At 43.7% G+C, this 72,089-nt stretch overlaps 1 protein-coding gene and 1 long non-coding RNA gene across 3 annotated transcripts; one reads left to right on the plus strand and one right to left on the minus strand.

Annotated features, from left to right (window-relative positions):
* Window positions 1-25,641: 25,641 nt before the first annotated feature.
* On the minus strand, window positions 25,642-34,047 carry LOC147117065 (uncharacterized). Of its 2 annotated transcripts, none has more exons than XR_015078275.1 (3): window positions 33,798-34,047; window positions 32,571-32,651; window positions 25,642-27,800 (listed from the first exon to the last, which is right to left on the minus strand). It is a non-coding gene; the product is annotated as an uncharacterized LOC147117065 (long non-coding RNA). The 2 variants fall into 2 exon arrangements; XR_015078274.1 differs by lacking the exon at window positions 33,798-34,047 and adding an exon at window positions 33,620-33,742.
* A 2,340-nt stretch (window positions 34,048-36,387) lies between these two features.
* bambia (BMP and activin membrane-bound inhibitor (Xenopus laevis) homolog a) lies at window positions 36,388-44,108 on the plus strand. The gene is made up of 3 exons (XM_085987679.1): window positions 36,388-36,815; window positions 42,443-42,727; window positions 43,282-44,108. The coding sequence occupies exons 1-3, from the start codon at window positions 36,740-36,742 to the stop codon at window positions 43,701-43,703; spliced, it is 783 nt and encodes a 260-aa protein (XP_085843805.1). The 5' UTR covers window positions 36,388-36,739; the 3' UTR covers window positions 43,704-44,108.
* The last annotated feature ends 27,981 nt before the right edge of the window (window positions 44,109-72,089 follow it).

A 72,089-nucleotide genomic window follows, 5' to 3' on the forward strand; every position in this document is an offset into this window, starting at 1 on the left:
TAATCCGAAGATGGGCGTTCCGGTGATGACTGCGCAACGACTACAAAGATGGTCACTTTTTCTAGGGGCACACCACTATGAGATTGAATATAAGGGCACGAAACAGCATGGAAATGCTGATGGGCTATCACGCCTGCCACTGCCTACTGCGGAGGAAGCACCTGCAGTGGATCCTGTCGAAATATTCCATTCGACTATAGTTGAATACCTACCGGTAACTAACGCTTGTATCGAAAAGGAAACCCGAAATGACCCGACACTGTCTCGGGTATATAATTTGACGGTGAAGGGATGGCCAGCACATGGCGACTCACTGTTGCCAGCATTCTCGACAAGGAGAGAACAGCTGTCAGTGTGCCGAGGGACCTTGATGTGTGGATCCCGAGTGGTAATTCCACCCAAGTTAAGGGATAGTGTGCTCAATGAGCTTCATGAGGGTCATCTGGGAGGGGTAAAAATGAAAAGCCTAGCCAGGGCTTATGTGTGGTGGCCAGGAATCGATAAACAAATCGAGGACCTGACCAAGAGCTGCTCAGGATGCCAGAAAGTCCAAAATGCCCCACCACAGGCCCCTCTGTACCCATGGGAGTGGCCCTCATCTCCGTGGCAACGGGTGCATATTGATTTTGCTGGTCCATTCATGGACTCAATGTTTTGAATAGCCGTGGATGCGCACTCGAAATGGCCTGAGGTCATCAAAATGTCCTCCACCACCATGGAGAAAACTATTGCAGTCCCACGGACCATTTTTGCCAGGAATGGTTTGCCAGAACAGATTTGCTCCGACAACGGACCACAGTTTGTGTCCGAAGAGTTCCGGAGGTTCTTGAAAAAGAATGGGGTAAGGCATTACACATCCGCCCCGTATCATCCAGCCACAAATGGATTGGCTGAGAGGTTCGTACAAACCTTTCAGAAGGCAATAAAGGCTATGTACAATGACAACATTCCGCTGCAGCACAAGGTGGACAATTTCCTGTTCGCCTACCGGAATGCGACACATGCAGTCACCAACCAGGCCCCAGCCATGATGTTCTTTAACCGAAGGTTAAGATCTCACCTGGATTTGCTCAGACCAAACGTACGAAGAGATGTTGAGAGTAAGCAATTCCAGCACATCCATGAGAAGCCAACAAGGAGCTTCAATGTAGGGCAACCAGTCTTGGCCCGCGACTACCGAACAGAAAAATGGCAGCCAGGAACGATATGCACACGGCAGGGCCCACTAATGTACACAGTGGACGTTGGGGAGAGCATCGTGAGACGCCATGCTGACCAGATCCTAGAGTTACAGGAACAAGTCAACCCCATGCCTCGCCCATACGTACCTGGTGATGAACCCGACGTACAGGTAGCATCTACCCCAGAAGCAGTAGCATCGGAAGCTGATGAACCAACCGACAACAGGGGGCCAGAATCGCCTCTGAGCCAAGAGCAAGACACTCGGGAAAAGCGCTATCCAGAAAGGATCAGGAAGCCTCCCTGAAGACTGAATTTATAAATAGACTATTTTCAGCTAATGTTGCATGTTAAAAGTGTTAATTGTAATTAGTTTGATATTTAATTGTTAAATGAGTGTTATGGTACTGTTAATCTAAAAGGGGAGGAATTGTAATGTATGTACCTTTAAGGGGGGAACTACTTTCTACAGCTCATGTATACTGTAGTACCGGCAGTGACCACACCTGTATATAACGCTGAGTAGTAATCTGTTGTTTCAGTTGCAGTCTGAGCCACGTTGAGTAAACATCGTTTGTACCATTCTCCGCAGTCTTGTGTCTGATTATATACGGACGTGACAGAGCAGAGGCCAGTAAATAAAGAGCGCGGTCGGAGAGGGGCCTGAACTCACTGTGAGAGGAGAGAGAGAAGTAAAAAGTAATCGAAGTGTGACGCCACCAGAAAGCAGGTAAGTGATTGGTTGGTGAGTATTTCTCTCTTTCTCGCTTTGTTCCTAACTTAACTTTTGTGGTTTATACTTTCTGAGGTGTCTGTGGTGTGGCGGGGACTGCTGGTAAACAAGGGCCCTTCAGTATATCATTTAATTGTAGTGTAATTGGTGGGATTGATTTGAATTAATTTAATTTGAATTAATTAAAGGGTAAGTCATGGCAGGAGAGCTCAGCCCCATGGCATGCTCCTCCTGCGCTATGTGGGAAATCAGGGACACTTCCTGTGTCCCTGATGACCATGTGTGTGGAAAGTGTATCCAGCTGCAGCTACTGACAGACCGCATTGCGGCACTGGAGCTGTGAGTGGATACATACTGGAGCATTTGCGATGCTGAGGACGTCGTGGATAACACGTTTAGGGAGTTGGTCACACCGCAGGTAAAGGGTGCACAGGCAGGAAGAGAATGGGTGACCACCAGGCAGAGTAGTAGGCGCAGGCAGGTAGTGCAGGGGTCCCCTGTGGCCATCCCCCTCTCAAACAGATATACCGCTTTGGATATTGGTGAGGGAGATGGCTTATCAGGAAAAGGCAGCAGCAGCCAACTTCCTGGCACCATGGGTGGTTCTGCTGCACAGGACGGGAGGAAAAAGAGTGGGAGAGCTATAGTAATAGGGGATTCTATTGTAAGGGGAATAGATAGGCATTTCTGCGGCTGCAAACGTGACTCCAGGATGGTATGTTGTCTTCCTTGTGCAAGGGACAATGATGTCTCAGAACGGCTGCAGAACATTTTGGAAGGGGAGGGGGAACAGCCAGTTGTCGTGGTGCATATAGGTGCCAACGATATAGGTAAAAAATGGGATGAGGTCCTAAAAGCTGAATATAGGGAGTTAGGAGGTAAATTTAAAAATAGGACCTCAAAGGTAGTAATCTCAGGATTGCTACCAGTGCCACGTGCTAGTCAGAGTAGAAATAGAAGGATATTTCAGATGAATGCATGGCTAGAGGAATGGTGCAAGGGGGGGATTCAAATTCCTGGGACATTGGAACCGGTTCTGGGGGAGGTGGGACTAGTACAAACCGGACGGTTTGCACCTGGGCAGGACCGGGACCGATGTCCTAGGAGGAGTGTTTGTTAGTGCTCTGGGGGAGGGTTTAAACTAAAATGGCAGGGGGTTGGGAACCTGAGCAGGGAGAAAGAGGAAAGGGAAACAAGGATAGAAGCAAAAGACAGGAAGGAGAAAAACAAAGGTGGCAGTTAGAGAAATCAAGGGTTTAAATCAAATATGGCCACAGTAAATAATAATTCTAAAAGGTGTAAGAGTGTTAAAAAAAACAAGCCTGAAGACCTTGTGTCTTAATGCGAGGAGCATTCATAATAAGGTGGATGAATTAGCTGCGCAAATAGAGGTAAACGGATATGATATGATTGGGATTACGGAAACATGGCTCCAGGGTGACCAAGGCTGGGAACTCAACATCCAGGGGTATTCAATATTCAGGAAAGATAGGCAAAAAGGAAAAGGAGGTGGGGTAGCATTGCTGGTTAAAGAGGGGATTAACACAATTGAAAGGAAGGATATTAGCTCTGATGATGTGGAATCTGTATGGGTAGAACTGAGAAAAACCAAGGGGCAGAAAACATTAGTGGGAGTGGTGTGCAGACCTCCAAACAGTAATGCAGAGGTTGGCGATGGCATTAAACGGGAAATTAGAGACGCGTGCAATAAGGGCACAGCAGTTATCATGAGTGACTTTAATCTACATATAGATTGGGCTAACCAAATTAGTAACAATACTGTGGAGGAGGAATTCCTGGAGTGTATACGGGATGGTTTCCTGGACCAATATGTCGAGGAACCAACTAGAGATCAGGCCATCTTAGACTGGGTATTATGTAATGAGAAAGGATTAATTAGCAATCTTGTTGAGCGATGTCCCTTGGGTCAGAGCGATGATGTGATCGAATTCTTCATTAAGATGGAGAGTGAAGTAGTTGATTCAGAGATTATGGTCCTGAATTTAAATAAAGGAAACTACGATGGTATGAGGCGCGAGTTGGGTAGGATTGATTGGGGAATGTTACTCAAAGAGTTGACGGTGGATAGGCAATGGCAAACATTCAAAGATTGCATGGATGAACTACAGAATTTGTTCATCCCTGTTTGGCATAAAAATAAAACAAAAAAGGTGACTCAACCATGGCTAACAAGGGAAATTAGGGATAGCATAAGATCCAAGGAGAGGACATATAAATTGGCCAGAAAAAGCAGTAAACCTAAGGATTGGGAGCAGTTTAGGTTTCAGCAAAGGAGAACAAAGGGATTAATTAAGAAGGGGAAAATCAAGTATGAGAGTAAGCTTGCAGGGAACATAAAAACTGACTGTAAAAGCTTTTATAGATATGTGAAGAGAAAAAGATTAGTGAAGTTAAGCGTAGGTCCCTTGCGGTCAGAATCAGGGGAATTTATAATGGGGAACAAAGAAATGGCAGAGCAATTAAATACATACTTTGGTTCTGTCTTCACAAAGGAGGACACAAATAACCTCCCAGAGATGTCGGGGAACATAGGATCTAATGAGAGGGAGGAACTGAAAGAAATCAGTATTTGTAGGGAAATGGTGTTAAGGAAATTGACGGGATTGAAGGCCGATAAATCCCCAGGGCCTGATAATCTACATCCTAGGATACTTAAGGAAGTGACCCTAGAAATAGTAGATGCATTGCTGGTCATCTTCCAAAATTCGATAGACTCTGGAACAGTTCCCATGGATTGGAGGGTAGCTAATGTTACCCTACTATTCAAAAAAGGTGGTAGAGAGAAAGCCTGACATCGGTGGTGGGGAAAATGCTCGAGTCCACTATAAAAGATGTTATAGCAGAGCACTTGGAAAACAGTGACAGGATCGGACAAAGTCAACATGGATTTACAAAAGGTAAATCGTGCTTGACTAATCTACTGGAATTTTTTGAGGATGTAACTGGTAGAATAGATAAGGGAGAACCAGTGGATGTGGTGTATTTGGACTTTCAGAAGGCTTTCGATAAGGTCCCGCATAAGAGATTAGCGTGTAAAGTTAAGGCACATGGGATTGGGGGCAAGGTACTGACTTGGATAGAGAACTGGTTGGCAGACAGGAAGCAAAGAGTTGGAATAAACGGCTCTTTTTCTGAGTGGCAGGCAGTGACTACTGGGGTACCGCAGGGATCGGTCCTAGAACCCCAGCTATTCACAATATATGTAAATGATCTAGACGACGGAACTAGATGTAATATCTCCAAGTTTGCAGACGACATAGCTGGGTGGGCATATGTGCTGTGAGGAGGATGCAGAGAAACTCCAGTATGATTTGGACAGGTTGGGTGATTGGGCAGAAACATGGCAGATGCAGTATAATGTGGATAAATGTGAGGTTATCCACTTTGGTGGCAAAAACAGGAAGGCAGATTATTATCTGAACGGCAATAGATTGGGAGAGGGGAAGTGCAACGAGACCTGGGTGTCCTTGTGCACCAGTCGCTGAAGGTAAGCATGCAGGTGCAGCAGGCGGTTAAGAAGGCAAATGGTATGTTGGCCTTCGTAGCGAGAGGGTTCGAGTACAGGAACAAGGATGTCTTGCTGCAGTTGTACAGGGCCTTGGTGAGACCACACCTTGAGTATTGTGTGCAGTTTTGGTTGCCTTATCTGACGAAGGATGTTCTTGCCATGGAGGGAGTGCAGCGAAGGTTCACCAGACTGATACCTGGGATGGCAGGAATGATGTATGAGGAGAGATTGGGTCGATTGGGCTTATACTCGCTGGAGTTTAGAAGAATGAGAGGGAATCTCATTGAAACTTATAAAATTCTAACAGGACTAGACAGATTAGATGCAGGAAGGATGTTCCCGATGGCCGGGGAGTCCAGAACCAGGGGTCACAGTCTAAGGATAAGGGTAAGCCATTTAGGACAGAGATGAGGAGGAATTTCTGCACCCAGAGAGTGGTGAACCTGTGGATTTCTCTACCACAGAAGGCAGTGGAGGCCAATTCATTAAATATATTCAAGAAGGAGTTAGATATATTTCTTAAGGCTAAAGGGATCAAGGGATATGGGGAGAAGGCAGGGACAGGGTACTGAATTTGGATGATCAGCCATGATCTCATTGAATGGCGGAGCAGGCTCGAGGGGCCGAATGGCCTACTCCTGCTCCTATCTTCTATCATTCTATGTTTCTATATTGACTTGTGTGAAGATTTACTTTCTCCAAAGGCTACTTTTTTGAGGGAAGCTGAATTTTGCCTGGTGTGAATGCATTAACTGGCATTATTTGACCATTTCACTTGTGGAATTACAAGGGTTTGAAAATAAAATGAGGACAAGGGTTAGAGTGGGGATGAGTATGCCTAATTTAAAAGGTTACAATGAGATTTCTATACTCAAAATTTTACTACAGTGTACAACTGTGATCTGTGCTACTGACCATTGACTTTTTTTGTGTGTGAGAGAGAGTGCAGTGTCCATTAATGTCCTTTAACTTTGAAAGTTACTCTCAGAACAACTTCGGAAAAATTTGTCCTGCTCCCCCAAAAGCAAATCCTACATTATTCATCCCACCCAGCCCTGCTGTCTTCCTTGGAATAACATTCCCACGGCCCCAACTGCTTCGTGGATCATTATGTGCTACACAGCATCCAATCATCTCTATTTGTACTTATTTTCCTGGCCAGGTATTCATCCAGCCCCACCCTGGTTTGGTCTACACATGATTCCAATCTACACTATATGGTTGACTGTTAATGCCCTCTGGGCAAATAGGGATGGTCAATAAAATATTGCTGTGCCAGTGTTGGCCACATTTCAGTAAAAAATCAGCATTTAACAATTTGCCAGAATAATGTTAATTGTGTGATTAGATTGACATGTTTGGATTTTGCTTAATTATCATTGAGAGTCACTTTAGGTTATCCCTGGTTAGTCATCTTACTCGACGATTTGCAGAATGGTACAAATTGTACATGGTCTATTGAAGATATAAGCTTTGTTTTCTTATGTTTTCATGTAGGAAACCAGCTGAAGTTCTGGTCATCACTTATAGAGAACAGGCCAAGGTAAAATGCTTGGGAACCTGCACAAAGATCTTCTATTGGGCTCCAGTCTTCAGCAGTGCAGCCACTGAACACCAATAAACAGCCAGCTGGCATCCTAATTAATAATGGCTAATTATTAACATAAGTAAAGGTCAGACCTGTTTAGTTATCATGCACTGTTTATTTATTATGTAGCTGTAAAAGTCCTATATATTAATAGCAGTTGGCATCTGATTACTTTCTTTACTATTTTGCTGAATTGAACTGGGTCTATCAACTAAATCATTTCTTTGTTTGATCAAATGAATGTGCCATGTGCTGATGGATGCTGATAGCAGCTTGCTTGGAAAACTGAGTTGGAGATTGATGCGCATCAACCTGCCCCTAAAATGAGGGAAAGAGTTGAAAACCAACATTCATTTACTAATGACAACGAGCCATTCTATCAAAGGTTTCTTTACTTGTTGCTTATGAATTAAATTAGGCTATTTTCTTTTTCTCTCCAATTGTCTCTCCTCCTCTCCTGGAAGTGTTATCTCTTTGCAGGACCATGGTTCCACAGGTGTCCAGTATTCTTCATGATGGGATAGTGAGTGTCAGCAAGTTATTCAACTGCAGGAATGTCATAGCCAACCCAATCCTGTGCTCACCAGACATCCACATGCACGCACTTCAAACAGGATCGTTGGATATCAGAAATGGAAACCCTAACTGATTTTCTCCCCCCACCCCTAGGGATGGGCAATAAATGCTGGCCTTGCCAGTGATGCCCACATCCAATAAAACTAATTTAAAAAAAACCCAGAGGCACGGACATCAATAGAAATGCCCTTACCACTGCAAAAGGACCATTCTAAAATGATTTTCAGTTCACCCATTGTCATGTCCACTCTGAGAATATAAGAATGTTTTCATTGTTATTAACAGAATGATATGAGTGTTTTGTGTGAACTTTTGGATGGAGATGGTTGATTTAAAACTGTTGGTAATAGTTTCCCGCTCTTTTTCTTTGCAGCCATTGATCTGGCACGGGCTTATCACTGCCCTTGATCCTCCGATAAACCATGACATTGTATAACGTTCTGGCATGCTGCTCTGTTGGAAAGTTTCTTTCATCTGTTAGATTTTAAAATGAACACTGTAAGTTAGCAAAGAGTCTGTTTGCCCATTTGTGCCACATGCTTTGTTCTGGATTCTTCCCATGGGTTTGAAGCTAGTGAAACAGTTGAGTTTACAACAATATCAAGAGCGAAAAGCCCCTCTCAAACCCTGCCATTTCTGAGGGGTCAAACCTAGTGCTCATTGAAATGTGATTACTGGTTATTTGCACACAATTGATCCAAGTACATAAAGGCTGAAGTTCCCCTGGTGGCTCAATTAATAAATGCACCATCCAGCGTGGAGCTGGGCTATACAGAATGGGAATGTTCAGGTTCAGATCCAGGTTCGATCTCTGGTCTATGCTCCGTGATGACACTACAATTGTACTTAGCATCCCTGAACCTCTCCACCTCTCTCCCCTCCTTTAAGTCGCTTCTTAAAACCTACCTCTTTGAGCAAGCTTTTGGTCATCTGCCCTAATATCCCCTTTATGTGGCTCGGTGTTACCGGTCCCAATATCTCATTGTGTCAAATTTTGTCTTGTAACGCTCCTGTGAAGCGCCTTGGGACATTTCACTAAGTTAAAGGTGCTACAGAAATGCAAGTTGTTGTTGTTGTTGAGCTGGGGAGAAAAAGAATCAACCACGGTTCCTGCTTCTAGTTGCTATCCAGTAACTCCTGCTGAAAAGTGTGCATGCGGGCATTGGCTGCAATTCCTGCAACTGCCAATGCCAACCAAAGATAAGTTTTGAGAAAAAAAATCAAAAACACCTTCGACAGGAGTCGCGATGTTCAGAAAAAAAGGATGAGTTAGAATTGCTTCACATCGCCACCTCTTCAAAGTTTGCCTTGTTTCTCAACCACATCCCTCACCCACAGAACAGCAGCCCACTGGTTATTGTAATTCTCCTTATCCACTCTGACCATGCAAAAATAGCTGACGACTATAAGTTCCGGTGTGCAGCGCGGCAGGTGTAGTGACCGGGGATGTGCGGTAATGGCCGCTTGGAAGTGAGACTGAGAGTGGTTCCCAGGGAGACGCTGTTGTTCTCTGAGTTAAGACTCTGTCAGGCACTCACTCTCGAAGCTTCCCCCTCCTCCCCAGACAAAATAATAATAATAATAATCACACCTCGGGTTGAAGTGAATGCTCTTGGCCTATCTCATTACTAATCTCATCATCCAATGTCATGTCCACCTGTTCTATCTCCCTGGTAAATACTGAGGCAAAATAATTATTTAATATTTCCGCCATCTCTCTATCGTTAGCTGTGGTATTATCCTGACTATCCCTTAATGGCCCTATTCCCATCCCAACCTTCTTTTTTTATTGATGTGCCTATAAAATATTTTACTATTTTGTTTTATGTTCCTTGATAATTTAATTTCATAGTTCCTCTTTGCCTTCCTAATTGTTTTTTTGACTTCTCTCCTAATCTTTTCATATTCTCTCTTATCATGCACTCCCCTGCTGTCTGTGTATTTAATGTATGCCTCTTTCCTTATCCTCAATTGTTCCCTTATGGCTTTATTCATCCATGGAGTCTCATTATTGTTTTGTTTGTTCTTTCCTTTTAGCGGAATATATTTTTCTTGCACTCTGCTGAACACTGTTTTAAATGTTTCCCATTGCTGTTCTACATCGTTGTTTGCCAATATTGTTGCCCTTTTTTTCCCCCCCAAGTTCTATTCTCAGCCCCTCAATCAGCTTTTCTCCAATCTATTACCCTGGTTTTCATCATACTTATGTCCTTCTCAATTATCATCTTAAAGCATATTATATTATGGTCACTCTTGCCTAGATGTTCCCTTACCTTTACTTCTCTTATCTGCTCTGGTTCATTTCCCATTACTAGATCTAATATTGAATCCTCCTTTGTTGGGCTCTTTACATATTAGGTTAGAAAGGAGTCCTGTACACATTGTAGGAACTCCATTCCCTTATCCTCTTCTGTCCAATTAATATCGGGGTAGTTGAAATCCCCCATGATTATTATTCTATGTTTTTTACTCATTTCCCTAATTTGTCTGCATATTTCTTCCTCCACCTCCCTTCCAATATTAGGTGGTCTGTAGACTACACCTATTAGTGTGATTGATAATTTTTTATCTTTTATCTCTACCCATATGGATTCTATTTTTGTCTTGCTGATATCTGCGTCACTTTTTTCTACTGCCATTATGTTATCCCTAATAAGTACAGCTACTCCACTGCCCCTTTTTCCCTCCCTATCTTTTCTAAATATGTTATACCCTGCAATGTTTAATTCCCAGTCCTGATTTTTCTGCAGCCATGTCTCAGTAATCCCTACTATGTCTGGTTCCTCACAAAGTATGATTGCCTCCAGCTCCCCTGTTTTATTACGGACACTGTATGCATTGCTGTACAGACAGTTTAACTCATTTTTAATAGGATATCCTCTCACTTTATGTTTAACCATCTTTTTAGACTTCTGTTCTATAACACTATTTATTCCCTTGCCATGAATGTCCTCCCTTACTTTATTCTTTCCTGTGCTTCTCTTTTCCTGTTTTGTTTATATTTAGGCTGGTTACGTTTCTTGTAGATTCCTCCCCCCATCTTACTAGTTTTGCCACTTCCCTATTTACCCTTTCCACTAGGACATGGGTCCCATCCCAGTTCCGGTGGAGCCCATCGGTACAGCTCCTTCCTCTCCCAGAACTGGTGCCAGTGTCCCATGAAAAGGAACCCTTCTTTCCCACACCAGCCCTTTAGCCATGTGTTAATTCTCCTGATCTGTCTGCTTCTATGGCAATTTGCACATGGCTTGGGCAATAATCCAAGATTATTACTCTCGAAGTCCTGCTTTTTAATTTAGATCCTAACTCCGGATACTCTTTCAGCAGGACCTCCTCCCTATTTCTACCTATGTTGTTTGTTCCAACATGGACCACGACAACTGGATTTACCCCCTTCCTTTCCAAGTTCCACTCCAGCTGCCATGAGATATCCCTTACCCTGGCCCCTTCGGGATTCTTGTTCTTGGCTGCAGAGGATGCTATCTATCCACCTAATTATAGAGTCCCCTACCACTACCACATTTCTATTCTGCTCTTCCTCCCCTTGGACAGCCTTCTGAGCCACGGTACCATGGTTTGCATTGTGGCTGTCCTCGCTGCAGTCTTTCGCCTTGTCCTCACAGGTAGCGAGTACTTCGTACTTATTGGACAGGATCAGTGTCTGCGGGACCTCCTTCTCAACCTCTCCTAAATCCCTGCTACCCAGCTCCTTAACAGTGACACCCGCCCTTTTCTGAACCTGTGCTTTCCTCTGGGGTGTGACTGTATTCTGGATAAAACTGTCCAGAAATTCCTCCCCCTGCCTTATGTGTCGGAGTGTCTCCAACTCATACTCCAGCTCAATGACTCTGAGCTGGAGAGATTCGAAATGGAGACATCTCTTGCAGGTGTGTTCGCTTGGGACAGTCTTGCTGTCCATAAACTCCCGCATACTGCAGTCCAGACACACAACCTGCCCGGCCATATCTTAGTCTAGCTTTATTTTATTTATTTATTTAATTAGTTAAAGTCTATATTCAATGATTATTTATAGTTATATTAATTAGTTTAACTAGTTAAGCTATAAATTTAATACAGTATGTTAGTTTCCCAGTCTTAGTTTAAACCACTGTCCTAGATTCGAGAGAACAAAAACCTTAATACTCACCAACCAATCACCTACCTGCTGGCCTGTGATGTCACACCTTGGTTTTTTTGGAAATCGTGGAAGGGTCTGCCGGCACCGCTGGCATCTCTGATTAGGTCCGCGCTGTTTCTCCGCTCTCTCCTTTATGTCCCGCCACAGCTGGTGCCTCCGATTAGGTTTAATAGCATTACCATCGCTGAATCCCCCAACATCAACATCCTGGGGGTCACCATTGACCAGAAACTTAACTGGACCAGCCACATAAAAACTGTGGCTACAAGAGCAGGTCAGAGGCTGGGTATTCTGCGGCGAGTGTCTCACCTCCTGACTCCCCAAAGCCTTTCCACCATCTACAAGGCACAAGTAAGGAGTGTGATGGAATACTCTCCACTTGCCTAGATGAGTGCAGCTCCAAGAACACTGAAGAAGCTCGACACCATCCAGGACAATGCAGCCCGCTTGATTGACACCCCATCCTCCACCTTAAACATTCACTCCCTCCACCACCAGCACCTCCCGAACTCACGACCTCTTCCACCTAGAAGGACAAAGGCAGCAGGCGCATGGGAACACCATCACCTCCACGTTCCCCTCAAAGTCACACACTATCCTGACTTGGAAATATGTCGCCATTCCTTCATAGTCACTGGGTCAAAATCCTGAAACCCCCCCCCCCACCCCCCTAACAGCACTATGGGAGTACCTTCACCACATGGACTGCAGTGGTTCAAGAAGGCAACTCACCACCACCTTCTCGAGGGCAATTAGGCACGGGCAATAAATGCTGGCCTTGCCAGCAATGCCCACATCCCAAGAACGAATAGGCACTGACACTCTCCAGAACCTCACCCAAGTGGACATGTTTCATATGACCATGATGCTATTTCACCATGGTGGTGTCACAGCTGAGCCTGATCCTGACCTCATCTGGGGCCATACTTTCCTATTTGATAACTTGATTGAAAAAAGGTGAAATGGGTAAAGAACCTCTAACGGACTATTCCACCATGTTTAGTGCTGCCTCGTTGCATGGATATATCTGGGTATCTCGCAGTGTGGAGCCAAGATGAGTAAAAGGAGGAAGAAGAGAGGGAAATGCAGGAGTGCAAAGGGCACAAGAGGCACATAACTCATAGCAGACACTACCCCTAGGCAATGGGTCTACTGCAACTGAGTCTGTTATCTGCAACAGGGGTTGGAGAAGCTTGCATGAGAAGGCTTAATGGAAAGTCTGTGATTGAAGTATACTGTCTGATCAAAAAAGATTGCAAACAGTAAATAATGCTCTGGATTGCATTAGCACCTCTCTAAGACTAATATAAAAGCAGGCTTAGAGTCATACAAGAGCCAGTTGGGTGCTGTGATCGGGGGGCAGTTGTGTTATCTGGAAGGATGCATTTATCTTGTAATATTTCAGAAAAACTATTTTTAAAGTTTGTGGAGTTTGTAACCGCATGATGAAATAACATAAATCATGCCAAACCACATCACATTACTGTATAATGTAATTATGACAAAAATGGCACTTATCCCATTTTTCAAGGAGGAAAATATGATCAGTAATATCTGTACACTTTCCATCAGCGATCTGACGAAGATTTTTTTTAAAGGGAAAGAAAGACTTGCATTTATATAGCGCCTTTCATGACCTCAGGGCGTCCCAAAGCACTTTACAGCCAATGACATATTTTTGAAGTATAGTCACTGTTGTAATGCAGGAAATGCACCAGCCAATTTGCACACAGCAAGGTCCCACAAACAGCAATGACATAATGACCAGATAATCTGTTTTAGTGATGTTGGTTAAGGGATAATATTGACCAGGACACCGAGGAGAACTCCCCTGCTCTTCTTCAAAATAGTGTGATGGAATCTTTTTCTCCCACCGGAGAGGGAAAACGGGGCTTTGGTTTAACGTCTCATCCAAAAGACATTTTAACAGAGTATTGTTTTCATTTAATAATGTTTGTAAGCAAAGCAGAAAGATTTGCCAATCACATACAATGTCAAAAGCCTAGATTTGTCAATATGGTTACAGTTTATACTCAATGAGAAACAGGTGTTATATTGACCTGAAGTGAAGTGTGCTGTTTGGAAATGTTCACGTGCAGATTTGAATGTGTGCAGGGAGCACACTGATGGCAGGAGCAGAAAATTGCTTGGAGGTGAAATGAAAGAAAATCAGGCTATAATATCAGAAAGCATTCTTATGCCACTTGTGTGTAACATCTTTCTGATGAAAAATGACAGCTGACAATTTTGCACTCCTAAATTCTTCTGATGGCTCAGTATTGTCCGTGGAACTACATCCCAGCAATAAAGCACCAACTTCAGGAGAAAAGGGGAGAAAATTTAGTAGGGGGAGGAAATGATAAAAGACACCAACTCAGTAGACTTCTGAATAAGAGAGTGAAAACCTTGAGCTACTGTTATAGTGGTATCAGAGGGATGTTAGCATCACTGGTTTCTGGGTCTTCTCAGTGACCAGATGTAGTGAATCCAGCAAGTTTACTTTGGGGTTGCCACTAGCTGCATGAGACCTGCACGTAAGGAACTGGCAGCACTAAGACACTTCTAAGGCTCGTATATAAACGGGTTTAGAGTCGATAGGATGCTGTGATGGGGGACTGTAAGTTCTTCTGGGTGGTCAGTTAAGCTGGGCTGAATTACCTTTTTCATCTGTATTTGTGCCTATCTTGCAATCTTTCAGAAAAAAAACTGTTTTGAAGCTTTTTAGTGTTTGTAACCGCATGTTGCAATGACATAAATCACATCAAACCCCATTGTCACATTACTCACATGCAATGCCTTTGTGACTAAATTTAATTCTTCCAGTTTGTGTCCCTCCCCAAAACAAAAGGATTGAACCTGGGAAGTTTGCTAAATAGGTTTGTCAAATGCATGAAGACAGTACCCCTTTAACTGTGCTTCTTCTGATATGCAAGCAAAACCCACATGATTAAGATTACGTCTAAGTGTGGTACTGAGCCACAAAGATGAATCTCCGGGCTATGCTGAGATAGCTGATTTCACCCGGGGTGGCAGAATGTGGCACTAAAATTGTTCTCGTTGCCGTTGGACTAAGGAGGACCAAAATAAACCCGGCTCTTTACTGCTATCCAGTGACCCCTGCTGGAGAATGTACATCGGTTGGTCTGAGGTGAGGACAATGTCCGCCTCAACTTTGATGTCCTCCATGATCCAGCATCTTGCTAACACTTGCCTCGCACTTGGGGAAAAAAATAACCACTTGGGTGATGAAGTGCGAATTTGACTAGTGGAACTATATCCCAGCAAGTCTGCACCTTCAGGCAAGGGGAGACGATTAGAAAAGAAAAAAACCCTGTCTTTTAGGCATAGTACCAGAGAGCACCCGACCCTGAGAAACAGGATATGAGTGTCGCTGGCAAAGCCAGCATTTATTGCCCATCCCTAATTGCCCTTGAGAAGGAGGTGATGAACCGCCTTCTTCAGCGCTGCAGTTTTTTTTGATATGAAAGAGTGGCATGTATTTCAGACGGCAGGTAAGATTCAACCACATTGCTGTGGGTCTGGAGTCACATATAGGCCAGACCGGGAAAGGACGGCAGATTTCCTTCCCTAAAAGACATTAGTGAACCAGTTGGGTTTTTACGACAATCCGGTAGTTTCATGGTCACCATTACTGATACTAGCCTTTTAATTCCAGATTCATTTAATTAACTGAATTTAAATTCCCCAGCTGCCGTGGTGGGATTTGAACTCATGTCTCTGGATTATTAGTCCAGGCCTCTGAATTACTAGTCCAGTAACATAATCACTATGCTACCATACCCGCAAACTGTTCGCCCATCAGAATCAGACCCTTCAGATGAGGGCAGGGGATCAATGGAACTGTACCCCAACAAGGGATGAATCTTCACAATAGCGCAGAGAGCCCATGAAATGCAGCAATCACCTTCAAGAGAGGAAGCCAGAAATCTGAAGCAAAAGAGGACATATTGCCCATTTTCTGATATTCAGACAAAAGCCAGAAATGCTCCAATTCTTTTAATGAATACAAACCTTTAAGAAAATTTTTGAATGTAATCTGCCACTGTGTTTCTCTTGAATTATACTGCGTTTTTCCACTAATGAGTAAATCTGAATGAATAATGTAGCCTGTCATTGTCATGCATTTCCAACTGGGAGTGCAATGTTTAATGGATGAAGCCACAGCATTCCCTCCATAGCTACATAGGTAGTAGACAAGGAGTACCGTGAATTTGTCTCACCGAGTCTCAGCAGACATTTCGGAACCATGATGTGATGTCTGTTACAAAATGGAGAGACGATGGAACAGTTCAGTGTGGTGACAGAAATGTGTGAGAAGTGAGATCAATCACTACCCTGGAGGAATCTGTCTGCCTTGGGCAAGACTTTGTAGGGTCAGAAAGTGAAGAAGTAGTTATTCCATTACCTCACTTCATAGCTGGATGCAGTCCAAACAGAAAGTGTATATCCCTTTTATATTATGATGAAGAGGTTGTTCCGTGATGTAGCTAGAATGGGTCAGAGAATCGGGGCTACAATGGTACTGAATTTCCTGGAAGGTTTCGGTGTAACTGCAGCATAAGTGTGACATTGCTCCTTCACGCCCCTCCCCCCCCCCGGCCAAGGAAATTTCCACGTAAATAATTTATGCCAGTTTTACACTGAAACATCGCTACACGCAAATTTCCTCATTTGCGTCGCTTCTGAAATACATCTGCCAAAACCCTCTGCCGCTTATTTACACAGCTCCACCCCATGCAAAAGAGCAGCTCATGTGAATTTCCTGGATTTACACGAATAATGCGCTGCGTAGATTTACGCCCAAAGATTTAGATGCAGCACGGCCTGAAGTCACCCGTATCAGCGTAACTGAGATTTCTGAATATTGATTTTCTTAGCGGTTTTAAAAAATTCTTACTGAGACAACAACAACAGTAGTAAAATGTCCCAAGGCGCTTCACAGGAGTATTAAAAGACAAAAGATTTGACACCAAGCCACATAAGGAGAAGTTAGGGCAGGTGACCAAAAGCTTGGTCAAAGAGGTAGGTTTTAAGGAGCATCTTAAAGGAGCAAAGAGAGGTAGAGAGACAGAGAGGTTTAGGCAGGGAATTCCAGAGCTTAGGGCCTAGGCAACAGAAGGCACAGCCACCAAAGGTTGAGCGATTATAATCAGGGATGCTCAAGAGGGCAGAATTAGAGGAGGGCAGATATCTCGGGGTGGGGGGGGGGATTTGTTGTGGGGCTGGAGCAGATTACAGAGATAGGGAGGGGCGAGGCCATGGAGGGATTTGAAAACAACGATGAGAGTTTTGAAATTGAGGTGTTGCTTAACCGGGAGCCAATGTAGGTCAGCGAGCACAGGGGTGATGGGTGAACGGGACTTGGTGCGAGTTAGGACACGGGCAGCCGAGTTTTGGATGACCTCAAGTTTACATAGGGTAGAATGTGGGAGGCCAGCCAGGAGTGCGTTGGAATTGTCAAGTCTAGAGGTAACAAAGGCATGGATGAGGGTTTCAGCAGCGGATGAGCTGAGGCAAGGGCAGAGATGGGCGATGTTACGGAGGAGACCTGCACTATACTCAACCAAAATATCGTCAGTTTCAGTGCACCTAAAAAATTTTGACCCCCACCCTCCCTGGTGCGTTCATCAGCTGGAATGTCCTTCCCAATGGGTATACCCCCGTTCTACATAATAATGGAAGAGGAGCAGCAGAGGCAAATGGCCCTGAGAGTGAGGCACATGGAAGAAGACAGCAGCCCACTCGTTATTACAGTACTCCTGTTGGTGGGGCTACATTTGTGCTTGTTTTATGCTGGTTTTTACACTCCAGTATAGGTAAATGAGCATTGCAGGAAATTATAGCCCAAGTTCCCGTCAGCATGAGCAGCACAGGAAAACTTCTGCGGAAGTGTGATCCAGAAAACTCGAGGCCAATGTTACAGCCCCCTCTCCCACTTGCCCCAGGAGAACAACATCCCCACTGGGAGTGCGGGATCACCCATGTAAAATGGTCCTGATGTTCAAATGCAAACCCATGGCCTCCTTACGTCACGCTCTCCTAATTACTTTTTCTTTCTGCCAGCACTCTCAGGCAAACCCAGTAACCTGGGATACCCATAACAAAAATAAAAAGGAATCAAGCTCCATGACCTTAGCATTAACCAGAGTCCTGACAAAAATCTAGCTCTCTGATGCCATTGGGTTTCTGAAGGTTGGGTTTCTGAGGGAGTGCTGCACTGTCAGAGGTGCCGTCTTTCAGTTGAGACATTAAACTGAGGCTCCATCTACTCTCTCTCAGGTGGACGTAAAAGATCCCATGGCACTATTTCGAAGAAAAGCAGGGGAGTTACCCCGATGTCCTAGCCAATATATATCGCTCATTCAACATCACTTAAAAAAAACAGATTATCTGGTCATTATCTCATTGCTGGTTGTGGGAGCTTGCTGCCGCGTTTCCTACATTACAACAGTGGCTACACTTCAAAAGTACTTCATTGGCTGTAAAGCGCTTTGGGACGTCCTGAGGCTGTGAAAGGTGCTATATAAATGCAAGTCTTTCTTTCATTTCTATTAAAGCATTCCACAGACTGTAGTACTGTGCCTGCTGTTAACAGCACTCCATTAATGTAAAACCACCTTTAGAAAATCCTAGGGCTAGACCGAAAGGGCAGCCTGCAAACCGGCAGACCAAGAAGTGAAAATGCATGCTTACAACCAGCTAGGGGTCTTGCATTTTGCTATAAAGAAGCTGCTTGGCTCCTGTACTTTAATGTTCCTGTAACTTAAGGCTACCACTTTTCATCCAGTCTAAAACTGGATAGGAGACGGGATCAGTGCATGGCAGGGTCAGATCTCATCTGGTTTTTTTTGTGCTGCTGATGAAAATTGATTGAAAATGTTAGTACTTTTGATGGCCAGTGCATTTATATCATTATAAAACACAGATGTGGGAAAGGAGAACAGACTTCTGTTTTGAAAACCAGACTGTTGGTGTCCAGTTTATATTTTGAGATGTCTGGACAGCCAACTTTTACACTGCCGTAGTACCATCAGCTCCTGTTGTCCAGGTCTTGTGTGGTTAATCACACTGGCAAAGAGAAACTTACTGGCCTCAATAGCCAATGGCAGTGGCGATCACCTTTACCATGAGTCTCTTGATCTGCAACCAGAACTCTGACCTCCCTCTCATTTAATCACACTGAGCCGGTTAAGCATGTCAAAGAGCTTACGTCACAATGGAAAGAAGCATTGTGACGCAAGCAAGTGCAGTGCAGATGTCGGTGAAATTATCATTCGTACATAATGCAGAACTGATTACAATACCACCACAAGGGACCCATTAGTGTGTAGAACAACAACAACAACTTATATCTACATAGTGCCTCTAACATAGGAAAACGTCCCAAGGCACATCACAGGAGTGTTATAAGAGAAAAACATTTGACATCGAGCCACATAAGGAGAAATTAGGGCAGATAGGTTTTAAGGAGCGTCTTAAAGGAGAAAAGAGAGATAGAGAGGCGGAGAGGTTTGGGGAGGGAATTCCCGAGCTTAGTGTCTAGGCAGTTGAAGGCACAGCCACCAATGGTGGAGTGATTATAATCAGAGATGCTCAAGAGGGCAGAATTAGCGGAGCGCAGCTATCTCGGGACATTGTGGGGCTGGAGGAGATTACAGAGATAGGGAGGGGTGATGCCATGGAGGGATTTGAAAACAAGGATGAGAATTTTACAATCAAGGTGTTGCTTAACCAGGAGCTAATGTAGGTCAGTGAGCACAGGGGAGATGGGTGAATGGGACTTGTTGTGAGTTAGGACACGGGCAGCCGAGTTTTGGATGACCTCAAGTTTAGGTAGGGTAGAAAGTGGGAGGCCAGCCAGGAGTGCATTGAAATAGTCAAGTCTAGAGGTAACAAAGACACAGAGAATTGTTCTCAGAGCCTCAGTACACAGACCAGAATGAGTTAATTATTTAAGCATGGGACAGTAAGAGCACTTAAGTCATCTCCTGAGCCCCACGCCCTGCCAAAAAAATAAAAGTAGCTTTCAAAACCGAACAGTTTAATCCAAACCTGGCAGGTGGCAATCTTATGATGACAGTGTCTTCTATTCCACCTGAACTTGGAAGAGATAGCTCACTCATGCACGTTACACCTGTCGTGGCTTGGCGTGGCGTCTTGCCGACCAGCGGAGGTGGAGGTCCCCAATGGAGGGCTCTCTATGCGGGAGTCCTCCCTTGTTCTATCGGGGACTTGGCCTGGAGGGTGTTGCACGGAGCGGTCCCGTGCAATATGGTTTTAAATAGGTTCACGGACTCCCAGGCCGCCTGTATTTTCTGCGGCCTGGAGGAGTCAGTGTTTCACGTATATATGGAGTGTGAGAGGTTGCAGCCCCTCTTTCATTACTTGAAGGGGCTGCTCCTCGATTTTTGGTTGCACTTCAGTCCCACGCTCCTGATCTACGATCACCCGGTGCGGAGGGGAGCGGGCAGGTTGGTGGACCTCCTTGTAGGCCTGCTCCTGGGCCTGGCTAAAAAAGCCATCAATTGGTCCAGGCAGAGGGCGGTCGAGGGGGTCGTTCAGCCAGATTGCCTGCCTCTCTTCCGCGGCCATGTTCGCGCCTGGGTGGCCCTGGAGATGGAGCACGCGGTGTCCGCCGGCACGCTTGAGTACTTCCGCGACCGGTGGGCGCCGCGGGGACTGGAGTGCATCATCGATTCGGATAACACAATTTTAATTTGATTTGTTAAGGTTCATTTAAAATTTGATTAATTTACAGACAATTTGTTTTTGGTCCAATCAGAAGAGTACACCTGTCGTGTAACTCAGCACACCTAATGACCTGCATTACAACTTGATGATGTGAGCAGAGGAGATTTTAGAACAGGAAACAGTCAACTGTCCCAAGCCATCTGCCCTGTTTCAGTAGGCCAGAATCCAAGTTTACTGCTATCATATCCCTCTATCCCTTCTTGTTACAGTGTTCACTTCACTCAGTTGGCAGGCAACCCTCTCACCTTTGAATCAGAAGGTTCAGGCCTCACTCCAGAAATCGAACCTGGGCCCTTCTAATCATTGACGATTGCCTTTACCCACTAGGCCATCGAGGTTATTGTACAGCAAGGTGTGTTTGCTGAATTGATCTCCTAAATTAACTGTTCTCAGCCAAAGCAGCAGTTGAGCACTACACCTGACTTTAGTGTCCTTGGGTTAGGAAGGGAAAAAGCAGCTGGGTTTCTGCTCTTGATCGTTATTCAGTGATCTAAAGTATGTGGGTCAAGCTCAGCTGTGAAAGAAAGAAGGCTTGCTTAAAAAATATAGCGCCTTTCACGACCTCAGGATGTCCCAAAGCACTTTACAGCCAATTAAGTACTTTTGTAGTCACTGTTGTAATGTCTCTGTCATGGTCTCCTCAAAAAACCAACCCTTGACCCCTCCGTCCTTGCAAACTACCGTCCCATCTCCAACCTCCCTTTCCTCTCCAAAGTCCTTGAATGTGTTGTTGCCTCCCAAATCCGTGCCCAGCTTTCCCGCAACTCCATGTTTGAATCCCTCCAATCAGGTTTCCGTCCCTGCCACAATACCGAAACGGCTCTCATCAAAGTCACAATTGACATCCTTTGTGACTGTGACAAAGGTAAACTATCCCTCCTCATCCTTCTTGACTTGTCTGCAGCCTTTGACACAGTTGATCACTCCATCCTCCTCCAACCGTTGTCCAGCTGATTGGGACTGCACTCGCCTGGTTCCATTCTTATCTATATAATTGTAGCCAGAGACTCACCTGTGACGGCTTCTCTTCTCGCTCCCGCATCGTTACCTCTGGTGTCCCCCAAGGATCTATCCTTGGCCCGCTCCTATTTCTCATCTACATGTTGCCCCTTGGCGACATCATCCGAAAACAGAGCATCAGTTTCCACATGTGTGCTGACGACACCCAGCTCTACCTCACTACCACTACTCTCAACCCCTCCACGGTCTCTAAATTGTCAGACTTCTTGTCTGACATCCAGTACTGGAAAGCAGGAATTTTCTCCAATTAAATATTGGGAAGACCTAAGCCATTGTTTTCGGTCCCCGCCACAAACTCCGTTCCCTGGCCATTGACTCCATCCCTCTCTCTAACATCTGTCCGAGGCTCAACCACACTGTTCGCAACTTTGGGGTCATATTTGACCCTGAATAGAGCTTCCAACCACATATCCGAGGCATAACTAAGACCGACTATTACCACCTCCGTGACATCGCCCATCTCCGCCCTTTCCTCAGCTCATCCGCTGCTGAAACCCTCATCCATGCCTTTGTTACCTCTAGACTTGACTATTCCAACGCACTACTGGCTGGCCTCCCACATTCTACCCTATGTAAACTTGAGGTCATCCAAAGCTCGGCTGCCCGTGTCCTAACTCATGCCAAGTCCCATTCACCCACCACCCCTGTGCTCGCTGACCTACATTGGCTCCCGGTTAAGCAACGCCTCAATTTAAAAATTCTCATCCTTGTTTTCAAATCCCTTCATAGCCTCGCCCTTCTCTATCTCGTAATCTCCTCAAATCCCACAAACCCCCCCCCCAATGAAATATCTGCGCTCCTCTAATTCTGCCCTCTTGAGCATCCCTGATTATAATCGCTCAACTATTGGTGGCCTTCTGTTGTCCAGGCCCTAAGCTCTGGAATTCCCTCCCTAAACCTCCACCTCTCTTTCCTCCTTTAAGACACTCCTTCAAACCTATTTATTTGACCAAGCTTTTGGTCATCTGCCCTAATTTCTCCTTATGTGGCTCAGTGTCAAATTTTTGTCTTATAATACTCCTGTGAAGCACCTTGGGACATTTTACTACGTTAAACGCGCTATATAAATACAAGTTGTTGTTGTAATTTAGGAAATGCGGCAGCCAATTTGCACACAGCAAGGTCCCACAAACAGCAATGAGATAATGACCAGATAATCTGTTTTTGTTATGTTGATTGAGGGATAAATATTGGCCAGGACACTGGGGGGGGGAACTCCCCTGCTCTTCTTCAAAATAGTGCCACAGGATCTTTTATGCCCACCTGAGAGGGCAGACAGAGCTGCGGTTTAAGGTCTCATCTGAAAGACGGCACCTCAGAGAGTGCAGCACTCCCTCAGCACTGCACTGGAGAGTCAGCTTAGATTTTGTGCTCAAGTCTCTGGAGTGGGACTTGATCCCATGACCTTCTGACCCATGGCCAAATGGCCTGCCAACATTCACTGTCTAAGCTCAGGCACCAGGCACGGCCACTTGAGCAGAGCCATGGAGCCAAATCGCAGCAAACGTGCGCGCATCAGGGAAGGAGGGGGATTTATAGAATTAGAAATATTTTCTGTGGAGATCACATGAACTGAAGTAGAAGTCTTCCCACTCCCTTCTTTCAGCACACTGCACCATAATTCAGGAGAGCTGTGTTTCTATATTCTTTCAGAAGTATACATTCCATCTTACTTTAGCTAAAGTCCCTTTTAAGTCCCGAGTAGAATTCCAGAACATTATCCAGATATAGCATACAAGGCCCTGCCATATATATCTCTCACACAGATACTTGTACCCCTTTGATATGCCCATCCATCTTGATTTATTATCATTTACAACAGACTTATCCTTGTGTAGCTCTTTCAGCCTCCAGGGCTGCGCTGTCCAGCCCTAAACTTCATACTGGCTCCTTGTGGGCGAATTCCAGTGTCTGCGGCACTCAAAACATTTTTAAAAGTGTGATATGATGCCGGCTGTGAGAAGAGCGTCAGTATATATATACATTTTTATTCTGCAGGACATCATCTAATAGGGAATATTTGCCAAACTTTTTTGTTTGTGGAGAGAGAAAAGGCAAAAGGGTTATATACCATTAATACCATGATAATGTTATGTGCAAGTCTGCAACAATGCTTTTTCTTTCATTTAATTTGCTCCTTCTGTCTTTCTCCTTATTGTCTTCCCTTACTGAAGGAAGCTGGGGTAAGCTTCCATAGGCATTACTAGCCCCTCACTATCTTAGTGCTGTCCACCTAGTAAGGGCTAAAACTTGCACTTATCACTTGTCCAATGACCAACTAGTTATTATCCTTGTTAGATTGGGGGGGGGTGGGGGAGAAGGGGGAGAGGTAAGTCCTCTTAGAAAGGTTAGCTCCAAGATGATATACAAGGAAATTACAGATTGAAACCAATTATGGTGCTGCAAGAGTTGTTGATGTGTGACCGGTCAAGCTGAATAACTCCATTCCAGGTAGTTGGTACCTGTATCTAGTGAATGATGTGATATACGTGTATGTAAATACATTCATCAGAATCAATGGAGTCATTGGGCCAACTCCCTCCCTGAGGATAGGGGTCACCTTCCATTCTCCTGCTGTTTCTTTTAGGGAATTATAACTTCACCAGTTTCTTCTCTTTTCCATGAGCTACCTTGAGTTTTGACAGCCTTCTGAGTGTCAGCCAGTGGCGCAGTTGGTAGCACCCTCACCTCTGCATCAGAAGGTTGTGGGTTCAAGTCCCACTCCAAAGACTTGAGCACAAAAATCTAGGCTGCCACTCCACTGCAGTACTGAGGGAATGCTGCACTGTCAGAGGTGCCGTCTTTTGGATGAGGCATTAAACCGAGGCCCCGTCTGCTCTCTCAGGTGGATGGCACTATTTTGAAGAAGAGTAGGGGAGTTATCCCTGGTATCCTGGCCAATATTTATCCCTCAATCAACATAACAAACAGATTATCTGGTCATTATCACATTGCTGTTTGTGGGAGCTTGACTGAGCGCAAATTGGCTGCTGCGTTTTCTACATGACAACAGTGACTAAACTTCAAAAAGTACTTCATTGTCTATAAAGTGCTTTGGGACGTCCAGTAGTCGTGAAAGATGCTATATAAATGCAAGTTTTTTTTTACAGCCCCTTAACAACCATACTAATACTTAGCCCAGGTACCTACATGCCTGATAATGTGCAAAGGTTGCTTGAAAGGTAAAGTGGTCATATGCATATGGCTAAAAAAGTCTCAGCGCCCCAGTGCAGGAGAATTTCCTTACTCCCAAATGTTCTGTAAATATAATACTGTTATTTGAACATTTGCAGAGACCCGACCAGTGCTCAAGTATGCCACAAGGGGGCAAATGTGCTCCATACTAAGGAAAGCGGGATGGATGTGTAAGAAGACGAAGAGGTCAGTCTTCACCAACAGACAGATCCAATGAGCTTTATTGTTTATTCATAGGCACTTCGGGGCTTGTTTATTAATTATTATCTGTAACAGATATTTATAGAGGATATCCCAGATAAGTCTGAAAGCTTTGTTTACAGTGGATTTCTACCCAAGGCCAATCTGTAGACACAACAGTGTACAGGAAACAATATAGGTATTGTGGAAATCAAGATGACTCATCCTGGTACTTATTTCCTATTATAGTAGGACATTGTACATGATTACCACTGTACCACTGAAGCTCCAAAATCATTAGTAAAAATTGCAATCTGGTAGCTGACTTTCACTCTCTGGAAATAAATTCCATTCTTAAGCTGTTGCAGTGGCATAGTGCCTTGATGTTTCACTTTAGGCAACTTGGTAGCTTAATAATTAATAGCCATTAAAACGTTGTTCTGAATGGGTTGGTGCCATATTTTCATATTAACGAACAGGAAGCACATGTCCTCGGGGACCGATGCTGCAATCCTCAGCAAAGACAAAACTTTCAAAGTGCAGTGCAACTGAAATAAAAATGTATATAACGGGCTCTCCCAATGAGCCAGTGGAGAAATACGTTTCAATGTTGTGGTACGGTGCCAAAGTCCCCAGTTAGCTGTCAGTTGGGGCTCCATAGTGCAACAATGTCAGGTTTAGTAAGTAATCAGTCAACAGAATCTGAAATAAAAGTACATCATTTGCATAGATGTCCCAATTGCTCTGTTGTTTAATACACTGCCTGGTGTGGAACAGAGCCTTACATACATGAAATGTCCTAGATTTGATCCGTGATCTGTACAGAGTCAGATGATCGCATGACAGATGTTGGGTGAAGCAGGATCATCTGTGATGCCCCAAATGATTGAATTGCCTGCCAACACTCACAGACACAGAAAATGGCCAGTGGGATTTGTTGCAGAGTGCTGCTGAGGCCAGTACCACTGCTTTGATTGACTGAAGGGAATTGATAGAATCGTATTTAATGTCTAAAATGATTTTCTTGCTCCATATACTTGTCTGAACCCATTGCTCTGATCTTACATACTGTATAAGCCACCTCTCTTTTCTCCAGTCATTCCAACATGGAGATTATTTTACATTCTGTTTTCCTTTCATATCTCATCATTACTTAATTACCAATCCAGCCCATTTCAGTCTGCCTTTCCTTCATGCTCTCAATCTGAACACAACTTAAAAATAAGACAGCAGTGGATGATCAAAATGATGGACTCAATCTACAAATTTAATTGTGCGACTTATGATATTACCCTAGAGTTTAGGCTACTTTTAAGAGCCAATTTTCTGACTTCACATTCCAGCCTTGGGTATGTACAGTATTGGAAAATTGCATTCAGTTTGGTGCAATGCCATACTCTGTAGGGGCAGGCGGGTCTGGAATAGGATACCAGGACAAGCTTACTTGCACCCATGTCATGCAGCAGAATGAGTTAAGGGGATGTACTACTCTGCCATTTGTTCAGAGATTCCATTTTATGCCTCCACATTGCGTTGTCAGATCTTCCAATCTTGTTCACCATTTATTCTCATCCCATCTACAGCTTTTGCAAAGACTGAAGCCTGCTCTTTTGAGCCAGTACTGTACCTGAATTGTAGTGCTGAGCCACAAGCATAACAATTGAGTGGAATGGTGTTCCTGCCAACCACTGTTAGTGCCATAAAAACAGAAAATGCACAGATCAGTCAGCATCTGTAATATGAAAAGAGGTTATGACATTTTGCATATGTACCCTTCATCAGACTGTTAGTGCCATCCTTCTGTTACAGGTTTATTGTAGGTGTCCTTGCTTCAGATGGCAACTTTTTATCCTGTTGATCTGGAGCAAATTGAGGCAGTTATCCTGTGTGATTGGGAAGTGTGCCAAGGGCTGCAGCACGGTCTGAGGCCTGCTGATCTCCCCGCCATGTCTTCTTTCATCTTGCCTCACCTCTGTCATGAAATTGAGTTGCTTCAAAATCAAACTTATCCTAACGAGTGAGCAATATTGGCCATCAATCCTAAAAAAAATGTAATGCTGGGACTCCACTCCCAAATCTTTGCTTCAATTGCTCGCCAAATTGCACCAAACTGGAGAGTCAGCCCTACAGGGTCCTCCAGAATCCCACAGTATTCGCATTATTGATTAAACCTACACAGTGTCCGAAATTCTCAGTAATCTGTGTTTGTGGAAGGTTTGCGGAGATGCACACATGCTTCAGCTATCTTGGAGTGCAGTACCCACTCACTGCTGCCCATTAGAACGTCAGCATGTATACGGAGCATTTTTAGAAGTAAACTTTGGGAAACAAATTAAGTGATTTAAATTTTCTGTCCCAATCGTGTTTTGGAAAGCCTAATAAATTATCCAGAGACCCGACATTGAGACAAGCAAGGCTGAACTGGTTTAAATCTGTTTGAGGTACATTCAAAATATTCATGGTGGCCATTTTAACTTGTCGTTAATTGTTTGCACTGGAATAAGTGTCAGAAGAGTCAGCATTAGAGAGAAAGAGAAAGAGAGATAAGAAGAAACACAGTGAAAGAAGAAAGAATGAAGAGGAAAAGAAACAGAAGTGTCCATTAAGCATCCATCTATTTAACAGAATATATAGAAAATACCTCTTCTCTCCTGAATGCAGCAAGGATTCTATAGACAGTAGTGTCTTGTCCATGACTTCACCTCAGTGGCCATTTATCTCTACTTCTGCAAATCCACTGTTGGAGCTTGTAAATGTATCCTTAAAAAATGTTTTTACTGCTGTCTTCTTGCCCCTTCAGTAGCCATTCCTTATGGTTCTTTGTCAAAACTGTCTCTAGTAACTTCTTCAAATTCTCTTTGGTCCTGATGGGGTTCAGTTGTTGGCTCTTCTAAAAAGAGAAAACCAGCCATTTTGGTCACTTTTCTCCTTGAACTCTAATCTTAATGATTTTGGTAAAGACCCTCTCATTAATACACCATTCTATTCAAACATAATGATCAACATCAAGACTTATCCCAACCCATGAGCCCAAATCTTGTGCAACAACCTCTTGTGCGGCACCTTATTGAATACCTTCTGAATATCCAAATATACTTCATCCAGATTCCCCCTTATCTACCCTGCTAGTTACACCCTCAAAAAGCTCCAATAGATTTGTGGTATATGAAGCTCAGCTCAGAATCAAATAGGACATTGAGGTCATGTACCTGACCGAGTATCTGGAAGGAGGATGAAATCAGGGGCCAACAGATGGAGTTTGCGGACTGTCCTGAATGTGCTCCTATGTCTGATGCCAATGACAGCACCAAATTTGACAGCAACATAATATAGTAAATGAAGTGATGCCGCTGCCCCTGAGGCACCAAGACCCCCTTGCCCCAAAAGATTGCTACCAAGGGAAAGGCGACTGCCTTTTCTGGCTGCCAGTGAACTGAGGGGCTTATTTTATCCAGTGATACAGTTTTCACTCCAGCCACTGGGGTGGGTATAACGACCAGAAAACAAAGTTGTGAATTACTGCATTGCGTTTTAAAGCTGTGAGATCTACCGTGGAGTATAAAAGGGGCACTGAGGGCCTCGGGTAGGAGCATAGAATTGCTTTTGATTGGAATATATATATGCCAATCATGTTAATGGTATTGTCAATGCTGCACCAGCTGGGTGGTGCGTCACAGTGTTGGTTTTTGCACTTCATTAGCTCTAGAGTGGGGACAGGTGATAAACTGAATCTGAAATCCGAAATCAGATCTCGAATTATCTGATGAAGGATCCACATCTGAAAAGGTCAACTTGTCTGTTCTCTCCGCAGATGCTGACTGACCAGCTGACCGTTTCCAACATTTTCTGTTCTTGTTTTACCTGATTCAGATTCCTCTCAGCTTCTCCAGTTGGGGTTCAGGGCATTTTTGCATAAATGTTGGCAAAGTCGTATTTTCTGGAACTGCATTTAACAGTAAAAATATATTCAGCACTTCAAATCTACTGTTTTCCCCTCAATTTTAAATGCCTGAACATGAATTCAGTTTGAGGCACACGCTAATTTGTTAAACTACAGATTAAGAAATGCAATGTTAATGGTTCAATTTTCTGCTCCTAATTCACTCCAATTAAAAGAATACCAAACAGAAGGTAATTTGAGTGACTCCAGGGGTAAATTTGGAGAAGGGCTGCCACCCATCCAGTTTTGGACTGGGCACTTTGGTTTCTGAGTGGGCTGTCTGGAAAATCCTCAAATGAAAACCAGACACCAAAAGCCTGCATTTACAATAAAAGTCCATTTATTTCTGCTTACTTCTGTTTCTTATGATGTGCAGGCATTAGTTATTAAGGTTTTCAAAGAATTTTCACCTTCAGGAAAGAATTCAAACCATGATTCCACCTTCTGTCCCCTGTCCCCTTGCAGATTTGGCAATACTAATTTGGAACTCTACTTTATTTTTTCAAGTAGCTGATAAGATGGTCAGAAAATACACTGATATTTCTGCAGGACTTTAATATCCAGGCAATGGAAGCATCCTACATGAAAATACTCAATATTGGCATTCCAGTTGTACGCTCATGCCTTGTAATCTTTCATCAGATTAAGTGCAGCAATTCCGGTCTTGGTTCATGCAAAGGTTGCCCTCTCACGCCAACTGGCCCATCCTACGTTATGGGAATTTAAGTAATTTTCAGTCAGGTGGGGCATTTCATCTCTTTATGTGGCTTCTTCACCCAAGTGGTTGGAAACCCCATACTTTCCTATCCCTGCATTAGTAAATCGTATCAACACAAATTAAATGGGAAAAAAAATGTAAATGCTGGAAATCTGAAATATAAACAAAATGCTGAAATAGGTTATTGCGATCTGTAAAGAGAAAAGACAAGTTTATTTTTTGGGTCCAAAATCTTTTTACAGGTACTGATTGACCTACTGTGTATTTCCAGGATTTTCTGTTTTATTTTAGATTGGATTTGTCCCTGATCTTACTTTGCTCCATCCCATTGTGTCAACTAACCACATCCTTCTTTGCCCAACTCTTAAGTCCTTTTATATTGATGTTGGTTCCTGAGGCGCAGGTCTCACGTAGCCAATGGCAAACCCAATGTAAATCCAGCTGCTGGGGGAACAACTTTTTACCACATCTTCCCAGTGGCCACATTTAGCAAATCCAGCAGATTGATATTGGGGTTAGTTCAATGACACCCACACTTTTGGAACCGAGAGCATAAATGGTGCATGGATGTCAATACAAAAAGGCATTTAGTCTGTTACCATTGACTTTTCCAGTCATTAATAACTTTCTCTGTGATTCACAAATAATGTGCCCACAGTTTGCCATTTTTCTCATCAGAATTATCCTCAATACTTCTCTCAAATCAATCAAATCAAATCAACTTTTATTGTCAGTTAGTGCACAAGTGCAGTACAACGAAATGTAGGCTTGCGGCTCCAGAGAGAGTGTACATTTAGATTAAGACATTTAAACATTCAACATACATTTGTCTTGTAATACATTAACATAAACATAACCATAATAAAGTGCATTGGCAGATGTGCAGGCTTTAGAGTTCATTTGTGGAGTTCAGTAGGATGATAGCTCTGGGAAAGAAGCTGTTCCTAAATCTGGTCGTACGGGTGCGAATGCATCTGTAGCGTCTCCCAGATGGCAGGAGGGTGAACAGACTGTGGCGGGTAGGGTCTTTGATGATGGACCGTGACCTCCGTAGACAGCGTTTCTGGTATATGTGCTCTATGGTCGGTAGCCGGGTGCCGGTAATGCGTTGGGCAGTTTTGACTACCCGCTGCAGGGCTTTCCGGTCATAGTAGCTACAGCTGCCATACCATACTGTGATACAGTTTGTCAGGATGCTCTCTACTTGTACTAGTTCAAGAACCTGATCACTGGTCATTCTCCTTGTTCAGTTACTTTTCAAGCATGCTTAACAGCCTTAGCTCTGTGGTAGCACTTTCACCTCTGAGTCAGAAGGTCATGGGTTCAAGTCCCACTCCAGTGACGTGAGCACATAATTCAGGCTGTCACTCCAGTGCAGTACTGAGGGAGTGTTACGCTGTCAGAGGTGCTGTCTTTCATATGAGACGCTAGACTGAGATACCATCTACCCTCTCAGGTGGACATAAAATATCCAAGGACACTATTTGAAGAAGAGCAGAGGAGTTCTCCCAGTGTCATGGTCAATATTAATCCCTCAACTAACATCACAAACACAGATTATCTGGTATAACAACAGAAAATGCTGGAAAAACTCAGCAGGTCAGGCAACATCCGTGGAGAGAAATTTGAGTTGACGTTTCGGGTCGAACCCTTCTTCAAAACTGGAAAGAAAAGAAAATAGATCGAAGGCAGGGCTGCGATCGGACAAAAGAAGTGAAAGAAATAAAAGAAGTAAAAAAGAGACAATAAAAAGGTATTCGAAGCTAGACGAGATGGTAATAGGCTGAGATTAGGTGTAAAGTGTACTGGCAGGGCAAGAGATAGCTGCCAGGTGTGAGAGAGAAACAAAAGGAAAGGGGGAGTGGGGGGAAGGAGTGGAAAAATTACAAGAAAAAATGTAATAGGGGCCGAGGTTATGATCTGAAATTGTTGAACTCGATATCGAGTCCGGAAGGCTGCAGAGTGCCTAATCGGAAGATGAGGTGCTGTTCCTCGAGTTTACGTTGAGCTTCCGTGGAACAATACAAGAGGCCAAGGACAGTGAGGTCCGAGTGGGAATGGAGTGGTGAATTAAAATGACAGGCGACCGGAAGCTTGGGGTCACCCTTACGGACTGAACGGAGGTGTTCCGCAAAGCGGTCATCCAATCTGCGTTTGGTCTCCCCAATGATTATCTGGTTATTATCATATTGCTGTTTTTGGGACCTTGCTGCGTGCAAATTAGCTGCTGCACTTTCCATACATTACAACAGTGACTACCTTCAAACACCCGGTGCGGAGGGGAGCGGGCGGGTTGGAGGACGTCCTCGTGGGTCTGCTCCTGGCTAAGAAAGCCATCAATTGGTCCAGGCAGCAGGCGGTCGAGGGGGTCATCCAGCCAGATTGCCTCCCTCTCTTCCGCGGCCATGTTCGCGCCCGGGTGGCCCTGGAGATGGAGCACGCGGTGTCCGCCGGTGCGCTCGAGCACTTCCGTGACCGGTGGGCGCCGCGGGGACTGGAGTGCATAATTGGATTGGACAACCAAATTTTAATTTGATTTGCTAAGGTTTATTTAAAGTTTTAAAGGTTTAATTACAGTTTATTTGTTTAATTTACTTGGTTCTTTTAAAAGAGGGACTACCTTCAAAAGTATTTAATTGGCTGTAAAGCATTTTGGGATCTCCTGAGGTCATGAAAGGCACTAAATGCAAGTTCTTTCTTTTCTTTCTTTCTGTACCACTATAAGTCTCACCTACTTCTTACTTCAATTTTTACATCCATACAGTTTCTTTGAGGGAATAACTGACTCGTTGGGTAGTCAGATGGTTCCTCTAAATTCCTTCTATGCATAGTAACAATTTCAGGGGCCGTTGTTGCCAATGATTCAATTCTTTGCATGCCCCCAACCTGTTCTTTTGACTGGAGGATTATGGTGATAAGTTATAATATACATGCTGAGATATAACATTTCACAGTAAACAACTTTTACACGATTTATTGATAAATGTAGAACAATGACTCACAAATTGTAGATCTCTTTGTGTGAACATCATGATGTATCAGGAACATTGAGCCTGCCAACAGTACCAAGGACCAAAAGCGTTCTGTTTAAAAAAGACTCATAAAATTCATACTATATAAACTGAACACAGTAAAAGATACCAGGGAATCACTAAAAGGATCTAATCTAATATTAGAATCCTGATGACACTTATAAACTGAGATCTTTATGACTTCTTAATCCTGTACTGGATTACACAGAGGATAACAGTCTGGGTGTTTGACTAAGTCAGTGGCACATTGAGTGATATAGGCGATGTTGATAAACTACTGGTCCATTACTCTCATTTTTAATGTCATCTCACTCCAAGATGTGTTCCTGCCTTGGAACACAATGCACAGAGTGTAGCTATAAAATATACTGCTTATGGGTTTTTTTTGTCTTTGGGGATGTTAAGTGATGGCTGGCCGATTCCCGAGACTGCATCACGCAAATTTAACAGCCGTGGTCTTGTGCTCATTGCCTTAAACGGCAGTGATATGGAGATGGTTGAATGACAAAGGGGAACTGTGTCAGTTCATGGATCAGTTTATAACGAGAAGATGCAAATTGATGTTGAGGAAGAACACAACTCAATAATAAAAAAATGCCAAAAGGTAATCAGTAATATCATGAAAATATAATTTACATCCAGTCAGTCTAACTTAAAGAAAAGTGTTAGCATCACGAAATATTCAGTCTCCAACTCTCTGTTCAAACCATACCTGCCTTTCCATTGACCTCTATAGCCGTGTGTGGACAAACTCCATTTGCTGCCCTATTCCCAATAATTGTTATATTTCATTCGGCAGCGTTATATCAACTTTGAACTTAAAAAAGGAACTTAAACAGAAACTTAAAAAGCCCACATTAACATTTTTTCACCGCACCTACACAAATAAATTATCTCTAAACTATTTAGAAATCTATATTACTATTTTTTGAAAGAGTGATAGATGAAAATGATTTAGATTACTATTTTTAAAACAGTGCTAGATGAAAGGAGAGATCTGTCAGTCTAATTTCACAGACCCGATTCTTTCGCAGTCCTGAGTCCTGGCTCCAGTTTAACGAATGAATAATTAATTGGGAGAGTATTGCCTAATGATTTTTGAAGCGACACTGTGACACGGCAACATTACTGGTTCGAGCGACTCTGGGGGTTGATGCAAAACAGATACTCAACTGGCGCCTGAGCGTCATTACCTACAATTAAAATAATTGTTGCCTATCCAGTTCCTGCAGTCCCCCGAGGCATCTCTGAGACCGATCGCCTTTTCCACATCATTGTTCGGGTATCTCTATCGTCTCATCAACGGACACAATCTCGACTCTGCAAAATGCAGCACATTCCCAGATCAGCTTTCAACACAGAGACCTTCATTTTAAACTCAAAATACAGTCATGTAATTTAGTCAGGAGAGTATCATTCATGCATTTAAATCATACGTCGGATTATCACTTTTATCCGCCCTACATGGAATGAGGAAAGTTTGTTTTATTTCAACATAGGATTACTTTCTAAGTATAGCCTGCTCTTATATCTGTACACAATGTACATCAATTAAGTATATTAATTAATATACCCAGGCTCTGAGCCCTCGGCCTTAACTCTTTGAAGACTCTAACGGATTATTCAGTAGTGACAATTAAGATTTAGTAGTTGTGTACATATATATAATAAATGTTTTCGAGCACGCCAACCGTCAGCCAATGGAACTGACTATGTGTGATTGAAAATGTTATCTTGACTCTTTTGAAAGTAGACACACCTCAACAAATTTCAAGAGTTTTTAAAAACTCATCTTTTTACAAACCCTTCATATTGTGCTACCAGTAGCAGTTCTTAAAGTTTGAATTTTCTCGTGTTACTGCACTGATTATTATAACGCTGTGCGATGGATATATTTTACTAGTTTGGGTTTCAAGGAGTTAACGCATGCATCTTTAGTTGGGAAATCATTGCATTTTTTTTGGGGGGGGGGGTTGCGGATATGGGGTTTATCGAGGTGACGGTGAAGTACACTAGCATATTTTTTGAGAAATCCTGAACCACAAGTCTGAATAAAGTGCAATTAGGTAGAAACCTTGCCATTTCCGAATCTAAATTACATAGAATTTCAGCCAAAACACCGGCATAGCCAACCAATAGTGCGAGCAATTGTAACACTTAGTAAGTTTCGCAGTCGGCGCCTGAATTCTGATTTTTTTAAGGGTGTATGAAGTAGGAATTGTGGGTGTAATTTTTGGGGGGTGTAAAATGTTTTGTGGGAATTGGCTAAATGTCACGCGCATTTCGTTAAATGCTTTGCTCGCTTGTCTGATTTCAAAGTGGAGATAGCAAATGCGATAGGTCTGAGGGCGCTCCGTCTTTTGATGGTCTCAGACGGTATACCAACAAAGTAATTAACATATCACTGACAATATTCCATTGGCTTGATACTGATCACAATCGCCGGTGTTTGCATCGTATTGTTTTGGGGCTGATAATTGACTGTCAGTCGCTCTCTCTGTCGGCTCGATGGCGCCGGGTGCCTTTTGATTGCTAATTTAACTTAACTGTCTGCAGCCCCTCCTCTGTTAGACACAAACACACAGACTCTCTCTCTGCCTCTCAGGCCTGACGTGAAAGCCCCATTCCCCACATCCAGGAATATTCGCCCAAGGATATCTCCCTCTGCACTCATTCCACCCGGACCATTTAAACTGGTATTACAGCAATGCTTTAACTTTTAGCGACAGACTGTCTCCCGAATCGAGTCTTATGGTGGAAATGCACAAAGTAACATTATTTTGCGTTGATGTAAAACAAATCGCAAAGTAAATAGCGCAATGTTTGATTGATTTAGGAGTGCATCATTGCTGAAGGGACACAGGCATTATGTTTCAGGGTAATGAATCACAATGATACGCAGACAGCGTTATGCAAATACAAACCAATCCCTAAACTTTACCAGAAAGTACACCTTTTTTAACCTTAATGTATAATATTTAATAACAGCCGTTATGAAATATTATACATGAAGGTTAAAGATTGTTTCCCGTTCCATGATACATCTTGTTAACATTATGTGTACTGTGTAAAAATTATAATATTAAATGGATTGGCACCTACTAAAGTTTGAACTGAAAGCTATTTATTGACCACCATTTTGATCCATTGACTTTAAATTGGAAATTGCTGCTCATTTTTATAATTAACCAATTCTACATTGTTCCATTATCATTTTTGCAACATACCTTTTGTATATCACATGAAAAGTTAAAAGTAACATTTAAATTTGTTTTTCCAATTCTTACTGGTTTAAACCAGTGTAAATTTTGCTGTACAACATTATCTTCCCGTACATTCAAAAGAGTTGGTTGAAACAATATATTTTTGTGGGAAGGTAGCGGGATCTCTGAAGAGGTTTGGAATAGGAAATAAAACTTATCTACTGCTGGCTATTCCATTGGAAAATTCCCAGAAGGAATGCACGGTATCAATGAACCTGCGGACGGATGTGATTGACATACCGTGATATCCAATCAGTAACTAGTCTTCAGCAGCAAGGTTCCCCCGGAAACGGCAATAACCAATCATAGGAGGCTTAAGGGGCCGGAGGAGTCGTCGGCAACCCCCCCCTTTCCCCTGTGCTGTCAATCAAACTCGGTCTCTATTAGCAACCCCAGGAGGTGGCGCCGCACAATGGGCAACCAATCCGCCGCCAGATGCTGGGCGGGGGTTCATCAGGCACTGATTGGCTATCAGCACAGAGGAGGGCGGGGCGATGGGTTGCAAGGGGCTGTCAATCAAAGGCGATGGGCATTGAGTGGGCCAGCGCTGGAGCAGCGTGAGGGCAGGCTGAGTGCCGGGGTTAGCGTGTTGGAGGTGGCAGCCACTGTTGTTAAAAGGCACCGAGAGCGCCCAGTACCTGCGGCAGTGCGTAGTCGGAGCCAGTGGGCGCAGAGTCCGGCTGGTGGTGACTGCTCGCTCTATGGGGCTTGTGTTGTGAAGGGCTCCGGCTACCGAGGAGGAGGGTAACAAGTTCAGCCCACCAGATCGGCCAAAGACTTGAAGGGGGTGGAAAAAGAGTACGGGGGGGAAACCACTCAAAGATTCGCGTCCAGTAACTTGCTCTTTTTTTAAAAAATATTTTGTGATTACTTTAAATGGATCGCCATCCGAATCTCATCTCTATTTGGCTTCAGCTGGAACTGTGCGCGATGGTGATCCTCTTGACGAAAGGTGAGTGAGTTCCATCACGGTGATGGGGAAACCAGTGCAGCCACGCACCTTGATCCCCAGGCGGGGGTTAGGAGACAGGAGTCGGCAGAGAGAAGGGGGCGATCCCCCCTCTGTACGCCTTTTGGTTTTTTGTTTCTCACGAAACATATGCATTCACTGTATTCTGGATAAATGCATAAAGTCGGGCATGTTCGGTTTTACCTTAACCGAACTCTCTTCCCCCCCCCCCCCCCCCTGCATTTCTGCATTGGCATTATTTTTAATACAAACCCGCTGATTTCCATTAGTGTATAAATCTCTTGGTTCTCGTGGCAGTTCATTGCCCTCCACTGATGTAAGTAGACCTAAGGGGCAAGCGGTTGTCAAAATGTTTTTGTTAGCTGCCTTTAATGAATTTCTGAACGCTAAGAGCAAAGGACCGGTGCCATCTTAAAAGGTTACAGTCTAACCCCAAGCGCCTTTTAAAAGGGCAAGGGCCATTTTTTTTGCAAAATCTAATAAATGTATCTTTTGAATGTTCATGGTTTCTCCTTTTTTTTGAAAGGAAGGGGGGGTGGATGGAAAATTGTGTATTAAGGCAAGTCGTAGACATTTATTGTCAAATCTCCCCGAAATATTTAAAATTAAGCATTCACTATATTGTAGGTTTGCAAACCCCATTCTGTGTGTTTTCAGATGGCGCAGCAGGGATACAAGAGATTAACTTTTTTTTAAACATGTCTTAATTTTTTTGAATACATCCATTCTCTTGATGTTTGGTTATGACTAATCTCCTGTACGTACTAATCAGCACTGGAGGTTAAGATGAGCAATCTAATTGTGTGTTACTTTTATTTATTTTGGTACAAACCTGTAATTAACCCAAACAAGAGCCCTGTCGTCAGCAGCTGGGCTTTCTGGCCCCATCAAAGGAAAGAGCTGGGAGTGATCCAGACTGATGTGAAGTCACCGATACCGAAACTATGTGGCTGATAATGATATAATTAGGGGATCACAGACTTCTCTCCTGCCAGTTCACATCAAAAGCTTTCTTTTAAAAGTCTGTAGTGTCTCCTGTAGCCATTTTGGCTGAGTGGAGGCTCGTAAAAATATATTTCAACTTAAAAACAAAAATGCAGTAAGAGAATGAATGGCTGCTTCTGAGTTGCAACAACTTGTATTTTTGCTAAATGCAAGGGTTTCAGACACATTTTCTAGGTTTGCACACTTTATTTAAAAAAAAAAAGATTTGCAAGCTGCTTTCAGACCCGACGCTGTGTATCTCTCAATTTTAAATGGGGGGAGGTTTGAACATACAACTAATGTATCCACATTAGTAATTTTACACAGTCGATCCTTTACCTTCCGTTAGTCCCGAGTCATTGGGGGCAGGGAGTTGCTCTTCAGGGGCTTTTAGCATCAAAGGTGGAAGCTGAGCTTAGGTGGTTGAAATCCGATCGCTTTTCAGGCGAATATGGCGAGGCTCCCTAGTCCTGTTACATACAAAGAGAACTTATATGGTTTTTTTTTAAAGTAATTTCTCAGCAGCGGAAGCTATTAAGATTTTTTAAGAGAAATGCACGTGCATTTTTGGGACTTGTTTGTGGTCGGAGAGAGGCTCTTGCCAAGGCCACTTTTTAAATTAAAAAAAAAAATGCTTCGTTTGAGATTTTTTATTTAGAGATTTCCCCTGGAGATATTTTTTTGTTCGCCGGCAGTTTAACCAACACTGCAGAATGAGTAAAACTCGGTGTTTGCCTCCCACCACAAGTCGGCTTGCGTGTACAGCCAGAACGAGACTGCTCTGTTCGTAAGATGTTTTACCTTTTTTAATATACGAGTTTCCATTTGGGTTGAAAGAAATTGTCTTTGGCAAACAAACCACTAATTATAAGCTGCATGGTTCCTGTTTTATAATGCTGCCTAAAAGGCATATGTATGAAACGGCCTGAAAGTCCTTTTTATGTCCTTTCTATACCTGCTTAATTTCCAAACGAGTTTGAAGATCAGTACAGTTTTATTTATAAAGTGCTCCTTGTGGTGCAGAGTTTTTTTTCTAGTTAAAGGGCTAGGATGATGTGTTTTGAAAAGTGCTCTGCCATTTCACGCAAGTTTCCTGATGACCAAACTTCAGCCAAGTCAATGGTTTTGCGAGTACTGCCACTCCAGTTATTGTGTTTATATGTAGACTGTGGTTGGACAAGCTTTAAGCTTCAATAACTAAGTATACTGGGTGGTTGTAGACATTGCTCAGGGAGCTGGAAGGAGTAAACTACTAATTATGAACTTTATTGTGAGCTCAATTTTATCTCTCAACAGATTGAAGTTACTGCCAACAATTGTGAATTGGCCTATTGCAGTCATAGAATGGTTCAGCTAGTCCCACTCCCCTGCCCTTTCCCCGTAGCCCTGCAATTTTTTTCGCCTTCAAATACTTATCCAACTCCCTTTTGAAAGCTGTGATTGAATCTGCCTCCACCGTCCTTTCAGGCAGTGCATTCCAGATCTTAACCATTCACTGTAATTTTTTTTTTACATCGCCTTTCGTTCTTACGCTGATCACCTTAAATCTGTGTCCTCTGGTTCTGGACCCTTCTGCCAACGGGAACAGTTTCTCTCTACTCTGTCCAGACCCCCTCATGATTTTGAACACCTATCAAATCTCCTCAATCTTCTCTGCTCCAAGGAGAACAACCCCAGCTTCTCCAGTCTATTAATGTAACTGAAGTCCCTCATTCCTGGAATCATTTTCATAAATCTTTTCTGCACCCTCTAAGGCCTTCGCATCCTTCCTAAAGTGCGGTGCCCAGAATTGGACACAGTACTCTAGTTGGGGCCGAACCATGTTTTATACAGGTGGTTCATAATTTCCACACTTTTGTACTCTATACCTTCTATTCATGAAGCCCAGCATCCTGTAAGCCTTTTAACTGCTTTCTCAACCTGCCCTGCCACCATCAATGATTTGTGCATACATAGCACCAGGTCTCTGTTCTTGCACCCCCTTCATGATTGTACCTTTTTAGTTTATATGTCCTCTCTTCATTCTTTCTACCAAAATGTATCACTTCACACTTTTCTGTGTTAAATTTAATCTGCCACGTGTCTGCCCATTTCACCATCCTGTCTGTCTTCCTATCACACTCCTCCTCACTGTTCACTATACTTCTGAAGTTTTGTTATCTGCAGATTTTGAAATTGTGCCCTGTACACTGACATCCAAGTCATTAATATATATCAAGAAAAGCAGTGGTCCAAGAACCAATCCTGGGGAACACCATTGTGTACCTTCCTCCAGTCTGAAAAACAACCGTTCACCACTACTGTTTCCTATCACTTAGCCAATTCTGTATCCATGTTGCCACTGTCTTTTATTTCATGGGCTTCAACTTTGCTGGCAAGCCTATTAAGTGGCACTTCATTGAATGCCTTTTGGAACTCCATGTACACTACATCAACTGCATTGCCCTCATCAACCCTCTGTTACTTCATCAAATAACCCAATTAAGTTAGTTAAACACTTTGCCTTTAACAAATCTGTGCTGGCTTTCCTTAATTAATCCACACTTGTCCAAATGACTTAATTTTTGTCCCTGGTTACTATTTCTGAAAGCTTCCCCACTACCAAGGTCAAACTGACTGGCCTGCAGTTGCTGGGTTTATCTTTACACCCAAAGGAACATTTGCAATTCTCCAGTCCTCTGGCACCACCCCCGTATCTACGGAAGATTGGAATATTATGGCCAGTACCTCTGCAATTTCCTCAGCATCCTAGGATGCAGCCCATCTGCTCCTGGTGACTTACCTACTTTAAGTACAGCCAGCCTTCCTAATACCTCATTTTTATTCTGTCCAGTATCTCCACTGCCTCTTCCTTTTACTATGTCTATGGCAGCATCCTTGGTGAAGACAGATGCAAAGTACTCATTAGTACCTCAGCTGTACCCTCTGCCTCCATGCATAGGTCTCTTTTTTTTGGTCCCTAATCAGCCCCACCCCTCCTATAGGCATATAAATAGTAAAGGTAGTAAGACTTTTGGATTACCTTTTTTATGTTGGCTGCCATTCTATTTTTGTACCCTCTTTGCCCCTTAATTTTCCTTTTCACTTCTCTTCTGACCTTTTCTATGTACAGTATAGCCTTATTCTCAGATGTATTTACAACCTGACATCTGTCATATGTACTCTTTTCTGCTTCATCACATTCTCTATCTCTTTTGTCATCCACGGAGCCCTGACTTTAGTTGCCGTCTTTCCCCCTATTGGAAATGTACCTCAACTGTACCTGAACTATTTCCTCTTTAAAGGTGGCCAATTGTTTATTACAGTTTTGCCTGCCAATATTTGATTCCAGTTTACCCGAACCAGGCCGTTCTCATGCCACTGAAATTGCCCACCCCCAGTTAAACATTTTTACTCTAGATTGCTCCCTGTCCTTTTCCATAGCTAATCTAAACCATATGATACTATGATCACTGTTTCCTAAATGTTCACCTACTGACACACACTGCTTGACCTACCTCATTCCCCAGAACCAGATCCAGCAATGCCTCCTCTCCTCCCTTGTTGGGCTGGAAACCTGCTAATCAAGAAAGTTCTCCTGAATGCACTTCAGAAATTCTTCCCCTTCTCTGCCCTTAAAACTTATGATCCCAGTCTATATTAAGATTGTTTAAGTCCCCCCTATTATTATTACTACACTATAGTTCATGCACCTCTCTAATTTTTCTGCAAATTTACTCCTCCATATCTTTCCCACTATTTGGTGTTCTATAGAATACACCTCATAGTGTAATGGCACCTATTATTTCTTAACTCTAGCCATATAGATTCTGTCCTTGACCCCTACATGACATCCTTCCTCTCCAGCACTGTCATTCTCCTTGACCAATACTGTCACACCACCTCCTATCTTTCCTCACACTTTATAACCAGGATTATTTAATACCCAATCCTGCCCTTTTTTGAGCCAGGTCTTTGTTATTGCCACAACATCATATTCCCATGCAGCTATTTGTGCCTGCAGCTCACTTACCTTGTTTACTACACTTTGTGTGTTCACATACATACTGTAAATCCATCTTAGACCATCCTGTATTCTCTTGGTATTTCTTACTTTAGTGCTCTCTGCCTCCCAGTCCTTTCAGCATTTTATTTCCCCATTCTAATGTTATATCCTGGTGCCCATCCCCCTGCCAAATTAGTTTAAACCCTCCCCAAGAGCACTAGCAAACATCCCCATGAGGATATTGGTTCTGGCCCTGTTGAGGTGCAACCCATCAGGCCTGTACAAGTCTCATCTCCCCAGAACTGGTCCCAATGCCTCAGGAATCTGAAGCCCTCCCTCCTGCACCATCTCTCCAGCCACGCATTCATCTGCACTATCCTCCTATTTCTATACTCTTAGTGCGTGGCACCGGTTTTGAGGTCCTGCTTTTAATCTCTTTCCTAGCTCACTGAAATTTGCCTGTAGGACCTCATCCCTCTTTCTACCTATGTCGTTGGTACCGATATGGACCACAACCACTGGCTGTTCACCTTCCTTCCACCCCCCAGAATATAGCAAAAAGAAATCATGTTTTGCATGTTGTAATAACTGGTCAAGTCTGATATCATGGGTCAACTAATTTTTTTTTCTTTAACTTTAGGTGAAATTAGATGCTACTGTGATGCACCAAACTGTGTGGCAACAGGTTATATGTGCAAATCTGAACTGTCGGCATGTTTTTCAAGACTGCTGGACCCCCAGAATACGAACTCTCCTTTAACTCATGGGTGCTTAGACAGTATTTCAAATTCAGCAAACCTCTGCCATGCGAAAAGATCCTATAATCGCACGGGAACCTGGCCCATGTTGGAGTGCTGTCATGAGGATATGTGCAATTATAGAGGACTCCAAGATGTTCTTTCACATCCTCGGAGTGAGACCTCTGGTAAGAAAGCTTTCTCCGCTAAATCCCTGCCTGATCTATAAGGCGATGACAGCCAAGACTTTGGATGGCTGGTATTGATTTTGTTAATGTAATTAGAGACAATGGGGAGGGAAAGGCACGATTCGAGCTGAATCTTTAGCAGTAAGATATTATGTGTCTCTGCTAACATTAGAGGATTGTAAAAGGTTTTCCCTGTTAAGTATTTTGTTGTCTTTCTGGGGCAGCAAATTAGATTAAAGTAAAATGGTTTCCTGGATTTTGGTTTATTGAACCTCAAAGCTGTCTTGTTCTGTTTGCTATTAAAACTTTTGAGATGGTAGGAATGAATGTGCATAAATCTCAATGTTTAATGGATTATTTAGATTTACCATTTGAATAGATTGAATTTTTATGGAGTATTTTGCCAACCTATGACTTATTGGACCGTTGAGGATAATAAATGGCAATAAATTAATCATCCGAATGGGGATTGTACTGATATTAATGCTAACAGTTGGTTGCTTGTTAAAGTGTACCAATTTTGCTCACTTTTTGTTTGTTCTCCCCTTTCCCAGATCAGGGAAACAGGTACCATCACGACTCCAGTAGCAAGAGCCTGATCTCCAGGGTTCAAGAACTCACTTCCTCCAAGGAGCTCTGGTTCAGAGCTGCAGTTATTGCAGTGCCCATTGCTGGTGGCCTCATTTTGGTACTGCTGATCATGCTGGCCCTGCGAATGCTTCGCAGCGAAAACAAGAGACTTCAGGACCAGCGGCGGCAGATGTTGTCTCGTTTGCATTATAGTTTCCACGGGCATCACTCCAAAAAAGGTCAGGTGGCTAAGTTAGACTTGGAGTGTATGGTGCCTGTGACTGGCCACGAGAACTGCTGCATGACCTGTGATAAAATCAGGCACTCCGACCTCAGTAACGACAAGCTGCTCTCTCTCGTTCACTGGGGGATGTACAGCGGACATGGAAAGCTGGAGTTTGTATGACCGAGTTTTAACTTGAGCCACCTGTGGTTCTATTCTGCTGGACAAGTGCACTTTATGTGGAAAAAGACAATCATGGACTTATTTGAGAAGCTGTAATTTGAAAGAAGACAAGGTTGAACAAGGGACCTCTGATTTTAATATATTCTACACATAGAGTCCTGGACTTGCCTCTGACGGTTTCCAAAATTTCTCATTTGCACACTTTGTATAGAATGAATTCTACACTTTGTTTCTAGAAACAGTTCACATAGCTCGGAGGGAGGACAAAAGGGAAAAGATTGATTTTCTTGAGCTAGCAGAAATAGAGATGAGCTGATGTATACTTGTGTGCACTCCTGCTCTTTATATGTTTCCTGTTCCAATTTATTGTAAAGATACGAAAATATATTTTTTCTCTAATTCTGATACGGTATCCTGGTTTTATTACGCACTAAAACTGCAGGGTGATCCAATTAAATGCATGTTTTGGAGGATGAGCTCTAACATTTTGTTTGGCATTGTGGGATTTCCTATTATATAAAAACTAGCTGCAGAAAGCAGTAGTGATTACATTGTGTTCTGACTGCACAGCAAGCAATGCTTAGTTGTATGTACTCCTACACTAGCTGTAATAACATGGAAGGAAACTTCTTTCGCTCTCCACACCCCATCCCCTATTTTCTTACAACCGTGACTACACTTAAAGTACTTCATTGGCTATAAAGCGCTTTGAGATGTCCGGTGGTCGTGAAAGGTGCTATATAAATGCAAGTCTTGTCCCCATCTGCATTGTTGGGGACAAGATCCAGTTGGGATAATGGTAGAAGCAGTACCTTTTCTGTCTTGGTAGATATATAGATAGGCATATTGGCAAATTTGCCATTTTAGATTAATTTTCCCCCCAAGAAATTAAGACAGTTGCATGTTTTGACACTATTTTGCACTGTACTATAGGCAAACATGAAGTCGTCAAGTACCTAATCCTGTATAACCTTGCTCAGCAGTAGACCAGCAAAATAACTCTGTTCTAACCTCATAAGAACTAAATACAAGCACCTAAATAAGTTCCATATGCTCTAAAACACCACCTGATCAACTCTGCCTGTAGATGTTTTCTTCCCATGTACCTCATATATCCTGTGCCAGTCCTAGTTTACATTGCCTGTCATGTCTATTAGTGAGTGGTTTATCAACCCCCCCCCCCCCCCCCCCCCCCACACGCATCCAGAGAAAGGCCCTGAAGTTTATCCAATATCAAATGTAGAATGAATCTTTAAAAACAAGCAACATTGGTTGTCTCTAATATCCATGGATATTTAATAAAACACATTGGGCAAAGCCATTGGTAACTTCATAAGTGAACAGATCCATGTTATGCAGGTTAAAGAATTTAGATTAGCTCATGGAGATCTGCAAGTTCAGTTACAGTATTGATTGCATCTGGATTTCTATATGCAGGTTGCTTGTTTTAAATGAAGTGACATGTTTCTGGTTTGAATAGGTGGGGGGGGGGGGGGAACGCTAGGAAAGTGTCAAGAATCAAAAAAGTTACTGTTTCTATTAGAATTACTTTTTAGTTTACTGGAATGGAATTTAAATATAGTAAAAGTCCTAGGTAATACAGTTGAGACCTGGCCCACCATTTTCATCATCATCCTTCCTGCTACATTAATCCCACAGTTGAATTTGTAGGTACCACGTGTTGTATTTGAGCATTTGTTAATGCTTGTATAATACTAATGGTTTTTCCTTCAGCTGATTGACCAGCACAAATGTGTTGTCCACTAAGCAGATGACTTATGTAGGCACATACAGGACTAGAATTTTTTAATGTTGCTTGTCTCCATAATCTTGGATGTTAAATTAGAGGAAAACATTAGGTTACAACAAATAAACAGGCCAATGATGACTGTAGGGTCCATCTTACTTGTCCCAGTGTCTGGAAAATAAGTCCCATCACTTTTACAATATGTTATAACCCTATATACTGTTTCACTCCGTGCATATCGGACACTCAAATGAGCCCCCACTGCCTCCCTTGGTAATCCACACATTCACCTTGTGTGTAAAAGTAATTATATTTAGTGTCTTCACCATCTTGGTTAATGTCACCGTTCTGATGTAACTTCTCCACCACCCTGAAGGCACATTTTAGCTTTTTTTCTAAAGTAAATCTTGATCTCCACGCATGCACACTTCTAGCAGAGGTTTCTCACTAATGATAGGAGTGTGAAGCCTGGCCAATATGCCCTTCCCTAATCTAGAGGTGCAGAGGCCCATTATAGCACCCCTGTAGCTGCCCTGCCCAGCTCAGTTCAGCTAACTTGCCCCACACAGAATTTAGATTGGTATCTTTCTCGGCTACTTACTGGATAACATGACTGTGCTGAAATCTAAGCAAAGCTCTCAACTATTAAATTCTCATCCTTTGTTTTCAAATTCCTTCATGGCCTCACCCCTCCCGATCCCTAACCTCCAACCCTCGAGATAGCGGCACTCCTCCAATTCTGGCCTCTTGAGCACCCCCGATATTAATCACTTCACCGTTGGTGCCTGTGCATTCAGCTGCCGAGGCCCTAAGCTGTGGAGTTCCCTTTCTAATTCGCTACTTTTTTCCCTTTAAGATGCTCCTTAAAACCTACCTCTGACTTAAGCTTTTGGTCACCTGCCCTAATATTACCGTACGTGGCTCAATATCATTTTTTGTTCCTTTGAAGTGCCTCGGGACCTTTTTACTATGTTAAAGGCTCTATATAAATGCAAGCTGTTAAACTATTAATACCTCTGCAGGAATAATGTAAAATGAAGCAATGCTGCTGCCTCTAGAGAAGCAAATTGGAGGAACTAGCAAAAGTGTGTGTGTGTGTGTTTGATCAATAATGCAACTTGTTGCATGGTGATAATAACTAACAATATATTAGTATTTCTATTTTAGTAACTAGTGATTTCTCAATCAGATTGATGGGCAGGTGATAGACCCAGTTCTGTGCTGTAGACTTTCAGCCCAACTAACTGGTCTGTGTTTATTCTCCCCATGAGCCTCCTCCCACCCCTCTTCATAACATTTGTACTGATTCAGTACGTTACTACTCACCAAGTGGAATTCCTTGGGTGAAGTGTTTTGATGAGTAACCATGTATAACGACTTTTATTTATACAGTGCCTTTAATGTAGTAAAAACATCCCAAGGTGCTTCACAGGAGTATTAAAGACACAAAATTTGACCGGATATATAATGTACTTAAATGCAAGTATATTATCCTGAACAATGCTTGTGCTATTGAACCAACTTGCAGTTTAATCTATTGAGAGAAAACTCATCTTTTGAGTGTAATTCAATCAATTCAGCAGGTGTTATGAGACATCACTAGGTAATCAGCCAATATGTTTTGGCTCCAGAATTTATATCCATCCTTGTTCAAAGAGCGACCGTGTAATGAGTCCATCAATTTTTATTTATAGCTTTGTATCAAAGAAATCGAGCGGTATTGAATGGCAATTTTATTTGGTACCATTTTTTTTAAATTAAGAAATCTGGGTGAATCCCCATAATGAAGGTCCGTTGAAGAGGACCTGATTATGAAGGGGTTCAATAGGCTGAATGTGGTGAAATTATTTACACTAGTGAGTGCAGAACAAGGGGCGATAAATAGAAGTTAGCCACCAACCAAACACTAGCATAGACCAGTTTGGTCAAATGGTCTGTTTCTGTTCTGTAGCTTCTATGTAAAGCCTGATCTTATCACCTTGACATCTAAATGCATATACCCAAAATTCCAATTGTGTGGCAGAGTGGGACTCCTGGCTGCAAATGAGCCTAGTTGTCCTAAATCACAGGATGGAGTAATTTGCCTGGACAGGGCGGGTAGCCCTTGGCTGTAGCAGTGCAACAACCATCTGTCCCTCTGCTGGCAGTAGTCAGTGCAGTACCCTACAGCGGCAACAGGGGAACGCCAAGGCCCAGGAGGACTGAAGTAAAAAGTGCAGCAGTTGTTTCTTTAATGCATCCAAGCTACATTCCTAAGGTAATCAATCCCCTCTAGGGCCTTTAGACACAGTACAAGACATATTCCCATTATCGGGAGGTGTAGTTACCACTGGGTGGAATTCTTGGGATAGCCAGGGAGCATCCTAAGACAGCCCCCAAGTCTCTGCCTGTTGGAATGAGAGCAGATGGAAGCATTCTCTATTGCTTGCAACTAGAATTGATGTCGCGGAAATGGGATGGAAACCCGACTGATCCAGTTTCTGTACCAAGTTCTTGCCCCCTCTGGGCACAACCCACCTTTTTCCCCCAACCCCAGAATTTCAGCCCCATACAATACAATACAAATCGCTTTATTGGCATGATAAGGTACATCTTATGTTGCCAAAGCATCAAAATACATTTATGGTTGAACACATAAACGCGGTTCCATTCATACAGTGTATAAACAGGTATATCCCTGAGTTTATAAATATATTTTCGCCTTGTTTATATATACTCTTGTCTTAGTTTACTGGTTGTCCCTCTGTTCATGGCAAGCTGTAACATAGTGTGCCGCCAGTGTTACACAGCTTCTCTCCTCCCCCAGTAGGAATGGGAGTTTTTGGTTGTCAGTCAGATTTCTGAATTCAGGGCATATTTGTGAGAATTTTTGATAGAAATTCTCTCTGATGCCCTGATATTTTCCACAGGCTGTGAGGAAGTGCATCTCTGTCTCAACTACTCCCTGACTGCAGTGAGAGCATATCCTGTCTTCTCTTGGCAGCCTGGTCTGCCTGTGTCTGCCTTTTTCGATCGCTAGGCTATGTTCGCTAAGTCTGTACCTTGTCAAGGTTCTTCTCAGTTTGTTATCCTTTACCATGGTCAGGTAATCAGCTATGTTGTATTGTCTGTTTAGGGCCAAGTAGCAATTGAGTTTGCTTTGGGTTTTTGTTGTTTCTGCCCAATATGACAGATATTTTTCCTTTTGCTTAGCGACGATTGTGTTGGGTCGAATTCTTTGTGTTACCCTGTCACTGTCCTGGGGCTGGTTATTGTTAGTATTGTTATTAGTTACTTTATTGAGTCCCAGGACTAGTTGACTGAGGGTATTCTTCTTTATGGTCAGCTCTTGGCATTTCAGGGCGTCGTAGTGATAGCATTGGGGGTTGCTCATTTGTAGGTGATTCCAAAATTTGGTGGCTCTTTTTTGGATAGTGATTATTAATGGGTATTGGCCTAGTTCCGCCCTGCATGCGTTGTTTACTGTTTTCCTTTGAGTCCGGAGGATACTTTTACAGAATTCCGCATGTAGGATCTCAATTGGGTGTTTGTCCCATTTTGCAAAATCTTGTTGTGTTAGTGGTCCCCAGACCTCACTGCCATAGAGTGCAATTGGTTCAATTACTGATTTGAAAATTTTGAGCCAAATGCTAATTGGGATTTCTATTTGGATTGATTTTTTGATGGCATAGAAAGCCCTTCTTGCTTTCTCTTTCAGTTCATTCACAGCCAGTTTGAAGTTTCCCGTAGAACTGATTTTTAAGCCCAAGTATGTGTAGTGAGTGGTTTGTTCAATTTTGGTTGTTCCTACTGTGAAATTTATTGTGGGTCCATGTTGTTTGGATCTTTGCTGGAACACAAGGACTTTGTTTTTTTGGGGATTTATTGTCAGGGCCCAAGTCTGGCAGTACGACTCCAGCAGGTCCAGGTTCTGCTGTAGACCCTCCTTAGTTGGTGACAGCAGAACCAGGTCGTCGGCATAGAGGAGGAATTTAACCTTGGATTCATATAGGGTGAGGCCGGGTGCTGTAGATTGTTCAAGTAGTTCCCATACACTATTCAGCAAGGGTCAAGAACAAGAACTTATTTGTTTTTCCTTCCCCTAACCCAGGAACATTGAAGCTAATTGTAGTACCCCAATTACTGCCATGGCTGAGATCAGCAACCCCAGCTTGGATTAGGGATCAAGCCTGTAAACATTATTTGATTTTTAAAATTAAAAACCTAGCATTGTGACTCACTATATGGAATGGTGCCTTTCTCCAGGGTAAGTACTCCTAACCTTTTATGTATATAATTATTAGCATTTTCTCAACACTTTGAAGCTGAAAAGTAATTTACTGGAAATCGTCTGCTAATGAAAATTGAGTGTAAATAGAGCTTTTAGTAAATCACCCAGCAACAACTGCATGACGAATTCCCAGGTCGTCGTTTCGCCCTGCCACTTGGCAAGCAGTGCCCATAACAAGTCTTTTGCCACAGCATTGATCTACAGGGAAGACAGACTGTCCATTGAATGGAGAATGGCATTTAGCCACATCTAGCATCTTGTTGGAACAATGGGTGGTGGAACTGTTTTTATTTATATGCAAATTGTTCCCTGTCTTTACAACGTTGCTTGAATTTGTTTGATTTGTATAGTGCTGGCTGTGAAATACACCCCTTTCATGAACAGTAACTTTTTGTGAACTAATTCTCCATGCCTGTTAGTGGTGATTTGGCCAGAACCTCTGCATTTTCCTAACTATTTGATGACAGTTGCTGATCTGGAGTGCGATAGCTTAAAAGTCTTAAGTACCTCGACACTTATCTGGACAAGGTCACAAAGAACTTGCAGAACAAAATTACTTAAAACGCTGTATAACAAATGGGGCCTAAAATGTGATGGAGCCTAACTACTTTAATGCTCTTTAAAACTGCATTCTTGAGGTTTTTAAAAAAAATTTTTTTTTTTTTTTTTCAGGGAAACAGTACAGAGGTCGACTAGACTTTTCCTGCATTGTAAAATTCTATGATTTGTACGGCATCTTTCACAACCTAAGGGCATCCCAAAGTGCTTGGCATTTACTGTTCTGTAGGTAAATGCAGCAGTGGTACTCCACACTGTTGGAGGCACTAAGGCATTTTTATTTACATTAGTGTACTGCCACCACAGGCTTAATGATTTTCTTTTACAAAAGGCCATTTTTTTTTGTTGCTATTTTCCAATTTTCTCGCCCATCACTCGGGTTGCCAACTCTCATGGCTTGCCCTGGTGTCTCCACGAAATTATAGATGAATCTCCAGGACATTGCTGCCAGCAACCCGGGAGAAAAACCATTGGGTTGTAAAAATTTTGGAGAAGGATAAAAATGGCTGTTCAACTGGGTGTGGCGGTTTGATGTGGGAGGTCATGTTGGTAAAACATCCAACCTGTACACTTCACCCAAAGTCGTCTTTGAAACCTCAGTACAAGTTGGCAGTTGGCCTGTGGTAGCTCGCCAAAATGGCCATTATTCGTGAGCCCTCACAGCGGCTATCTGACACTGCAGAACAACAACAACTTGCATTTATGTAGCACCTTTTGTGTAGAAATGCATCCCAAGAGCTTTAATCAAAAATAATGTACGCCGAGTCAAAGATGTTGGGAGGAGTGACCTAAAACTCGGTGAAAGAGATGGGTTTTAAAGTTGGTCTTCAAGGAGGGGTGGGGTGTTGTAGAGGCAGAAAGGTTTAGGTTGGGAATTCCAGAGCATAAGGCAAAGGCACGGCCACCAATAGTGGGACGAAGTGATGGGTGTTGCACAAGATTAGATCAGGGGAATGGAGAGTTCAAGGAGGAGGTTACAGAGATGTGGGGGGAGGCCATGAAGGGGTTTAAACACAAGGATAAGAATTTTAAATTTGAGGCGTTGATCGACTGGGAGCTCATGTAGATCAGTGAGGTGAGGGGAAATGGGTGAGCGCGACTAGGTGCGGGATAGGATACGAGCAGTAGAGGTTTGCATGAATGGAGGGTTAAAGAGGAGAGGCCAGCCAGAAAAGAATTGGAATAGTTGAGTCGATATGATTTGGACAGGTTGGGTGATTGGGCAGAAACATGGCAGATGCAATATAATGTGGATAAATGTGAGGTTATCCACTTTGGTGGCATAAACAGGAAGGCAGATTATTTTTTGAATGGCAATAGATTGGGAGAAGGGGAAGTGCAAAGAGACCTGGGTGTTCTTGTGCACCAGTCGCTGAAGGTAAGCATGCAGGTGCAGCAGGCGGTTAAGAAGGCAAATGGTATGTTGGCCTTCGTAGCAAGAGGGTTTGAGTACAGGAACAAGGATGTCTTGCTGCAGTTGTACAGGGCCTTGGTGAGACCGCACCTTGAGTATTGTGTGCAGTTTTGGTCGCCTTATCTGAGGAAGGATGTTCTTGCCATGGAGGGAGTTCAGCGAAGATTCACCAGACTGATACCTGGGATGGCAGGAATGACGTATGAGGAGAGATTGTGTCGATTGGGCTTATACTCAACTGGAGTTTAGAAGATTGAGAGGGGATCTCAGCGAAACCTATAAAATTCTGTCAGGCCTGGACAGACTAGTTGCAGGACGGATGTTTCTGATGGCCGGGGAGTCCAGAACCAGGGGTCATAGTCTAAGGATAAGGGATAAGCCATTTAAGACTGAAATGAGGAGGAATTTCTTCACCCAGAGAGTGGTGAACCTGTGGAATTCTCTGCCACAGAGGGCGGTGGAGGCCAGTTCATTAAGTATATTCAAGAAAGAGTTGGATATATTTCTTAAGGCTAAAGGGATATGGGGAGAAGGCAGGGACAGGGTACTGAATTTGGATGATCAGCCATGATCTCATTGAATGGCGGAGCAGGCTCGAAGGGCCGAATGGCCTACTCCTGCTCCTATCTTCTATGTTTCTATGAGTCTGGAGGTGGCAAAGACAAAAATGAGGGTTTCAGCAGCAGAGTGGCTGAGGTAGCAGCAAGAGGAGTAAGTGATCTTTGTGATGGGTCATAATTTCAGCTTGGATTTGAATAGGACATTGCCGTTGCCAACAGTATAGTTCAACCTGAAGCTGTGGCCGGGGTGGATGATGGGAAGGATACCGAGTTTGTAGCTTCGGTCTTCCCAATGTTTAATTGCAAGAACTTGCGGTTCATAAAAGCAGGCTGATAACACAGTGGCAGTGGAGGGGTAGAAAGTAGTGACGGAGAGGTTGAATTGGGTGTTGTCAGCTTGCATCTAGAGGCTGACTCTATGCCTAGGATGATGTCACCCAGGTGAAGCATGTAGATGAGGAAGAAAAGGGGGCCAAGGATAGAGTCTTGGGGTATTCCAGAGGTATATTGTGAGGATGGAAAGAGAAGCCATTGCTGCTCTATCTATGATTTAATAGGTAAGAGTGGAACCAAGAAAGGGCAGTCCCAATGAGATGGACAACAGAGGAGAGGTGTTGGAGGAGGATAGTGGTTGACCATGTCAAAGGCTGCGGGGAGGTTGAGGAGGATGAAGAAGGATAATGAACCATGGTCACAGTCACAGACAATATCATTTGTACGTTTGATTAGGGCCGTTTAAGTGCTGTGTTAAAGGTGGAAACGAAATTGAAAAGATTCATGCATGAAGTTTCAGGAAAGATGGGTGTGGTTTTGGGAGACCCCAACATGTTCAAGGACTTTGGGAAGAAAAGAGATTGGATATTGCACCAACTTTCCCGGAACTCCATGTTTGAATCCCTCCAATCAGGTTTCCGCCCTTGCCACAGTACTGAAACGGCTCTCATCAAAGTCACAAATGACATCCTTTGTGACTGTGACAAAGGTAAACTATCCCTCCTTGTCCTTCTCGACTTGTCTGCAGCCTTTGACACGGTTGACCACTCCATCCTCCTCCAACATCTCTCCACCGTCATCCAGCTGGGTAGGACTGCACTCACCTGGTTCCATTCTTATCTACCTAATCGTAGCCAGAGAATCACCTGCAATGGCTTCTCTTCCCACTCCCACATAGTTACCTCTGGTGTCCCCCAAGGATCTATCCTTGGCCCCTTCCTATTTCTTATCTACATGCTGCCCCTTGGCGACATCATTCGCAAACACGACGTCAGCTTCCACATGTATGCTGACGACACCCAGCTCTACCTCACCACCACTTCTCTTGACCCCTCCACAGTCTCTAAATTGTCAGACTGTCCAACACCCAGTTCTGGATGAGCAGAAATTTTCTCCAATTAAATATTGGGAAGACCGAAGCCATTGTTTTTGGTCCCCGCCACAAACTCCGTTCCCTAGCCATTGACTCCATCCCTCTCCCTAACATCTATCTGAGGCTGAACCACACTGTTCACAACCTTGGTGTCATATTTGAACCTGAAATGAGCTTCCAACCACATATCCACGGCATAACGAAGACCGCCTACTTCCACCTCCGTAACATCGCCCATCTCCGCCCTTGCCTCAGCTCATCTGCTGCTGAAACCCTCATCCATGCCTTTGTTACCTCTAAACTTGACTATTCCAACGCACCCCTAGCTGGCCTCCCACATTCTACCATACGTAAACTTGAGGTCATCCAAAACTCAGCTACCCATGTCCTAACTCGCACCAATTCCCCATTCACCCATTACCCCTGTGCTCGCTGACCTACATTGGCTCCCAGTTAAGCAACGCCTCAATTCAAAATTCTCATCCTTGCTTTCAAAGATCTCCATGGCCTCGCCCCTCCCTACCTCTGTAATCTCCTCCAGCCCCACAAACCACCCCGAGATATCTGCGCTCTAATTCTGTCCTCTTGAGCATCCCTGATTATAATCGCTCCACCATTGGTGGCCGTGCCTTCCGTTGCCTAGGCCCTAAGCTCTGGAATTCCCTGCCAAACCTCTCCGCCTCTCTACCTCTCTTTCCTCCTTTAAGACACTTGAATTCAATCAATAGTGGTCAGCATGACAGAGGCAATCATGAGTGGGACTTGGTGTAGGAAGGATGTTGGCAGTGGAATTTTGGATGGGTTGGAGTCAGGAACCCTGGCTGACCTGTTCCCTCGCTACTCCAAAGGAATTGCAAGGAATTATAGTCTCGCCCACCGCCCCGCCCCGCCCAGTGCCCCCTGCCGCCCGCCCCACTCATTCCAGCTAAGATCAGCTACCTCAGCACATAATGGGGATTGATCACAGCACCTTCTTGACTGTGTGTCAGCTTGGCTCAGTTAGTAGTGCTCAGTCTTTGTGTCAGAAGATTGTGGGTTCAAGCTCCATTCCAGGACTTAAGTAATTAAAAATTTACAGGATAGAAAGAGGCAATTTGGTCCACTGTGTCGGTGGACTAGAGGGATCTAAAGCTAATCCCATTGGTGCGTGCTCTCCCCATAGCCCAGGATCATCCTCTGTTTCAATATAATCTAATCTAACATTCCTGTACTGTTCTGAGGGAGTGTTACATCGCCAGACATGCTGTTTCTTAGATGGGAGATTTGCTTGTTTTGCTGATTCAGGCAGATGTTAAAGATCCCATGCCACTATTTGAAGAGGAGCAAATAGTTCTCCTCATGTCCTGGCCAACATTGTTCCCCCAAACAACACCTGCAAAAGCAGATTAACTGACCACTTATCTGATTGTTGCCTGTGGGGATCTTGCTGTGCATGGAATTACCTGCTGCAATTGCTTCCACAATAACAGTGACTGCCCTACAAAAGCAATTCATTGTTTATGAAGCACTTTGAGATGCTCTGAGAGATGTGAGAAGTATAAAGTATAAAATATGAGGCATTTTCATTTTATGGCTCAGAAACAGAGGGCTAGATTTTTGTCTTCACTGCCTGGGCAGTAATCTGGTGGAACGGATTGATCTCCCATTACAGAACCGACCTGAATTTCATTCCACTGATTTCAATGGGCGGGCGATCTGCTCCACCAGATTACAGCTCAGGTGGTGCAGATATAAATCTACCCCTGAGACTTTACCCCGGCCAACGAGGAGGTTTGCACTATGTTTCTGCATGTCTGACGTGTAATAACATTTAATAAGATGTCAAATGTTTCCATTCATTGCACATTATTATTGTACATACAGTACTTGTAGTACATTGCTATTTGTATTGATACCTAACGGACCTGACTCACATTTTAAGAGCTGATACACAGCAAGCTTTTCCACTCATAACACAACATTATTGTTAAATTATCAGAAAGAAAAATAAATTGCATTTATGTAGCACCTTTCATGACCTCTGGACATCCCAAATTGCTTTACAACCAATGAAGTACTTTTGAAATGTAGTCACTGTAATGTAGGAAATGTGGTAGGCAATTTGCGCACAGCAAGATCCCACAAACAGCATTGAGAAAAAACAGATTATCTGGTAATTTATATGTTAGTTGAGGGATAAATATTGGCCAGGAACTCCCCTGCTCTTTTTCGAATAGTGCCATGCGATCTTTTACGTCCATCTGAGAGGGCCTGCCTTTAACATCTCAGCCGAAAGACGGCACCTCAGACAGTGCAACACTCCCTCAGTATTGGGCCAGGGCCAGTACTAGCACTGGGAATGTCAGCCTAGATCATGGGCTCCAGTTTCTGGAGTGGGGCAGTGAACCCACAACCTTCTGATTCAGAGGCGAGAGTGCTACCCACTGAGCCGTGGCAGGCACCATGAGTAGATCTACCAGGGGAAACTATCGTGCCAAGCAGCACTTTTTTATTGCCCTCCACCTTCCAAAAAGGAAGGTTATAAATGTTGATGGCACCATGAGTAAATGCATTGACTGATGTAGTACTGAGCCACACAGATAAGGGAACCCCAGGTTTGATCCTCAATATGTACTGCATTAGTTGATTCCAAGTGGGACAATGGCAGGGATGCTACATTCCCGGGCTAGAGAGAGAAAATAAATCAACCAGGCTTCCCACTTCCGATTATTATGCAGTGACCCATGTGGACACTGGGTGAGGAGGAGATCAGACTCAGCCGTAACGCCTCTTCACCTCCCCACCCCACCTCTGCAGTCAAATCGCCTACAAACACCCGCTGTTAACCCTCACATATAAGGAGTGACGCCTTAGCAAGGTAGCAAGGGGCTGCTACCCATGTAACTGTATGCCATTGTGAACCATATCCTTTAGGAGAGGAAGACAAATATAAGAAAAAAAATTGAAGGCAAATATAAAAAATGTAAAAAGCTTCCCCAAAAATAGCAAGAGCAGAACAGATTTAAAACTTTTAAGTCAAAAATTTTAAAGGGAAGGGATAGCCCATTAATACCAGGTGCATAACATACAATGAAGGTTCTGGAAGTTATATGGATCTACCACAGAGCAAAATTAAATGAAATGATGTTGCTGCCAGCTTACTGTTGGTGGAAATGCGTTCTAACACTAATTAAGTTTTAATTCTGCTCATTGCACTGTATTTCATTTTGACATAAAAAGGTGTTTCAAAATCATGGTTACAAGGACAGTAAGTTGAAGGCGGAAGTACAGTCTGCTGAATAAAGGAAAATAAATGTACACTCACTGGTGTCTTAACGCTGCATTCACCTACAATGAAGTGGTGCTGCCTCTACACAAGCCAACAGCTAACAAAGAGAGGTATGCCTGGGATTGCTGTGGGGTTTTCCCGATCGGCTGCCCAACTTCGGCAGAAGAAAGAAAGACTTGCATTTACATAATGCCTTTCACGACCTCAGGACGTTCCAAACCGCTTTGCAGCCAATGAAGTACTTTTTGAAGTGTACTTTACTGTTGTAATGTAGGAAACGCGGCAGCCAATTTGTGCAGACAGCAAGCTCACACAAACACCAATGAGCTAATGGCTAGATCATTTTTTTTTAGGTGTTGGTTGAAGGATAAATATTGGCCAAGGCACTGGGGAGAACTTCTCCATTTCTTCTTTGGGATCTTTTACGTCCACCTAAGAGGGTTTAACGTCTCATCCGAAAGACGGCACCTCTGACAGCGCTCCCTCAGTATCACACTGGAGCATCAGCCTAGATTTGGTTCTCAAGTCCCACTCCAGGATCAGTCACAGTACAGCACAATGGCTACTGTGCCCACTCCAGGGACTTGAAACCATGACCGTCTGACTCAAAGGCAGGAGTGCTACCACTGAGCCACGACTGACACAAAGATTGGCAGAACCCCAGACAAACAGCATAAATGGCTGTTTACATCGTTCCTCTGAAATTTCCACTAAAGTTAGAGCAGGAGATTGGGAGAACCCTGCTGGAATTCAGAGCCATATTTCTTTTTAACTGGTGCATCCAGAGATGGCAACCTCCCCAGGGACACATATAAACTCTGCCTCCAGATGCAGGGGCCAACTTTATTTCTAGCTATCGGGTCCAACTGTTTTGCTTATTAACATGATTCTCCAAGCTGCAGCAGGGAGGGGGGAAAGTAGAAAAATGCCTCTGTTCTGCATGCCAGTGAGTTATTTCATGTTAAATTGGAGTTGTACAGAGTGGTGTTTCAGTTGTTGGGTTATATAGTGTTATAGTGTTTTCAAGCTGTAGGTGAGATAACATAAGCAAGTGACTGGAGCTGAGTAAGTTGTATACATCAAAGCTGCTGAGTTTATGAGGCAATTAACGGCTTTTGGATAATGATTATCAGGGCTGGACCTTTTTTGCCAAGTAAACTTGAATATTTCAATGAATACCATTCTTAAACATTTTGAAAAATCTCTTCTGGTTGAATTGAATTGAAACTATATATACATTAGGGCCAGTTTTCTTCTGCTGTGCGGCTGAGGAACGCTCATGGCTGTGGTCTGAGACGACGGGGCGGAGTGCTTGCCTTGCACCTAAAGCTGGCACAACAACAACAGCTTGCAGTAAAACGTCCTAAGGTGCTTCACAGGAGGGTTATCAAACAAAATTTGACACAAGCATTCGTAAATCCGAGGCAGGAGAGGTGTAAAGGCACCTTCTTATTTCCTGCACAATATCACAGACGGCCATTAGGAAGCATGCCCAGAAATGTAGGGGTTGGGCCCTGCGCCCAGCCATTCTTAGATCGTAGGAACTGAGAAGGGCAGGAGGTAAGGACATAGAGGTCAAAAAAGGTAAGTGCCACCTTGCTTTCCCAAGACCAGCAGGGACGCTCTCGGGGCTGAATTAGGCTGAACCTAATAGGGGTCTTTAAAATTAGAAAAGGTTTTGATAGAGTGGATACAGAGAGAATTGGCTGGATTTTCTCAGCCCCGAGGAAGCGGGTATGGAGGCGGGACTGCTGGTAAAGTAGCAAAAAGTGGGGGCGGATGGCGAACCCGCCCCCATCCCGCCTCCGTGCCCTTTTGCCAGGAGGCGGGAAGATGTGGTGCTTCGGGTCCCATCTCCTGGAGGCAGGAAAGGGATTTAGGACCAGATTTAGGAACAGCTTCTTTCCCAGGGCTGTCATCCTACTGAACTCCACAAATAAACACTAAAGCCTGCACATCTGCCGATGCACTTTATTATGGTCATATTTATGCTAATATATATGTACAAATGTATGTTGAAATGTTTAAGTGTCCTAATCCAAATTGTACACTCTCGGGAGCCGCAAGCCTACATTTTGTTGTACTGCACTTGTGCACTAACAATGACAATAAAAGTTGATTTGATTTTTGATTTGATTTGATTAAATCCTTTTAACTGCCTGTTAACAGGTATTTAACAAACAGAAAAAAGGATTAGTGCCATTTTACCTTCTCAGGTGAAGGCTTCTTGACCTCGGAGATCCCCGTCGGGTTGGAGGAGATGTGAAGGAGGTCTGCGGCGGTCGGAGGCACCTGGAAGTAAGATGTAGAGGTGAGTGATGGGTGCAAGTGTGGAGTGGTAAGTGTTAAAAAATGTTCACTTACAGTACCTTGTTTTCTGCCTACAGCCTTCATCCACCCTGGATCGGGAGACCCGACAGCTTCCTTGTCGATTTCACAGACCGGCTGTTGGATCCTCCAAACCAATAGCCATCTGAAATCGACAAAGTTGAAAGGTTTGATGAGTCCTGAACACAAGGGCTCATCAAACTAAAGAGAATGTCAGTGTTTGACAGTTTCACAGAGCTGGTGATGTTCGCTGATGATTGCACGGTGTTCAGTGCCATTCGCAACTCCTCAGATAATGAAGCAGTCCATGCCCGCATGCAGCAAGACCTGGACGACATTCAGTCTTGGGCTGATAAGTGGCGGGTAACATTCGCGTCACACAAGTGCCAGGCAATGACTAACTCTAACAAGAGAGCGTCTAACCAACGCCCCTTAACATTCAACGGCATTACCATCACTGAATCCCCCACCATCAACACCCTGGGGGGGCACCATTGACCAGAAACGTTGACTCCCCAAAGCCTTTCCACCATCTACAAGGCACAAGGCACAAGTCAGGAGTGTGATGGAATACTCTCCACTTGCCTGGATGAATGCAGCTCCAACAAGACTCAAGAAGCTCGACACCATCCAAGCTGCCCGCTTGATTGGCACCCCATCCACCACCTTAAACATTCACTCCCTCCACCACCGGCGAACCGTGGCTGCAGTGTGTACCATCTGCAAGATGCACTGCAGCAACTCACCAAGGCTTCTTCAGCAGCACCTCCCAAACCCTAGACTTGACTATTCCATCGCACTCCTCGCCTGCCTCCCACGATCTACCCTCCGTAAACTTGAGGTCATCCGAAACTCTGCTGCCCATGTCCTAACTCGCACAAAGTCCCATTCACCATCACCATCACCCCTGTGCTCGCTAACCTATATTGGCTCCCGGTTAAGCAATGCCTCGATTTTATAATTCTCATCCTTGTTTTAAAATCCCTCCATGGCCTTGCCCCTCCCTATCTCTGTAATCTCTTCCAGCCCTTAAACCCTCCGAGATCTCTACAATTCTGGCGGCCGTGCCTTCAGCTGCCAAGGTACTAAGCTCTGGAATTCCCTCCCTAAACCGCTCCACCTCTCTACCTCGCTTTCCACCTTTAAGACGCTCCTTAAAATCTACCTCTTCATCTGCCCTAATTTCTCCTTATGCGGCTCAGTGTCAAATTTTGTTTGATAATACTCTTGTGCAGCGCCTTGGGACTTTTTACTATGTTAAAGGCGCTATATAAATACAAGTTGTTGTTGTTGTTGTTGTTCTGCCCCAAATTCTTCTCCGCGAACCAGATTGCGTGATTTGCTGCCAAAAAGGGTTAGGACATTCTAGGCTCATATATATGATATGATGAAATAGTCACATCACACAGTATTATTGTCTTTGCAATAAATGCTGGCCTTGCCAGCGACGCCCACATCCCATAAATGAGTAAAAAAATAAATAAAGGCGACTATTGCTACAGGTATAAAATAGTATACAGGTATACAATAGTATAAAAGCACTAGTTTATTATCATTGAAAACTTACCTGAGCTTTCCCGATTATGGCCTTACAGATAAGGGCACTGGTTGGACAAGATCAGGCTCGACTATGATGCCATCCATGGTTGCATGACCTACCGTTGGTCACTATCTAGACCCATCCATGAAGGATGCCCACTTGGCTGAGATAATGGAGATCTGCCATTGCCTAGGAAACTACAAAAAAAATTGCATTGCTATAATGTCTTATCGTGTCTCTCATCAACATGTTTAACATACAATGGATTACTTTTGCAGACCAATGTTGCTCTGTAGGCAAAAGTGGCAACCATTTTGTGCATAGCAATATCCCACAAACAGCAATGAGATGAATCAGCAGTTAATCTGCAGTTTTCTGCATTGGTTCAGGGAGGAATGTTGGCAAAAGCACGAGAGGTAGCTTGTGCTCAACTTTGAGTCATGCCAAGGGATCTTTAATACCCTCCTGAACCACAGTATAGGTCTGGTATTGTAGTGGTTATAGTACTGAACTAGTACCCCAGAGGGTGTGAATCCCTAATCGTATCATGGTAAATTATAACATTGATTTCAATAAATCTGGCCATTCAAAATCTGCTGGACTGTAAAGAAGGGAGTCTTGACTTTTGATGCCCTCTGAAGTGGCTTATCAAGAAATGAAGATCACCATCTTCTCTTAGGGCAACTGGGATGAGCAATAAATGTGGTCTAACTAGCATTGCCCACGTCCCAAGAACAAATTTAATAAAACAGTAACAGACAGACAGGACTTTGGTTTAACATCATGTGAGATGTGGGGCACCTCTGACAATTGAGCTCTCCTCAGTACTACACTGTACCTCGCAAGGGAAGAACCCTAAAGGAAGAACCCTAAGGGAAGGAGGGGTGGGGGGTGGAAATCTCAAATCCACTCTTGACCTCGTACCGGTCACCTTCACTGGTGGAGACATTTATATATCACATCCTCCCCGTACAATTGTTCCATTGTTTTCTCCTGACCAGCGTAATGGTTCAGGAAATTATACATATAATTATTTCAGAAAGATATTTCATTATCCCCCCCATTTTTTGTAATGATAGAGTCTTCTCCATATTTGGAGATTGATGCATGGAATAATTTACACTTTTAAACAATGAACCCATTCTACATGTGGCAGCATGTGACAAATTTGAAAAGCTCACTGTATTTTATAAATCCAGTCCCCTGTGCTAGATTCAATCAAAATGTTATGTCTGGTACTAAAAGAAAATGTTCAAATAATGGTCTTTGTGGTCTCTGTGACTGTTAGCTCGCCATATGTGTTGCCAAGATTACAATATTTGCTTTTTTTTGTTCATGTGAAACAGTCACTTCTTTATATGTAATAGTACTGGAGGTCAAGCTCAATTTAAATCGGGCGATTCCTTAACTCATCCAGAATAGGGCACGGAGCATTTCATCTTTCCATGGCACAATCCTATGTTTAGGCTCAAAAAAAAATTCCTTGAGGCCATTATAAACCTTGATCCCTCAAATTCAGCTGTCTTATTACATTGATGAAAGGTGGAAAATGTTGCCTCTGTTTGCCGTTGCAGGAATGAAGAGTGGCAGAAACAGATGAATGTGTCTGTGACTATATATCTGTAAATAGACTGGCAGATAGAAACGTAACTGTAGATATAAACGTATATTGGACGAGTAGGGTTTTAGCTACATTCCCTGTCTTCAGCATTTTCTATATGGAACCGAATATATAAATCAGAGAATGTGTTTTTTTCCCCACCGTTTCCTGCCATTTTCTCCCCTTTTGCTGTGAAGGTGATGGCTAATGTTAGAGCTACTTGGAAGAGGGGACAGAAACAAAACTCTCCTAAGTTTGCAGATGATACCAATCTGGATGGGACTACAAATTGTAACCCCAAAAAGCGGGTGGGTTGGGGTCAGGTGGGAGGTTAAAGTATTAAAAATGTGAATCCCGACCAACCTGCCTCCAACCCGCCACTTCCGGGTTTAATGGAGGCAGGCCGTGGGGGCGGGGTGGGGGGGCGGTGCGGCGAGCAGCCAACCCGCTCCCAGGAGGCACTTTCACTATGATGATGAGGCCCGGAAGCCTCTGCTTTAACCGGCTGTGCAGGTTTAACTATGGCCGGCCGGGGATCCTGGGCTTCGGGATTCCCAGCAGCTGCAGCGAGGCGAGGACAGCCTCGGGGAGCAATCCTTGTGGGCCTGGAAGAGCAGGAGTGCTTCCTCCCGGCCCCTAAAGCTCACTCACCATCAGCACCCACCCCCCCGCCCCCATACAAATGCCCCGGGAATGGGGATCAAATACCCCCCTGGCTTGGATCCCTAACCGCCCCCCCCCCGGGGTCAGGGCTTGTCAATCAGGCTGAGTTCTGGGTGGGGAACCTGTCCATGAAGTCACACGCATGCTGTGGAGTTAAAACTCTACAGCGCACAGGGAAACACGGACTTCCGGGTTTCCTGCGTTTACCGGTGGGTCAAAAACTTAGAATTCCGGCCTACGTATGTGGATGTTGGTGACGATGGGATTAGGCTTGGTTGTAACCCTGCCCTCACATACAGTCACGTACCCTGCTGATACTCACTGTCCATGTTCACACATAAAGGTTGGCCACTCGGACAAGGAATTAAAGGGTTGCTGGCATCCATGGAACTATACCACCATATGAGCTGCCACTTCAGGAAAGCAGGGGTTGGGGAAAGGTGATAATGATATAGGACCCAAATGTAAATGATACCAAGTGACTGTTACCATAATGTTTTGAATTGACTTTTTTGAAACCATAAACCATAATGTGTGCAAGACTAATTTCCATTTTAGATCTATAGATAAGGTCCTGTCAACCTGAAGTGAATAATTTCAAGAGAAGTATTGATTTCAGTATTGTGAAATAACGTTGGTCTGGCTTTGGTCAGCCAAATAACTAGAGTTTATTAATAATATATTATTGAGCAGATATGGATCTTGGCCTGCGCAGGCTTAACGGATCTCAGGTGGGTAGGGGTTGGTTGATAAGGGTGACACAATTCACCTCAGTGCTCTTACACAAGGAAGAAAAATCAACCAGGGTTCCTGCTTCTAACTGCTATCCAGTGACCCTGCCCCCACTGGAACGTGTGCGTGTGTGTAGATGTGGGGTAAGGCGAAGATCAAGTTGGTTATGATGTCCACCTCCATTGTGGAATAGCCTCCTGACTCACTGTCTAGGCTCGCACACGAACAGCCACTTGGATAAGATACTAGAAGCAGCAGACACCATAGAACTGTGGCACAGCATGACTCAGCACCTCCAGGAGCGGAGCGGAGAAAATTAGAGGGTGTTGGAGTCGCTAGAAATCAACAGGCTCTGAGACTTTTGTTGCAGCAAAGGCAAAACGCGTGTTACTTTATTCACTATCCATGAGGACCGAGGTTCTCAGCCTCGTTGCAGGGCTATGACATCATCACGCTACCGACGCATGACGTCATCACGCTACCGATGCTCTTAAAGGGACCCTGCCCCGATAACCCAACCAAGTACGTACATATAACCACATTGGCTATACATTGTGAATTGTGTTTAGGTACATATAACCACATTGGTTATACATTGTGAATTGTGTTTAGGTACATATAACCACATTGGCTATACATTGTGAATTGTGTTTAGCTACATATAACCACATTGGCTATACATTGTGAATTGTGTTTAGCTACATATAACCACATTGGCTATACATTGTGAATTGTGTTTAGCTACATATAACCACATTGGCTATACATTGTGAATTGTGTTTAGCTACATATAACCACATTGGCTATACATTGTGAATTGTGTTTAGCTACATATAACCACATTGGCTATACATTGTGAATTGTGTTTAGCTACATATAACCACATTGGCTATACATTGTGAATTGTGTTTAGGTACATATAACCACATTGGCTGTACATTGTGAATTGTGTTTAGGTACATATAACCACATTGGCTGTACATTGTGAATTGTGTTTAGGTACATATAACCACATTGGCTGTACATTGTGAATTGTGTTTAGGTACATATAACCACATTGGCTATACATTGTGAATTGTGTTTAGGTACATATAACCACATTGGCTATACATTGTGAATTGTGTTTAGGTACATATAACCACATTGGCTATACATTGTGAATTGTGTTTAGCTACATATAACCACATTGGCTATACATTGTGAATTGTGTTTAGCTACATATAACCACATTGGCTATACATTGTGAATTGTGTTTAGCTACATATAACCACATTGGCTATACATTGTGAATTGTGTTTAGCTACATATAACCACATTGGCTATACATTGTGAATTGTGTTTAGCTACATATAACCACATTGGCTATACATTGTGAATTGTGTTTAGCTACATATAACCACATTGGCTATACATTGTGAATTGTGTTATTGTCCCTATGTGGTCTCCGCCACAAGGGAACAAAATGAAAGAAAAATTGTCACGTCTGACTTGCAGGACTCTGAAGAAAAGCCTCATCAGATCTGTTATCTCGTGCCCTATACATAAAGCTTATCCTTAAGGTTCGGCTTTAATTTTATGACTTTGAGCTGTAGTACTTGTGACAATAATGAATGTACTTGGAGATGGGAGCCGTTTGGACAGAGTGTGTTTAAGAATCTGTTTACTGCAACATGTGAAACTAATATAGATGAAGCCAGTACCTCTTGTAAATGAAAACAGAAAACAGATGCTTGTTGATTAGCAGCCATGTAGGTGATGACAGGACTGCACTCATTCTGTACTGTGCACACAGAGGCTGCTTCCAAGCCTGAATATGTCACAAAGTCAATTGGAAGTGTTTTACCATTGAACCAGATATTAAATTTAGAAAAGATAGTCCAGAGTGCTAAACTAGCCCAAATGATTAAAGTTTAAATCTACATGCCTTTCAGCTCACGGTACTCTCCGAGCTATTACTCTGCAGGAGACAGGTAATTTATGGAGTACTTTTCTCAGTATTGTTACAAGGTGGTACTCTTCTTTATAGTTACTTGCCAGGCAGCTATTTTCATAACAAATTGACCAGAAATAAATCAATGCATAGTGTCTTTACTGTAGAAAAATATCCCAAGGCGCTTCACAGAACTGTAATCAGACAACAATCAATACCAAGCCAAAGAAAGAGAGATTAGGAAAGGCGGGGGGGTGGGGGGGGGAAACTTAGCCAAAGCTGTAGGTTTTAAGGTGGGCCTTAAAGGAGTTGCAGGAGGTGGAGAAGCAGAAGAGTTTAGGAAGGTTAATTCCTGAGCATAAGGCCCTAGCGGTTGAAGATATGGCCGCCATTGTGGGAAGAAAGGAAATGCAAGATGCTGGAGTCAGGAGAACAGATTGTACTGTGGGGAGGTGGGTTGTAGGGCTGAAGATTACAGATATCGGAAGAGACTCAGCCATACAAGGATTTAAACACAAGAACGAGAATTTTAAATCTGAGATATTTTGAGGAGCCAATGTGAACAGTGGTGATGTGAGCTAAGATACAGGCAGCAGAATTTTGGATAAGCTGAAGTTTAAGGAGGGGGGAGGATGGGAGACTGGTCAGGAGAGCATTGCAGTAATTGAGTCTGGAGGTGACAAAGGTATGAATGATGGTTTCAGCAGCAGGTGAGCTGAGGTAGTAGCAGAGGTGGGTGATGCTACAAAGATGGAAGTAGGCGGTCTTTGCGATGGAGAGGAAGTGGGGTCAGAAACTCAGCTCAGGGTTGAACTAAGGTTGCAAACAGTATGCCTCAGCCTGAGACAATGAGAAATAACAGGGATGGAACTGGTGATACAGATATGGAGTTTATGCTGGGGGCTGAAGAAGATGTCCTTCGGGCCACATTCGACCCTCTTGCCCTAGCAATCCAGCCCTCAAAGCTCAGGCAACTGAGTCCTCTTTGTGCTTATATTTCTTATTTCCTGATTTATCCTGTTTGACTATTGTGGGCCTGGAGGTTTAGAAAGTTTTGTTTTTAGTGCTGTTACTTCATTGGCAGAGAAATCCTAAATCAAAATAGCAAAATCTCCTAGTATCAGCAACTTGATATATATACAAACTTTATATGTGGTACCCAAGACTCCACGGTATGTACTTATGTTCCCGCAAAGACAAAGGCTTGGACATCATGATTTAAGAGATAGTTGGATGGGGACTGTAGCCTTTACAAGATGACTGAGGCTCAGAACAGTTTAAGTAAATTAATTGGGGAGAAGTTGTTTAACAGCACTTGAATAGAGAACTAGTTGAGAACAGCTCAACTAGCACAATGCTGAGCATGCGGGATAATACACACCTAGGATTAGCAAGTATCAACTAATGTAGCATGACCCCAAATGGATGAACAAATTGATTCGAACCAAAGTTAGGAGAAAAATTTCCTCTGCAAATCCTGCAGGAGAAAATGGAAGGGGTTCACTGGGATGAATACAGGAACACGCAGAAACATGTTTAAAAGGTCATCACGGCACACCTGGAAAAGAGCATAGCTGCAGAAGTAAAACATAACAGTAAGAAATTCTTTCAGTGAAGTAAGAGGAAAGCCAGAGAAGAGGTGAGAACCCAGCAAGGTACTAATCGAGGATCAGCATCAGATAGTTAATATACTTCCTCCAACTATTCACTAGGGAAAACATGAAGAATATACCCCCCAAACAGTGATAACTAATGACTTCCACATAAATGAGATGGAAATCCTACACAGGCTAAAAAAGCTCAAAACAAATAAGCCTCCAGGGATGGACGAAGGGTTCTAAGACACAAGAGAGGAGGTTTGTGAGTTATTGATAGTCATTATGTCAATGAACACTGGGGAGGGTGAAGTAGATTGGAAACAGGCTAATGTGCTACCCGTTTTCAAAAATGGGGACAAAACAGACCAAGGCAACTACTGACTCATTCGTTTTATATCGACACCAGGGCAATAATAGAAATTGATTATTTCTTCAAAGTATTCACAAGGAAAGACGTGAACAACATGCCCTCCCCCTAAAAAAAAGTACCAAGGCAAATTTCAGGGTTTCGATATAAGGGAGATTGAGGTTCTAGACAAGTTAAAAGGGTTTAAAACAAATAAATCCGCTTGGCTAGATGGTATTTATGCCAGAGTGTTGAGTGAGACTGGCAAGGAGATCTGTGAGGTATTGAAAGTGAGGGAGTCAATAGACATTGGGGAGGTACCAGTAGATTGGAAACCGGCTAATGTGGTGTCTATATTCAGAAAGAGTGATGAAACCCCTTAGTCTTACTTCAATTCCATGTAAAATAATAGAATTGATTATGAGGAGTAAATTTGAGGATTATCTGTACAACAATAACCTAGTTAACGGAAGTCAACACAGCTTTAGAACGGGCAGATCCTATCTGACTAACCACCTTAATTTCTTTCAGGAAATGCAGGGATGACATTTGCCTTGTGGGTGCCCCATGCAAAGGAAACATTTTACTGGACAATGATCCTAAATACTACCCACTTAATCTGGTGTCAAATCCACACACGTACAATAGTGAAAAGGCATGTTTGCAATAGGTAATATAAAAATTGTTGACAAAATAATAAGCAATAGAAAACACAAGAGTAAATGACATCCATGTTATTTCAGTGCAGGAGCCTTATGACAACTCAGAAACTCATTTGTTGAGCTTTATCTGCAGCAAAGTCTTGTATAAAGTCTACGTATTAGTAAGAACTGAATTTCATCTTCTCCTTCTCCCACCTCAGCCATGACTGCGGGAGGGTGCGAGGGGTAGGTGAGAAGCAATGTTCCCTCTTTTTTTTGGCTGCGCGCCCCCTTTAAGGGGCTGCGCGGCCCATTCACAGCTTCATGCATGCACAAAACTTTACAGTGAAAAAGTTGGTCCCGGGCTGTGCGGGACCGGCAGAGAGGTGCGCACGCGCCTTATAGGGAACATAGGTGAGAAAGCGAACACTGAGGTCGGAGCTCGCTGCAGGCTGCTGCTTGTCTCCTGGAGCACGACTCGTGTTATAGGAGAGCTGCAAATCCTCTGCTCTCCTCGCGTCTCTCTCTCTCCTCTCCCTCAAGCTGGCTCCGCCATTCAATAAAATCAGGGCTGATCTTCAACCTCAACTCCACTATCCCGCCCGATCCCCATATCCCTTGATTCCCCAAGAGTCCAAAAATCTATATCTTAGCCTTCAATATACTCAAGGACTCAGCATCCACAGCCCTTTGGGGTAGAGAATTCCAAAGATTCACAACCTTCTGAGTGAAGAAATTCCTCCGAACCTCAGTCTTAAATGGCCTTCCCCTTATCCTGAGACTATGCCCCCTAGTTCTAGACTCTCCAGCCAGGGGAACAACCTCTCAGCATCTACCCTGTCAATCCCCCTCAGAATCTGAAATGTTTCAATGAAATCACCCCTCATTCTTCTAAACTCCAGAGAGTATAGGCCCAATCTACTCAATCTCTCCTCATAGGAAAACTCTCTCATCCCAGGAATCAATCCAGTGAACCTTTGTTTCACCGTCTCTAAGGCATGTATATCCTTCCTCAGATAAGGAGACCAAAACTGTGCACAGTACTCCAGGTGTGGTCTCACCAAGGCCCTGTACAATTGTAGCAAGACGTCCTTACTCTTGTACTCTAATCCCCTTGCAATAAAGGCCAACATGCCATTTGCCTTCCTTATTGCTTGCTGTACCTGCATGCTAACTCTCTGTGTTTCCTGTACAAGGACGCCTAAATCTGTCTGAACACCAAGATTTAATATTTTCTCACTGTAGTGTATGTACCTTTAAGGGGAGAACTACTTTTTACAGCTCCTGTATACTGTAGTACCGGCAGTGACCACACCTGTATATAAACCCTGAGTAGGGATCTGTACGTTAGTTTTTAGAGTAACCCTCATCCAGTAAATACCTGTTGATTGTTCCTGCAGTCTCGTGTCTAGTTATTGAAGGACACACTACATCAAAAATACACGGATCTAACAGTGGCGACGAGGCAGATTCAAATCTACCTGCAACTCTGCATTACCTCCCAGGGATTCGCTCCTGGAGAACAGTGGAAGAAAGTTGAGGCCAGAAGCACGGGCGTTGACCACGAGCAACCGCCCAGTCATCCAGCAGAGATTGAGCATTGCAGGGGAGGCTGTTGAGAGCTGGGCTTGGTTCTCCAGTCACCGTGGTCCAGCAAAACGGGCTGGCAACAGGTACGGCGCAGACACTTCCCGGACAGCGGCGGCTAGAGCCGACCGACGGCACAGAAAAGGCCGAGCAGCGTCGACGGGAGAAGAGAGAGGGTAGAGCGCACAAGGGCGCAGCCGATGTTCAGGACCGAGCGGCGTCGACGGGAGAAGAGAGAGGGTAGAGCGCACAGGGCGCAGCCGGTGTTCAGGACCGAACGGCGTCGATGGGAGAAGAGAGAGGGTAGAGCGCACAGGGCGCAGCCAGTGTTCAGGACCGAACGGCATCGATGGGAGAAGAGAGAGAGGTGCAAAAGAAAATGCGCAGAGTGCAGCCGGTGTTCAAGGGACGAGCAGCGTCAGTGGGGAAGAAAGGGAAATGCGCAGAGCACAGCCGGTGTTCAAGGGCCAAGCAGCCGCAGCAGAGAAGAAGGGAGAGCGCGGGAAATGCCATTTTGAGCCGCAGCGGAGAAGAAGGGAGAGCGCGGGAAAACGCCATTTTGAGCCGCAGTGGAGAAGAAGGGAGAGCGCGGGAAAACGCCATTTTGAGCCGCAGCAGAGAAGAAGGGAAGCATGGGAAAACGCCATTTTGAGCCAGTCTAACCACACCCAGGGATGCCGAAGAGTGGCAGTATCACAGCGTTCGACAATGAAGTCGAAGATTGGACGACATATGTCGAACGCATAGAAGTATACTGCAAGGCGAATGAAGTGCCAGATGAGAGGAAAGCACTGGTATTGTTGAATTCCATGGGTGCAAAAACGTATGGCTTACTGCGAAACCTAGTAACCCCAGAGAAGCCAGTAGACAAGGATTTTGGAAACATAGTGTCAACCCTACAGAACCACTTAAACCCCACACCGCTGCTGATAGCAGAAAGATTTAAGTTTCACAAAAGGAACCAGCATAAAGATGAAAGTAATGCTGAGTATTTAACGGAACTGCGTAAGCTATCGAAACACTGCCAGTTTGGAGCGGGACTGGCAGATACCTTAAAGGACAAGTTTGTCTGTGGGCTTCAAAGTGAAGGAACCCAGAAACGGCTTTTATCTGAAAAGGACCTTACGCTGGAAAAGGCTTTCAGCATGGCAGTATCACACAAAGCAGCCGCACGGGGCGCTGCAGAGATACAATGGAGACCGCAAGAATATGGCACAAATGAAATGTCATACGGAACAGTGAAGTGTTATCGCTGCGGCAGAACAACACACGACCATAATGATTGCTGGTTTAAGGACAAAGTGTGCAGACAGTGTGGAAAAGTAGGACACATAGCAAGAGTCTGCAGGTCGGGAAAGAAAACCAGCAGCAAGAAATCTCCACAGGAGAAGTACAAGAAGGTACATAAGGTGACGGAGAGTAGTTCAGACGAACAGAAAAGTGATACAGACTCCGGAAGCAAGGAGCTGGGTTGTCTGAAACTACATAAGGTGATCCAAACGGAGGATCATCAAACTATCTGGGTCACGCTCAAGATAGCTGGAGTCCAAGTGAAAATGGAATTGGATACAGGATCAGCCCTAACAGTCATAAACCGAAGGGACTACAAGCGGCTATTCTCACATATACCCTTGAGAGATACAGAGATTGTCTTGAAGACGTACACGGGGCAAAAAGTCTACCCCAAAGGAAAAATAAGGGTGAACATTGTATATAACGGTAAGGAAACACCAAAAATGGACCTATATGTATTGCCAGATGGAGGACCACCACTACTAGGGCGTGAATGGATCCGGAAGATACAGCTAGATTGGCATTCCATACAAGCACTGACTGTAGATGCCAAAAAGGATGACGACGTCACACCTGGACGACTGTCAAAAATGCTAACTGACACACAAGAAGTGTTCCAGCAGGGACTCGGAGCACTAAAAGGCATAACAGCGACGATCAAAATAGAGGAAAATGCAAGCCCAAAGTTTTTAAGGCCCGACCGGTACCTTATCCGATCCGCCCAGCCATCGAAGCAGAGCTGGAAGGTTTGGAACGTTCAGGAGTACTGTCCAAAGTGGACTGGAGTGAATGGGTCACACCCATCATTCCTGTAATGAAGAGGTCATTGAGTAATACGCCTGGGGAACCAAAGAAAGTTCGCATCTGTGGGGACTTTAAGGTGACAGTGAACCCAGTCCTTCACACGGTACAATATCCGCTTCCGCGGATTGAAGATATTTTCGC

The sequence above is a fragment of the Somniosus microcephalus genome, chromosome 5 (genome assembly GCF_052327205.1).
Source record: "Somniosus microcephalus isolate GS21.2 chromosome 5, FLI_Smic_1.0, whole genome shotgun sequence".
In the NCBI taxonomy this organism is placed as follows: domain Eukaryota; kingdom Metazoa; phylum Chordata; class Chondrichthyes; order Squaliformes; family Somniosidae; genus Somniosus; species Somniosus microcephalus.

Excerpts from the sequence above, each read along its gene's own strand:
- bambia (XM_085987679.1), top strand. The coding sequence starts at position 36,740 with ATGGATCGCCATCCGAATCTCATCTCTATTTGGCTTCAGCTGGAACTG. Across the intron at positions 36,816-42,442 it reads GGTGATCCTCTTGACGAAAG|GTGAAATTAGATGCTACTGT; the intron begins GTGAGTGAGTTC and ends CTTTAACTTTAG. Across the intron at positions 42,728-43,281 it reads TCCTCGGAGTGAGACCTCTG|ATCAGGGAAACAGGTACCAT; the intron begins GTAAGAAAGCTT and ends CCCCTTTCCCAG.